Below are 72,089 nucleotides of genomic sequence, written 5' to 3'. Positions count from 1 at the left end.
TGTTAACTGGCTAATGTTATGAGAGCTAACGTTGCTACCTACTGTACCCGGAGCTGCTAACTGGGAGCTGTTAACTGGCTAACGTTATGAGAGCTAACGTTGCTACCTACTGTACCCGGAGCTGCTAACTGGCTAACGTTATGAGAGCTAACGTTGCTACCTACTGTACCCGGAGCTGCTAACTGGCTAATGTTATGAGAGCTAACGTTGGTACCTACTGTACCTGGAGCTGCAAACTGGCTATCGTTCCTGTTTAAACAAAATACAGAAAAATAGGAGGAGAAAAAGTTGATGAAAAAAAGGTGTGTCCTGTGTAATGTGATAAGTTTGTATGTCGTAATAACCTGAAAATATATTGTTATAACGTGAAAAACATCTTATTATAACGATAAACGTTTCACGTTATATAACGTGATACTGATATTTTTTTTCTGTTTCTGGTGTGGCAGCAATACGCTTCCATACCACAACACTGACACCAACGTAGTTCAACGTTGTCACCTCGCCCTCCTGCGGGCCAGCACACACATTACTCACTCCTCAGTTTTGGCTCCCATACAGTGTTAATAATTTAATTATTAATGGAATGAATAATAATAAATAATTATTATAATTATTATAATTATAATAATGTTAATGTTAATAATGTTTAGTTATGGGCGGTTTCAGTGCAATTAATAATAATAATAATAATAATAATAATAATAATAATAATAATAATAATAATAATAATAATAATAATAATAATAATAATAATAATAATAATAATAATAATAATAATAATAATAATAATAATAATAATAATAACAATACATTACATTTATATAGTGCTTTTCTAATTACCCAAAGTCACTTAATTCACACCATGATGATTCATATAATTGATGATGATCGATAGGGGTTGCTATTTATTTAATCTCCATCATTTCATTTAGAAGAAACAAATGATTTGGTGGAGGACATTCAAACTCATGCACTCTCAATAACTAAACTAAACTAACTAACTAAATGAACGTGTGCAAAACTACTCAGAGATTTGGGGATATGTGTAGAGTATGATGTGCAAAATAGATCAGTAATTTAGGTGAACTGCCCCTTTAACCCCTTCACTACCACACTACCAAAGGGTTAACCCTTTCACTGCGACAATACAGAAGGTTAACCTTCTGGTAGTGTGGTAGTGAAAGGTTAACCGTCTGTAGTGTGGTAGTGAAAGGTTAACCGTCTGTAGTGTGGTAGTGAAAGGTTAACCTTCTGTAGTGTGGTAGTGAAAGGTTAACCTTCTGTAGTGTGGTAGTGAAAGGGTTAACCTTCTGTAGTGTGGTAGTGAAAGGGTTAACCTGCTGTAATGTGGTAGTGAAAGGTCAACCGTCTGTAGTGTGGTAGTGAAATGTCAACCGTCTGTAGTGTGGTAGTGAAAGGGTTAACCTTCTGTAGTTGGTAGTGAAAGGTCAACCGTCTGTAGTGTGGTAGTGAAAGGGTTAACCGTCTGTAGTGTGGTAGTGAAAGGTTAACCTTCTGTAGTGTGGTAGTGAAAGGTTAACCTTCTGTAGTGTGGTAGTGAAAGGTTAACCTTCTGGTAGTGTGGTAGTGAAAGGGTTAACCTTCTGGTAGTGTGGTAGTGAAAGGGTTAACCTTCTGGTAGTGTGGTAGTGAAAGGGTTAAGCTTCTGTAGTGTGGTAGTGAAAGGTTAACCGTCTGTAGTGTGGTAGTGAAAGGTTAACCGTCTGTAGTGTGGTAGTGAAAGGTCAACCGTCTGTAGTGTGGTAGTGAAAGGTCAACCGTCTGTAGTGTGGTAGTGAAAGGGTTAAGTGATACGAAGGAGGCCCAGGTTTCATAAACAGCTCCAGGGTCAGTTTGAACATCATTAACATGCAAGTGGGTCAGTCAGCCACTGTGTTTGTTATCAACACACCTTAAACACACGACTCCAGGAGCCGCAGGGTTAAATGCCGCTGGCTGTCAGTCACTTATTCATGAATGAATGATAATTGCATTTATACAACACTTTTCTAGACACTCAAAGCACTTCGCTACGTATCGTGGCAATTGTCCGCCGCTGTGTAGCACCCGACCTTGTTTATTTATAAGCCTTTGGAAGCCGTCGATGTCTCCAAGATAATCACTTACCGCGTTAGAAGTGAGAGAACACAACCACACGTTTGAAATTCTACTTTCAGGGTAAAGACTAAACGTGTGCGTATCAAAAATCTTTAAATAAATAACAACAATGATTATATAAAAGATTCACATATAGCCGTCAAGCCGTCAATAGCAATCAAGTCATTTGCCTATAGGACCCACTGACGATTAAAAATGCAGTATTTTTGCTGCATTTAACTGAACTCTGCGGGTGCATAGTGGTCATCATTACTGTTGTAGACCTTTCTTCTGTGTGCGTGTGCATGTGTGCGTGTGTGTGTGTGTGTGTGTGTGTGTGTGTGTGTGTGTGTGTGCTTGCTTGTGTGTGGAGAGATCAGTGATTCAATGGTGTGTGTGTGTGTGTGTGTGTGCTTGCTTGTGTGTGGAGAGATCAGTGATTCAATGACACTCAGTTGAAATAGCAGGTTGCTTTGAGATGGTTGGTTCATCTCAATAATTAATTCTAGACTCAAGAAAAGTCTATTCATAAGGAGCCTGTAAGAGGACACAGGGGAGGGGATAGAAACATGAATACTTTTGAAATAGTACTTTTCATTCCAGACAGTTGGAGTGTGAATGTGATACAGTACGTCATCCAAAAGTATATAGATCTATTCAACCCCTGCTGTCTTTAACTACAGATGTCAGAGTTTTAATTATATTGTTCACACTGTTTATTGTTTCTCGTCATTTTATATTCAGATCTAATTGTATTGCCTATATTTGTGTCTTTCTACTATAGGGAGGTGTAGTCTGACGTCACTTTAGTTTCCTGCGCGGTCCACCCGTATAGGGATTCATCATTGGGAAAATGTATTATCAGCTATTGTAATAATTTTGCCTCATGAACATTGGGCAAGCTTTCCATTTTTGCACAAAATGAGTTCCCTTCTATCACTAACATTATTGTTTAAGCATTTTTGGTTGAAATAAAATTATATGTAATTATTTTACGATTAATTGCGAATTATTTCATGTTGAGCTATAGATTGGGGATGAATATACACAGAAAGGTACACCACGCCAATGTTCATGCTTTATTTGTTTTAAACAAGACTTTTTAGAAATGTGTCCATTGGAAATACATTGCAATATCAAGCGAGGTGGACCAGCCAGGAAAACAACAATGACGTAACCACTACACCTCCCTATATACTCTGCCCATAGCTGCACCCACCCCCCTCCCCCCTCCCCCTCCTCCATGCTGCTATGACGCCCGAAGGGGATCAATTAAGGAATATCTTGCAAATCACTCCTAACTTGACATTATTTAGATAGATGTGTTTGAAAACATTGTTGGTAATATAACTTTAAACAGATTTATGGACCTCTCTTGATTTGCCAGGTCCAAAAACCAACGTCTCAAGGAGATCTTTTATTTTTAGAGCATTAACTCTTTGGAATAACCTGCCTCAAAACCTCTGCTGCATTTACAGTAGATTCACTTTTAAAAACAATCTTAAAGCCCAACCTCCAGGTTAAACCCTACTGATCAATTATGGGTAGTTTACATCATTGGTATATAATTTCATTATTTATTTTTTTCCATTTGACACCGGAAATGCCACTCTGAAAGAGTTAAAAAGGTCCACGCACGAATAACATGCACGCGCGAATCAAAAAAGCTTATCAAACGCCGACGTCACAACAGGACAACAGGTGCATATTAATGAGCGGAATCTAAAAGCTTATCAGACGCTAGCACCTAGCACGGCCGTGACGTCACTTCAGGAAACGTATGCCTTATGTCCGTCCGGGTCATAGTACTAGATCAATGGTGGCTCACTCGGTGCATCACAGTTAGCCTATATCTCCGCAGTCCCTGCTACAGTCGGGACTACTACACTCACTGACGTTAGCCTATAGCCCGCCGTCCCTGCGGGTGGTTCTCTCCTCTTTGTGTGCCCCCGTCCCCGCGGAGGTATTGTGGACTCGACAACAGCGGCGGCCGCAGGGCGCCGGAGCCCGCAGCGCTAGTTAGCTCATAGCTATCGTGTAACACTAGCCTTTACGGGCTCGAGCACCCTACGGCTGCCGCCGCCGTCGCGTCCATGGGCCCCCCGGCAGGGCACCCGTGGGGACGGGGTGTACAGAGAGGAGAGAACCATTTTGGGTCGGCCGTTCATGCCGGCCAGCGAGCCGGATGTCGGGATATGTTGTTAGCACAATAGCTACCAAGCTAAGCTATGTTATCTACTAACGTTATAAACACAATATGTGTACAACGACACAATGATTTACATTATTACAAATATGGTAACGTGGTTGTGGCTTTTACAAATAGTGGTTAGCTTTAGAGATGGATGGATGGCTATAATCACGGAGCAATAGTGAGGTGAAACAGATACATTTTCATTCGGCTAGTAGCAAGCATATATCTATGGTAGCAAGGCTCTCTGCCTGCCACTAGCTGTGTGACTCTCAGCGCCCCCTGGTGCCCTGCACCTGTTGTGACGATCATTTCGATTACACACGCACGTTATGAACCATTGATTAAAATATGCACGTGCGTGGCGATTGTGTTGGGCAGACAAAATGTTTGATAAAAACGCTAAAACTGGGTAAATTTCAATACTTTTTTTCCCCCTTCTTCATGAAAGCCACTGTTGGCCTAGTCCACATTGTTTATTGAACAAAAATACAACGTGGAGGTTGACCTTTAAATTGTATTTAACACTGTAAAGTATTTTGTTTTGTTTTTTTTTGTTTTCTGTTTCTGTGCTTGCATGTACTTTTAGCCATCTTAATTGTTAGTTTCATTATGCATTGTGTGTTGAATACTGACTTTTAATAATTTTGTTTTGCAATAATAATAGTTTTTGTATGTTTTTTTTGTGTGGACCCCATCACCAGCTAATGGGGATCCGTAATCAAATCAAATCAAATCAAATAGGGATGTTCGATATTGTTTTTTTTAACCGATATCCGATATACCGATATTGTCCAACTCTTAATTTCCGGTACCGATATCAACCGATACCGATATATGCGGGTTTCCCCCCCCCAAAAACACAACATTATGCATACTTTTCACGATAAATAAAATTAGAATTTGTTCTTACTTGCTTGCCTGCTTTTTAAAAACCAATACCGATCATTTCCGATATTACATTTTAATGCCAATATCGGCCGATAATATCGGTAGGCCGATAATATCGGACATCCCTAAAATCTGTGCATAAGATGATTCCAGTTTGAGTGACAGGGTTATATCGCTTGTTGTTGACAGATGACCGATTTTACTGCCCGGCGGGTTGGAAGACATGTGGACCCGGAGAGGCTCAGGTAATCTATCCAAATACACACACACACACACACACACACACACACACACACACACACACACACACACACACACACACACACACACACACACACACACACACACACACACACACACACACACACACACGCACACACACACACACAGTGAACACACAGTGAACAGTTTCAAGTACCTCGGAGCCCACATATCCGAGGACTTGACATGGACCACATCATATACATGATATACATATACTAATTGGCAGCCCTCACCTGCATGCCCCGTGACACAGGAGTGATCAGGCCTGCATGCACAGTGACACAGGAGTGATCAGGCTCCTGGTACATAACACCTCCCCCACCAAACTGGTTGCCCCAGAGGCAACCACTACACAACAACCCATAAACAAAAACAAAAAACAACTGTGACCCATTAGTCGTCAGGGCCACTACCACAACAGCGATAACGGGTCGGCCCCTGTCGAACACGACCACCAACCGTGTTGTATGCTCCCTTTCAACAGGCCCCTCCACCGATACCGACCTGTCAAAAATAGACTGCAAACCAAAATCAATCTGAGAACTAATCTCACTGCGCTCAACAGAACAGAACACAGAAAAACAAAAACCATAGATCACTGATACCACCACCGCGCCCATATCCATCCCACCTGGCACTGGCAGTACAGGATACTGCAAACCTTGAACATCCAGAGTAGGATGTACCACCTCAGGTACAGCCCCACCGTCCCTGGAACATGGCAGTACGTCAGTCACAAAAACGTCTGAAACACCATCTAAAATGGCGTCACACAAAATAACATTGTCCTGATCAAAATGGCTGCCACTCATCAGACCAGGTCGCGAAGGCGGCTCCTGCTCCACAGGACACAGGTAACTAGTTTGACTATCACACCTAGTGCATGGCAGAGAATCAGTGTGGACATGTGGATCAATATCAGAATCATCAACTGACATACTGGGACCATCCCTGCCCACAAGTGAAACATTAGGGACAATAGAGCTACTGTGGGAAGGCTGGCAGCCTAAGTCAGGCTTAGTAGCCTCTCCAACTAGAACGGTGTCACATGAATCAACAGCACCTCTCATAGCATCCTTCCCACACTCATCCTCCAATTCGTTCGTGGCCTCAGCCACCGTACAGGCTGGGAAGACCTTGAGACACTGCGCTGCCATATCATCTCCTGCCACATGCTTCTCCGGCACGCATGTCAACTCTGGTTTCACCACCGGGCCTAACACAAAGGCACAATCAAGAGAATCATTATGCAGAGGTACATCCACAGTGTGCTTTCCAAAATTCTCAACAGGTACACATTTTAATTCAACAAAGAATGTGTCACTAAGTGTAATGTCCCAAGTCGAAGTATCAACAACATCACTTTTGTCCTTTGACATTTCCCGTGCCACAGCACACACAGGGAACACTCCTGGATGTTTCTGTGCCAGCTCATTAGGGACCTCAGAAACCACAGGAATGGGAGTTACAACCGGAGTAGCCAACACTTTGTCACCAGCCAAATCATTCCCTAGAATGAAGGACACCCCCTTTATGGGAATGTGAGAACATACCCCCACAACAACATTGCATGATACTAAGGGAGAATTGAGCGTGACCTCATGCAAAGGTGCATCCACAAATCCATCCCCAAAGCCCCGAACAACGACACCGGAATGCAAAAAAGAGTTTTCTGAAAACGGCAAAACCCCCTCCAGAATGAGGGGCTGAAAAGCACCGGTATCCCTCCAAATTGTTATAGCCTGTTTGGACTCTAGTGCATTAGTCAGGGAAACAAATCCATCCATCATAAACATTGAGGAACCCTCGAGCTCTTTGTCCACACGTTTGATACTTCCCCCATCACCATCTAACGTTGGCATAGGCGTCCTGCATATGGTTTCTACCAGAGCCACGGTTCTGACATTTTTCTGCTCAAGCACCGGGCACCCAGCAACGATATGACCAGGTTCTTTACAGTAGAAACAGATAATCCCTTCTGGGAATGCACCAGCAGAACCACCCCGCCTAGGAGGTGAAGTTAACTGACCAGCAGACACAGGTTTTGGGAAATGGCCCCCCTGAACAGGACGCCTATCCCTGGACTCAACACGGTAGTCCTCCAAAAACACAGACTTGTGTGTCAACACAAACTCATCAGCGAAGACAGCGGCGTCGCCTATCTTCGATACCTTACGCTCATTTAGATGTATGGAAACGTTATCAGGAACACATCTTTTAAATTCCTCTAGGAGAACCAACTGTCTAAGCTGCTCCCTTGACTCTGCTTTTTGCGAGGTGCACCACCGGTCAAACAGGTTCTCCTTCCCTTTTCCGAATTCAACATACGACTGTCCCTCTGACCTGCGATAGCCTCTAAAACGCTGACGATAGGCCTTGGGAACCAACTCATAAGCCCTCAATATGGAAGCTTTAACAAGCTCATAATCAGCGCTTTGTTCAAGGGACAGAGCAGTATAGGCTTCTTGTGCCCTACCAACTAAAACACATTGTAGCAGCAGTGTCCAGGCGGTATCAGGCCACTTCAATGTGGTGGCCACCCGTTCAAAAAGGGGAAAATATCTTTCCACGTCTTTCTCAAAAAATGGAGGCACCATCCTAATATTCCTGCCTACATCAAAACCGGAACGTGACTCTGAATGCAGAGCACCCGCCTGTAAGGCAGCATGCTTAAACTCAAGCTCCTTCTGCGCACGCTCGTGCTCCAGCAACATTTGTCTCTCCTTAAGCTCCCGCTCCTCTTTCCTCTCTTTAAGCTCACGCTCCTCTCTCCTCTCTCTCTCCTTAAGCTCACGCTCCTCTATCCTCTCCTCACGCTCTCGCTCTAGCTGCCTTTCCTTAAACTCCAACTCCCTAATCCTCCACTCACCCTCTGCACCAGGTAATAGCGGAGACGTGTCAGACAAAGGAGGCTCCTCCACCCTCTCCTCAAGCACCTGCTCTCTAATGAGTAACACCCTTAAAGCACTCAAGGCAGTTGGCTTCAAACGTTTCTCACTTGCAGTAAGCTCTACCCTGTAGTGTACAGCAAGTTCTAGAAGTTGTTCTTTGGAAAACTTCTCCAACATGTCATGAGACGGGCGATCAACAAAGTCCTTGATGGAAGCCATCGTTACTGTACCAGTCACCACAAGCTACTCACTTTACCTTACAGTCACGAAGAACCACTAACGAACCACGAAGAACCACTAAAGAACCACTGAAGACCCCCTAACGAACCACTGAAGAACCACAAAGAACCACTGAAGAACCATGAAGAACCACTGAAGAACCAGATGAAGAATGCTAATGCCAATAATAACAACCAGAAGGGAACGCGGTGGAAATGTGAGCTCTACGGAGCGCACCTTTCTAGTTTGCAAAAAAAATAAACAAAATAAAAATAAAACACAACCACCCTGAAATAAATAGACGTGTCATACACGCAGGAGGTCAGGTGCTACCAGGTATGCTCACCAAACACTCAAACAAACAAAATAAATTCAACAAACAAATCCAAACAGGTGCGCCTTCTAACCTGATATGACTACATATGCTTCTACATCTAAACTGCAGTCAAAACCGGCCCACCACATGTCTACCCTAAGAAACACTAAATCAGGCCCTACCACACTACCTGTGTTTTCTGGCCCCCTAATCTACCTACCCTTAAACTAATGCCCTGTAGACCTAGCCATCTTCAACCACACCTGCTACCAGTCAAAGATCATACTTGACCATCCACCCGTCCAGTACATGATACGGTACCAGACAAGTAGATGGTGCTAATCCCTTCCCTGACTGCCCCAGGAGTATGTGGTGCACAGGAAGCTAACCAACAACCAGAAAATACTGTCCCTATCTACATGTGGTGCCCACTAAACTATATATTTTAACAGCATAAGTAGTCACATCAAATTACAAACAAATAAGGCATACTCACCTGTTTGATGAAACGGCTCAAGCCCCCACGTTACACAATATGTAACGAACACCACCCAAACCATAACACCATGACACCCTGTGTAACACAAAAAAAACCCACCAAACACATTTCTAGGGGTAAATATCCCGGACGAGCGCCCAACTGTTACGACCCTGGCTCAAAGGCCCGCAACCTATGTGCAAACCAACACCAAAACCCTGTGCTCAACTCAAAATGCTACTCTATTAAGGAATTACTGGTGTAAACTAAAGTACAAGGACAGAAGACCGTGCTAGCTATCTGTTACCCAACACTTCTCTAACCACAGACAGTGCATGTGTGTTACCAGGGCTGGTTTTACAGCTGCCAGCAGGTAACCAATCAGCACCAATTAGCTAATTGGCAGCCCTCACCTGCATGCCCCATGACACAGGAGTGATCAGGCCTGCATGCACAGTGACACAGGAGTGATCAGGCTCCTGGTACATAACAGTGGGTGACAACATAGATATATAAAAAGTACCCAGAAATTATAATTAAGTGAAAGTATGGGTACCGTCTCAAAATCGCACTCAAGTAAAAGTCAGAGTATCTGGCTAAAAACACACTTGAGTAAAAGTAAAAGAAGTTTCTACTTTTAAATGTACTTAAGTACTAAAAAGTAAAAGTAAAAACTTTGTTTCCGACTGTCTATTCTTCTGATAGCAGGTGTTTAATCAAAGATCCCCGCTTTCTAGTCTTGCACAAGGACCAGTCAGCATGGGTATGGGCGGGTTCATTTTCCATTGATTGGCTGTTTTTAAGTGCGGCCGCAGGATTAATAACGTTAATGTTAGTTTGGCCAGAGAAACAAATATACTAATTAAAATGGTTGGACCTGTGAGATTTATACTTTGTAGGTCTGCATTTTAAATGTAGGAGTAAAAAGTATGTTTTTTTTCTCTGAAATGTAATTGAGTGAAAGTACAAGTATACAAACCTAATAATACTCGAGTAAAGTACAAATCCCCAAAAACAGTACTTAAGTATTGTAACAAAGTACAATTACTCAAGTACTTTACACCCCTGGATATATATACTGTTGAGAGTCACAGTCAACGAGTGACACTCTGTATAATGACATCCTGTTCTCTCTGTCCCTTGTATGATTTAATAGGTTTATTGTATATATTTGTTTTAAATCTAGGCATATGTTACTGTAGGTGTCTAGATGTGATATGTATTCTGGCTGGTAATGCCCAGTCAGAAAGGAGTTGAGAAGAAACACGGCAGAAACGCGGAATGGAATGCAGAATGCATAGATCTATCTATCCTGCAGAGTTAGCCCTTGTCTTTATGAAGCAGAGGGAGAATGATGGGGAGAATGATGTGCAGAACATATCCACCAATGTATATTGAGCATTTAACATGTATATAAGAGAGGATGCTGTAAGAATGTGTGCTTCCCCCCATGTGTCTGACCTCCTATCACCATACCGAGGGGAAAGCTATTATACAACATTTAACTACAATGTGTGATGTGTAAACATATAACCTGTATATTCTTTATACACTTTTAAAACTATACTACAGTTAAATGTTAATGTTATGTTACAGCCAGTTACAAAAACAGCAAGCCTTATCAATAAAATAAATGTTGGTAAAAATATAATCAAAAGCAACGCCCTGGTTTCTAACTCTGGTTGGAAGACAGTGATTACATTGTTGTGTGAACAGTGATTCCTGTTCTACCATTTTGTGTATGTAATAAATGTGAGGCCATGGAGAAGGGAGGGGCCACTATAGCCGTATAAAAAATTTTCACATGTAATAATTATGGAAACATATATACTGTTGGTATAAAGGTATATATATATATAAGGCTATATTAATTATATGTTTCATAATTTTCTGCTTAAAAATAATGATATGCTTGGCGATGATACCTACAGAAGGCCTTGCCTGTCCTGCCTGCATTTTGACTGCCTGTTCCGTACTGATCCGTCTGTTTCTCTTACTGATAGTGTGAGTCAGAACGAGAGGCCCCAGGCCAGGGGAGGTAACGGCGGGAATGCCAAGGCCAAGAGAAGGCAGCCCTAGTCAGAGGGGCATTGTATTCTTATGAATTACTTGATTTGATATGTAACGGCAAAGTAACAAATAACTGAAGGAGGGATATGACACGTACTGTACAATGATTGGAAGCTATGTACTGATGATGGCGTGACGTGACGGACCTTATAAAAAGGCCGGCTCGCTAGAAGACAGACAGAAGATTTTGATTTTGCATTTTGACATGTTTTAGAGGAACTTTTTGTACTTTGTAACCTGATTTTGCATTTCTTTGTACTCTTGTATTTTTTTATTAAAACCTTTTGGAAACTACTTCGTGTAAATCCTTCTGACCATCCTGGTAAGCTTTAAAATATGTTGCACTTGTAACCTTACCCATTTTTGCATGATAAAGGAAAATCAGCAGGAACACTGCCCCGTCCACACATTATTTATGATGTAAAAACTCTAGTGGTAATGATCACATATGTCTTTCTTCTCACTACAGAGACCTAAAAAAGAAGTAGATAATATGGGCTTATTAAAAATTATATAGAATTTTGACTCTGGATAGTAAGCGTTGCATTGTGACTTCGTAGAGTAACTCTCTCCAAGTTGCCGTGTGACGGATTTGGGAAATGGATATCATCTGATTAACGACAGGGTCATACTGGTCAGATAAATCCTTCCCGGTGATCAAATAAAATAAGAGATTTCGCAACTTCTATCACTTGACCTGGTCAATGACGGAGGGGGTCGGAACGATGCATTCGCTATCTCTGTCGGTCAGGTGTAACAACAACATTTTGTAGACGCATTGGATTCTGAATGTCAACCACATCGCAGGGCCCTGCTTGATGTCAAGATGAGCAGACCAATGAGTTATGGAGTTATCAATCTGACCTGAGATTTAGCGTGGCATATATCTTACATGGTGTTCTGGTGTACTGGACCACGAAAGTGTGGACATTGGTAGGTGAAAACAAGTAAATGATGAAAATGAAACACAAAGGTTCACTGTGTACCTTCACTGTCCGCCTCCGCCTTGTTTCATTCATATTTGTCGAGATAAAAATGATTTATTCCATTCATGTCTTGATTATAATGGATTCTGTTTTTTTTTTACTAAAAAAATTAATAGCACTTCTATTGATAAATGTGATCTAGCACAGGTAAATGGTAGATATTAACCGTTTCACTACCACACTACCAAATGGTTAACCCTTTCACGACCACACAACGAAGGGTTAACCCTTTCACAACCACATTACAGAAGGTTAACCCTTTCACTACCACACTACAGTAGTGTGGTAGTGAAAGGGCTAACCTTCTATAGTGTGGTAGTGAAAGGGTTATCCATATATTGCTGTCTAGATTGCTTGTAATTGAGGTCATGTTAAGATCTGTTAAGTATTTTTTACATGAATTGTTATGACTTTATTGTTTGAGAAAAATCCCAATAATGTTGTGGGTCGACACACCAGACCCGCGAACATCGGGTGAGTAAACAAAAATGCAAACACCAAACACAAGGGTTATTGTTGTCTTTTGCGTCATCCATCTCTCCTATCTTTTTCAGAACGGTCCATTTGCCTGGGTGGATGGGACGAAATTCGATTATGTGAACTGGGTTCCTGGCCAGCCAGACAACACCGCTAATCTGGAGAACTGCATGGAGATGAACTGGAGTGGTGAGTTACCCAGCGAGGACGAGAAGGATCAACACAGATTGATTCAAAACTTTATTAATAGATTGCAGAATGGGTACAATACAGTACGGCTCAATACTAACAACTGCTAAGAGGATGAAGACCAGAAAAAAGACTTTCATCTTGTCAGGGTCTCCCATTTTCAATTGATTGATTGATTGATTGATTGATTGATTGATTGATTGAATTGATTGGAAATTGTATTAACAGATTGCAGAATGGGTACAATACAGTACAGCTCAATACACACAATTGTTAAGGGGATGCAGACCAGAGAAAGACTTTCGTCTTGTTTACATCAGGGTCCCCCATTTTCAATTCATCATAACATATATTATGACATACATTGATTGATTGATGATTGATTGATTGAAAACTTTATTAACAGATTGCAGAATGGGTACAGTACAGTACAGCTCAATACATACAATTGTTATTAATAGATTGCAGAATGGGTACAATACAGTATGGCTCAATACTAACAACTGCTAAGAGGATGAAGACCAGAAAAAAGACTTTCATCTTGTCAGGGTCTCCCATTTTCAATTGATTGATTGATTGATTGATTGATTGATTGATTGATTGATTGATTGAATTGATTGGAAATTGTATTAACAGATTGCAGAATGGGTACAATACAGTACAGCTCAATACACACAATTGTTAAGGGGATGCAGACCAGAGAAAGACTTTCGTCTTGTTACATCAGGGTCCCCCATTTTCAATTCATCATAACATATATTATGACATACATTGATTGATTGATTGATTGATTGAAAACTTTATTAACAGATTGCAGAATGGGTACAGTACAGTACAGCTCAATACATACAATTGTTAAGGGGATGCAGACCAGAGAAAGACTTTCGTCTTGTTTACATAAACAAAGAATCAAGAGCGCCCCGGTAGTCTCGCGAGAGGTGCAGAAATGGGCTGTGGAGTCAGCGGAGATGCTACAGGCTGCACTTGAATGCACAGACTGGAGCGTGTTTCGTGATAACACAGATAACATTAATGACTACATGGAGACAGTTCTGGACTTTGTTCGTACTTTGGTGGAAGAAACAATCCCCACTACCACAATTAGAGTTTACCCAAATCAAAAGCCCTGGGTAGACAAATCCGTCCGTGAAGCTCTGAAAGCGCGCACCACAGCATACAACACCGGGCTCGTGGCAGGCAACATGAATGACCACAAGGTGGTGCGGTACAACGTAAGGAAGACAGTAATAGAGGCAAAACGGCGCTACAGGAATAAAATTGAACTTCAGTTTGAACAGGCTGACTCCAGAGCTATGTGGCCTGAAGAAGTCCACTATCATCCCTGTACCGAAAAAATCCAAGCCTGCTTGCCTCAACGACTACCGCCCTGTAGCTCTCACCTCCATAGCCATGAGAAGCTAGTAAAGGGCTACATCTGCTCCTCCCTCCCCATCAACCTGGACCCCCTGCAATTTGCATACCGCCCCAACAGGTCCACGGAGGATGCCATAGCCCATGTGCTGCACACAGCAGCATCACACCTGGACAAGAGGCAGGTGAACTATGTGAGAATGCTATTCATCGACTACAGCTCAGCATTCAATACCATAGTCCCCTCCAAACTCATAGCCAAGCTCAGGGACCTGGGCTTGAACTATGACCTCTGCCAGTGGGTCTTGGACTTCCTGACGGGCAGACCCCAGGTGGTGAGAGCAGGCAACTGCACCTCCTCATCCATCACCCTCAACATAGGGGCCCCCCAGGGCTGTGTTCTGAGTCCCCTCCTCTACTCCCTGTACACACATGACTGTGTGGCTCAGCGGAACAACAACACAATCATCAAATTTGCTGACGACACAGTAGTGGTGGGCCTGATCTCTGCAAACGACGAGAGGGCCTACCTGGAAGAGGTCAAGGTCCTGGCGGGATGGTGCCAGGAGAACAGCCTCTCCCTGAACGTCAGCAAAACAAAGGAGATGATTGTGGACTTTAGGAGGTCGGGGGTCAGGGACTACAGCCCCCTCAGCATCGACGGGGCACCGGTTGAGAGAGTGAACAGTTTTAAGTACCTCGGAGCCCACATATCCGAGGACTTGACATGGACCACACACATTGACAGTGTTGTGAAGAAGGCACGACAACGCCTCTACTTCCTCAGGCGCCTAAGGAAGTTCCAAGTCAGTCAGAAGATCCTTAAGAACTTCTACTTCCCACTCTCCAGAACATTTACAACAAGCGGTGCAGGGGTAAGGCTAAGATAATTATCAAGGACTCCAGCCACCCAAACAACTGCCTCTTTGAACTGCTGCGGTCAGGCAAGCAATACCGGAGTCTCATGGCAAGCACAGAAAGACTCAGAAGAAGCTTCTATCCCCAGGCCATCAGGTTGCTCAACGAACAATAACACTATGCAACAACCATCAAATGCACACAGCACACACATCCACACGCACACACTCACTTTAAACAAACAACACACTGCAGCACCCACTCGCCACACTTTAGAACACCTAAACACACTTTATATTTATTGGTAAAGGATTTGCACTACAACCCATACCTCAGTACACCTTACTGTAAATTGTACCTAAATTGTACCTTATCCCATTTCTGCTTTGCACTATATAGTATTGTATATTAGTATATTGCATAGTATATTGTATATTGTATGGTAACTCTATTCTGCATCGAACATTGTATATGTATATACTGAACACTGTGTCTATGTACGTGACATCTATTTTTACTTCTATTTTTACATGCTATACTATTTTATTTCATACTTATCTTTTGTCTAGCACAGTCGCTGGAGCGTAACAGAAAGAAGCATTTTGTATAAAAGTATTCTGTACTTCTGTATGACAACTATTAAAGAAAGAAACATCAGGGTTCCCCCATTTTCAATTAATCTCATAACACATGACATACACGACATACAGATAGACAGTACTGCTACAGATACAGCACTGAAAAATCAAACCTCTACTGCGCCTCTACCACTCCTCCACCACTCCACTCCAAACTGATTTTGTGACTCCTATTGTTCTGGACCGGGCCAGATTTCACACCTCCACTGCCTTCCACAGGCTGGGGAGATTTTAATCTTAAATTTGTATTCGTCCCAAATATTCCAGCCCCATCCGATGTCTTAGCTTTTTTCACTGTTTACTTATCATGCATTGCAACACTAATGGTCAGTACCCCAAGTCAGACTGCCCATATAAAAATTATCTTGGGGGTCTGAGGGCAGTAGCCCCCGACCCCCTCCCTGGGGAAGCACTTAAGTTAAGTACCCTCCCTTTGTTCACATTTAGACCCAGCCACGAGCCCCCGAAAATGAACACCTGAGTGCTAGTTCTAAAGTGGTAGAAGAGTGGCAGAAGCGCAGCAGTAGGGAACTGAATCTGAAGTGCTTCATCTGTACATCTATACATTTATGACATACCAGATTTGCAAATACAGTACTGTTTGTGATACAAGATTCTAGAAAAGAGAGTATATACATTTGACCTAGAAACTGTACATTGGAGGAGGTTGGGTAGGTGAGGTGGGGGGACTGTACATTGGAGGTGGTTCGGTGGGTGGGGTGGGGTGGGGGGGGGGGGGTTGGGTAGGAGGGGTGGGTGGGGGCGATGCATGTATGCAATTCGTATCTGCGATTAACCCATCCCGTCGTCCTTCCCCCCCAAGGGCAGCCGGGAACAGACAGGCGTCAACGTGAGCCGCGCCAGGGGACCAATCCAAGTGCTCCTGTCCGTCTTCGTCAAGGACGCCACAGCGTTAGCGATCTATTGTTGTGCATGTTTTTCCATTGGGTTTATCTTATCGGGGGGGAAACCCTTGCGAGCACGGGGAGAACATGCAAACTCCACACAGAAAGGCCTGGGAGACACCCCACCTGGGTAACTGGCATCATGGAAACCTGGTGCCCAAGCGGGAATCGAACCCTGGACCTTCTTGCTGTGAGGCGACAGTGTTAACCACTACACCACCGTGTGTGATGTATTGCACATCGTTGCGGGCAAGACCACCCGCATTTCATTGTATACTTGTATGCCGTGACAAATAAAACTCTTGACTTGACTTGACTGCCAGAGTCTTCAGGGTATTCTTGTTTACCAGAGAGGAGATCCGGTACAAGAATCAAGTTTGTTGGTTGACTTTTCTTATTACATTGGATGCCATTTTGTCACAGGAAAGATTTGCCTCTAGGATGAAACCTAGGTATGTAATTTCATCTTTCCTTGTGACAATATTGTCACCCACTGTAACTGAGAAGCCATCGGCCTTGCTGAGTTTGTTATTTGAACCGAAGAGAATGACTCTGTTTTACCCAGGTGTAATGATAGTTTGTTGTCAGCGAGCCAGGTGCAGATTTTGCCTAGTTCCGAGCTGAGGGTTTTTTCAACCTGTAACTTGTTCTTGTCAGAGACCAGCAGGGCTGAGTTGTCCGCGAACAGGAACAAGTTGCAGTCACAAGCTGACGACATGTCATTTGCATAAATTAGGAACAGTAGCGGTCCTAGTATGCTTCCTTGTGGAAGACCACAGCTCACTGGGAGGGGGGGGGGGTAGGGTACCGTTTACCTCCACCATCTGTTCTCTCCCTTCCAGGTAGGATTGCATCCAGCTCACTGATAGACTATCAAAACCAATTGCTTTTAGCTTGTCAATAAGAATGGAGTGATTGACAGTGTCAAAGGCCTTTTGTAGGTCCAGCATGACCATGCCCCAGTATTTGCCTGTGTCCACCTCTTGTTTGATGTGGTCGTTCAAATAGAGAAGGCATGTGTCAGTGGAGTGGGATGTTCTGAAGCCAGATTGGAATTCGAAGATTAGATTTTTTTCCGCAAGGTACTTTTCAACCTGTTCGTATACAATTTTTTCCATGACTTTCGAGATGGAGGTAAGAATAGAAACAGGGAGGTAGTTGCCTGGGTCTAATCTGCTGCCATTTTTGTGCAGGGGGGGTTACTCTCGCAATTTTGAAGTCTTTGGGTATGTGTCCCTGTTTTATGGAGAGGTTTATTATGTGTGTGATGACTGGGGTGATGGCGGCTGCTGAGTCTCTGAGGAATTTGTAGGGGATATTGTCATGGCCAGTGGCCTTGTTAGGTTGGAGGGCGCTCAGTTTTTTGAGTACCTCAGCTGTTGTTACCATTTCTAGTTTGAAATCGTCTTTGCGGACCCCTAGGTTATTGTAGTAGGCTATTCTGTGTTCTACCCCAAAATGCCCTGAGTGGGTGGGTAGTTTATTTACCAGTGTTGTGGCTTTGTTTGTGAAGAAAATGTTTAAGTAATTGGCCACATCCAGCTTGTCTGTGATGAGTGTGTTGTCCGTCTTTATGTTTAAGTTTGAAAATCTGGTTTTAAGTTTTTTACTGCAGCCTAGTTGATTATTGAGTAATTTCCAAAGTTCACAGGGTTTATTTTTGTTTTCCTTTTTTTTGTCATTGATGAAATTCTTTTTTGCAGTTTTGATCATGGAGTTCACTTTAATTTTTTTTTAATGTTTCTTTGCAGTTTGAGTTCAGTCACGCAGGCTTGGAGTTCACTGCTCGAGCTTTTGGTAAGCTTTGACTGACTTTTATGAAACTCCGAGCATTTTTTGTCTCTGGTTTTCATACCGGTCAATATTTCGGAGTGCATCCACGGCTCAGCGTGATTTTTTACTCTGGTGGTTCTTAGGGCAGCCATGTCATTTAGTATTGTTGAGAATTTGGTTTTGAAACCAAGCCATGTTTCTTCAACTAGTGTACCACTGAGCTCTTCTGACCAGTCCAGGCTCTCCAGTTCTAGGTTAAAGGCCTCACTAGACATTTATGACATACAAGACATACAAATATACGGTACTGTGTAAGTAAAAGAGATCATAAAAAAATATACATCCGAAGGGGGGGTTGGGTGGGTGGGCGGGGGGTATTTTTGACATTTACAGGGGCCAGTTTCTAATTGCAGCCTCCCGTAGGTGCTCTTTGAGAGCGGTTTTGAAGGACGTAGGGATTCACATTCCTTTACGGCTGTGGGTAGGGCGTTCCACATTATTGTGGCATAATTACGAAACGTGTAACTTAGTCCCTTGTTTGAGCCGAATCTGGGTTAAACGTGATTTGTGGAACTCCCTCTGGCGTTGTGGTCGTGGACTTCACTGACCTTTAGGAAGTATTTCGACAGGTACATGGGTATCTTAGTTGTGTAGTGTATCTTGTAGACAAGGCTCATTGCAAGTTGCTGTACTCTGTCGTCTACTCTAAGCCATCCTAGATAATGTCGAGAACCAATGGAATTGTTTAAGGAACACGCCAACATTATGAGAAATGCACTTAGCATCTCAGACAAGAAGATAGATTCCAATTTCCTTTCTGTGCATCCAGTAGTTCCAAATGAATGGAAGCGGATGTGGTCCATATCAACTTCCACTCATTTGTGCTAAGCTAGGCTAGCTTGCAGCCGGTTAGCTTTCTACTGAACGCTAGAGCTGCCGCGGTATCGGTATTACCGCGGTATCGCTGTTACATCATGCCCACCGCAGCGTTGGGCTGAATACCGGCATCACCGCTGTTTTTTATTATATTATTATTATTATTACGCTCTCGTTGGGCTTGCGGCTCTGCAGATATACCCTACTTCTCTGTCGAGATTCCAAGCGACCCTATTGGGTACCAGAAAAGTCACATGAAACACTGCAGACCACTGATTGGTCAGAAGAGATACGCGTCACATGCTGCAGCATCTTGCAGTGCTTTTACTTCCTGAATCTCAGCCATGAGCCATTGATCAGAGCTCAGTCACAACACAGCTAATAGTACATTAGCTCCCACTGGAGACCGGAGTGGATTACCGACGCCGTCGCTCCTCAGGGAACGAGGCATAATGATTTTACTGCAACGAAATGTTATAATAAAAGCCCTTCGTTCTATACACTTGTCTGATTGAAAACTTTATTAACAGACCGCAGAATGGGTACAACTCGGCACGCTCTGAGCAAAAAAAGGAACTTAGATATTAATTGAGTAACGCTTGCCTTGCTATGGTCCGGTAAATACGAACGTGTAACTATACTAACGTTAATGCCACAAATCGAATGCCTTTGTAATCATAAGTAGTAACGTTATAATAATAAGAAGAAGAAAGGGTCGGGGGGGGTAACCGGCGGGCGCGCCGCTACCACCCCTGCTCGCGACACCGAGGGGAGACTTCGAATCCGTGTTTCACTTTTAATAACGAATGCGTGCATGCCGAATCCCAAACAATATTCATGCTGCAAAGTCATCCTCTAAAGATAGACATTTAGACTAGAGGCAGGCTATATGCTATAAAGAGTAGACTACAAAAAAAATGCATTCAAACTTTTTTTTTTGTGTGTGTGCGGTAATAACCGCGGCGGTAGGAAATATTTTGCAAATTTGTGCGGTAAGGAAAACATCAATACCGCGGCAGCTCTACTGAACGCACAGAGAGGAAACTGGTATCTATCTTCTTGTCTGACTGTGGAGAAGACGGTAAGCGTATTAACCTTAATGTTGTTCAAGTTTCAAGTTTCAAGGTCAAGTTTCTTTATTAGTTGTCATACAGAAATACAGCATACTTTTGTATGAAATGCTTCTTTCTGTTGTGCTCCTGAGAGTGTGCTAGGTAAAAATAGATAATTATAAAAAGTATAATAAGTGTAAAAGGTTGGTGTGTTTCTTTCTCGAGGCTCTTGAAAGTTTCCCTCTTCTCCATCTATGCTTCTGTCAAAGGTCCAACAGAAAGACCTCCTATGCTGCTATGGAACAGAAGGATGAACAACTAATGCTTTGAGACACAGTGTGACGTGTTGTGTGACTTGTTTTCTAGATGTCGGCAAATGGAACGATCATCGGTGCTCCGTGAAGAAACCCTTCGTGTGCGTCCTGAGAAGGCGGCGGCGAGGATAGACGCATCGTGTGCAATGGTGGGATGGTTTTAATAAAACCTTGTTTTATTATCAGACTGCATTCAAAAATGATTAAAAAACGATGTAACAAATGTTGTGTATCAGCGTGTGATTTGATTCATGTCAAATTATAAGTCCATGTCGTTAACAAAGTGTTGCGTTTGTATTTGTATAGCAACATGGGATACAGCCATAACGTCACCCACTATTGTTGACTGCATGACACATGTTTTATGACTTTGTGGAATTTATATCAATCATTCTATTTTTGTCTCTGATTATTTTGATACTTGTTGATTTGAACGGTTTTGTTATGGAAAATATATGTTTCGTGAGGTTTTGCTACACGGTCGGGTACACACTTACAGTAATATGACCCTGCAGAATACAGTAGATGCCTTGCATGGAATGTCTCTTTCTTGCAACGTTTTTTGTAACCCTTTCCCTACCACACTACCAAAGGGTTAACCATTTCACTGTGACACTACAGAAGGTTAATCCCTTTCACTGCCACATGAGAAAAGGTTACCCCTTTCACTGCCACACTACAGAAGGTTAACATTCTGTAGTGTGGTAGTGAAAGGGTTAAAGCCTCATTTCTATGCAAGAGTATAGGTAAAAGACATAATACATAAAACATAATATTTACTGTTCTACTGTGGCTTGTTTACAAGATCCAGTAATAAGAAACCAAATGATTACGTTTTTGTTTATATAGTTCTCATATATCCACACATAGCAACCATTCTTGTGCACTTGCAATACCATATACAAAACAATGGTTGCTATGTTACAGGCAGCCATGCTGGAAGAGAGAGAATTACACAAGCATTCCATGCCACGCCTCTTTTCTGTAACAAGAATTAGACCTTGTGATTTGGAACACTTGCTGACAGGAGGTTAGGGTCAGTTATTGGGTCACATCCATATGAAAATATCCAGTAATACATGAAACACAAGGCGCACTGGCTCTACTGTATATCCAGTCCACCATACATTCAGACAACCCAAGGACTGTTGTCTATATATAATGGCCCACTGTCTTGCCACACTTTAACTGGGCCCACAGAGCTCGTATGATACATCTTGCTGTACACCAATCAGTGTTGTATTGTCGAGCCTCGAGTCCCCAGTGTTCGAGTCCAAGTCCGAGTCACCAAAGAAGAGCCCGAGGCGAGTCCCCATTACCCTAGTCCTAGTCCGAGTCCAAGTCATCAAGGTTGAGTCCACTCCACTCTGGCAGTCAAAGAGCTGACATACAAATAGAAAAAGGTCTACATTAAACATAAACTAGACAATTCCGCGAAATTGTGAAAGTGTGGGTGACGCCTGTGCACCGCCGGCCAACGGGAGAGGGTATCTCGCGAGTCTCTATGACAAACGGTTCAATGGATACAAAAAGGGGGCGCGGCCTAAGGATCGGGGGAGTGGTCAACATAGACCATTTGAAGATCGGACTTTTCCGAGTTTACATTTTTTTTGGGGATTTTTCCGAGTTTTCGGAATTTTCTGAGTTTTTGGATTTTTCCGGGTTTCCGGTTTTTCCTGACTTTTCCGAGTTTTTGAACTTTTTCGGATTTTTGATGTTTCCGAGTTTTCGGAATTTTCAGAGTTTTTGCATTTTTCCGAGTTTTCGGGTTTTCGGACTTTTCAGAGTTTTTGAACTGTTTCCGAGTTTTCGGATTTTTCCGAGTTTTCGGATTTTTCCGAGTTTTTGAACTTTTTCGATTTTTTCCGAGTTTTCGGATTTTTCAGAGTTTTCGGGTTTTGGGATTTTTCCGAGTTTTTGAACTTTTTCGGAATTTTGATTTTTCCGAGTTTTCGAATTTGTTAAAGTTTTCGGATTTTTCCGAGTTTTTGAAAGGGGGTGTGGCCTAAGGGGGCGTGGTCTAATGATCGGAGGAGTGGTCAACATCGACCAATGAAAGAGGATATCCCTACTGTAACTGAGGGGTACAATTCCCTGACTGTATTGAAGAGTATGGTATATTAAACCACTACTAGTTATGTACTTTAATTACTGGCCATACAGTACATGAATATATATGGTGAACACCCACACAAGAATACGGCAATGACACATAAAGTACTATTTAGAGGGTATTTATTATTATCAAAGCAACGTTAGGTTACAGATTGAGAATTATGCTTGCGCTTGTATGGCGAAGAACACACGTAAAGTAAGTCAAGAGCGTAAGTCAATGAGAATAGTATGAATACTAAGATGGGTCTAAACTGACGCCACCTGTGGCATAGCAATTACATAGGGCACACTAGTACCAGCTGGAGACACTGGGGGGTTCCCTCCGGGTGTAAGGCCGGCAGGGGTAGATGAATGTTCGGGTACAAAGTCTGGGTCAACGAGGAATAAAGAGGCTCCAGCTACGGGAGTCTGTGCATGTACTCCCTTGATCAGCAGACAAAGCAGCAGTTGTAATCCAAGTATGCTCGACAGCATAGACGACAGCCAGCCAGCCTCTTCCTAGAGGCGGGCTCGAGTGATGATCCTCACGGGGGGTAAATCCCAAACGATAGTGGAATCCACGGTACTCTCCTCCAGCGGTAACGGTCCCAAAGCAATATAATCCAACCAGAAATGGTTCTGCAATCGCCGGTGTAGATTCTCCTGTGCACTATACTTCACATTAAACTAGGTTGAACTTGACGTTACTTCACTAAACTCTGACACTTTTACTATCCTATTCGCACATGTTCTGCGCATGTGCACTTTTTCGGATTTTTCCGAGTTTTGGGATTTTTCCGAGTTTTTGAACTTTTTCGATTTTTCCGAGTTTTCCGAGTTTTCGGATTTTTCGGATTTTTCGGGTTTTGGGATTTTTCCAAGTTTTTGAACTTTTTTGGATTTTTCGGATTTTTCGGATTTTTCGGATTTTTTTGATTTTTCCGAGTTTTTGAAAGGGTGTGTGGCATAAGGGGGCGTGGTCTAATGATCGGGGGAGTGGTCAACATCGACCAATGAAAGAGGATATCCCTACCGAGTACAATGGCACAATCCGCAAGGCTCTACGACAAACGGTTCAAGAGATACACTGAGGGGGTGTGGCCTAAGGGGGCGTGGTCTAAGGATCGGGGGAGTGGTCAACATCGACCAATGAAAGGTGGTCAACATCGACCAATGGCACAATCCGCAAGTCTCTACGACAAACGGTTCAAGAGATACACTGAGGGGGTGTGGCCTAAGGGGGCGTGGTTTCCGAGTTTTCGGATTTTTCCGAGTTTTGGGATTTTTCCGAGTTTTTGAACTTTTTCGATTTTACAACGTTTCTAACGTTACAGTATAAGCTTGCATAGTGCGTAGCATAGTGGCTAAATATGCTAAATATTGGACTAAATTAGAGGTCCTAGAAATGCCAAATAATATTGAGAATCACTGGCCTTAGACTATCTACTAACGTATTCTCTCTCTCTCTCTAGGTTCATGGCCACTAATGACTTCAGAGCTTCAGAAGGACAGTATGCTGGATGAGGAAGGTCTTGGCCATGCTGCGATGGCTCCTAGAGGACAAGAACGGAGAGGTGCTGGACCTGGCTGTCAAATGGTTTGTAATGCTACAGCATATTGTATGTAGATGTGCATGACGTGGACTAAATTAGAGGTCCTAGAAATGCAAAATAATATTTAGAATCACTGGCCTTAGACTATCTACTAACGTATTCTCTCTCTCTCTCTCTCTCTCTCTCTCTCTCTCTCTCTCTCTCTCTAGGTTCATGGCCACTAATGACTTCAGAGCTTCAGAAGGACAGTATGCTGGATGAGGAAGGTCTTGGCCATGCTGCGATGGCTCCTAGAGGACAAGAACGGAGGTGCAGGACCTGGCTGTCAAATGGTTTGTAATGCTACAGTATAAATTATTGTATTACCCATCACACTCACCATCAATGACTCCACCATCACCCCCTCCCCCCTAGTCCGCAACCTCGGTGTCATCCTCGACTCCACCCTCTCATTTGACCCCCATGTCCGCTCCATTGTCAAAACTTCATATTTTCACCTCCGCAACATTGCCAAAATCCGTCACTGCCTCTACCCCCTGCTGCTGAATCCCTCATACACGCCTTCATCTCCTCCCTCCTGGACTACTGTAACTCCCTCCTCACTGGCATCACCTCCCGCTCCCTCCATAAACTGCAGATGGTCCAAAACTCAGCCGCCCGCCTCCTCACTAACACCCGGTCCCGCGAACACATCACTCCTGTCCTCCACTCCTTCCACTGGCTCCTGATCAAGGAACGCATTAACTTCAAAACACTACTCCTCACCTTCAAAGCCCTCCATAGCCTGGCCTCACCCTGGTCTCAAACTTTTTACACCAAGTACCACCTGAGAACGTTGCTGGCTCTCCAAGTACCACCATATGACGACGTTAAAATACAGTATTCAGCTATGCACAGTTCACGCAGGAGGCAAATGTATTCCTAATACCATTATTTTCTTACAAAGACTTAATTTCCTGCATACTGGTGCAGGAATGTTTGAATTTTTACCATTTAAATTCCAGTGTTTGTGATGGGCATCACAAAGTATTGTATAAAAATTTTTTAAAAACACATTCAATACATTTTTAATTGTAATCCTTTAAATGCCAGTTTGTGTGATGGCATCACAAATTATTGTTAAAAATTATTATTATTGTTGCTGTGGCTCTTGTTGTATTTTGTTATCTTGCTTTCCTTCTTTCTCTCCTCTCTCTCTCTCTCTTCTCTCTCTCCCATCTCTCTCTATCTCATCCTCTTCTCTTCTGTCTTCGTTCTGTCGTTGAATTTGTGGTTCGTTCTTTTTATTTGCCTTTTTCACTTTTCGTGTAGGGCAGTAGTTTGGTGAGTGGAAGTCCCGCACCCCTCCAAGTCGGGGACCAGCACGCCTCGCCGGGGCCGGCGACAGCTCCCCCAGACCCCCGCCACGCCACGCCCCGACGTCACCTATTCCCCCGTGGTCCGTAAGGCTATGCCCACGCCTCCCGGGGTGCCCCAGGGGCGCCTCCCGGCCCGGCCCCCTGGCGCTTTTCTCCGGAGCCCCCCCAGGGCCAGGGGCCTCCCCCTGCCGGCCCCCCGCCACCCAGTGCATGTGAGCGGATCGGAGCGTGAGCGGCGCGGGGCGCGGAGCGGCCGGTTTTGACGTGAGCGAGGAGTGGGTTTTAAAATGAGTCGGCGCGACGTCCGGAGTGAGAGTTCTCCTCCGCTCCAATCCACTCCAGGCCGCTCACAGTGGTTTAACACTGATGTAATAATATACATGCAGTACAATGCCAAAGCAACAGATGGCGATGTACAAACATGAAGGCCATTTTCAACCAATGAGAAGGGTGAACCTGTGATATCATGTTCAGGCTTCACTCCTCCTCCTTCACTCACTCCTGTTAGAAAAAGTATCGACGCCATTGTTGTTGACGTTAGCTTACATGCTAACGTTAATGGCAGCGACCATAGCATTGTGGCTCGGCTAGCCTATCATCGCTTAGTAGAGCTAGTGAATGGATAAACAACGTTATTTAACATTGCAGAATGGGTACAATTACAATGCGGCTCAATACAAACAATTGTTAAGGGGCCCAGGGGGTGTAGACTGTTGTAGTTTGAGCTAATTTACACCATGCTCCAAAAAAATAATAAAAAAACTGCCGAGCGATCTGGCGCGGGGAGCGGGGAGCGCTCGATTCAAGGTGAGCGGGGAGCGAGCGGAGAGCGACTTGGGGGCGGGGTCAACATGAGCGATTAGCGGAGCGGACCAAGCTTTAAAGAGCGAAGAGCGGATTTCTCGGCCGCGCCGATCCGCTCACGTGGCCTGCCGCCACCCCACCATGGCTCACCCCGTCAGGGTTGCCACCCGCCACCTCGCTGGGGTGATGCGGGAGGAGGGGGGGGGGGGGCTCCATGGAGGGCGACGGTTGCTTCTACAACCAGGACTACCAGGACTACGAGCCACGCCACGAGCCGCCCGCCTATGAGCAGAGCCCCGCATAACATTGGGGTCTTGTGCTTGGCACTCCGAGCATGGCACTAACACTGTCACGGTTAGTGGTTTGATTCCTGCTGGGGCCACCCGTTGTGAAAGATGTATGCAGTCATTCCAAAGCACTTTATGTCCTAGTAATAGAGCTGTGCTATAGAGATGCTGTCATTCATTCATAACCAAACCAAAATACATTTATAAACAACGTCTTACTAAATGCAGGCTTTCATTTACAACTGAACGGCCATATCACTCGGTTTTTGTATTAATTCTCCTAAAAAATTGTGCTAAGCTAGACTAACATGAAAGTTTAAGTGAAAGTACACACTTGAGTAAAAGTCAAAGTTTCTACTTTTAAATGTACTTAAGTAGTAAACAGTGAACTTTTTTTCTGACTGTCTATATTCTTCTGATAGCAGATGTTTAAGCAAAGATCCCCTGTGGGAGAAGACTGTTGCAGGGGAACAATGGGTTCCTTTCATTGGAGGCTTTGTCGTTGGGTTCAGAGAGGAGGATGTGATATTTTTTGTTAATAAATGTTTAAATATCTATTCATGTAACTGAGGGGTACAATTCCCTGACTGTATTATATAAGTATGGTATCATTAAACCACTACTGTCTTATGTACATTACTACTGGCCATACAGTACACAGGTATCTTAGATGAACACTTCCCACAATGACTCGGTTCCACACAAAACTGGGTTTACGAATATTTATTAGCAGCAATGATAGTATATAACAATACTTTACTTTACGTAGGGTGCGCTTATAAGGCAAAGAATGTGCGTAAGCAAATCAATAACGTATGTCCATTCTCATATTACGCAGGAGATAATGAATACCACCTGTATCTTAGGAATTATATCTATGGTACAATAGTAAGGCAGCGGGAGATACTGGTAGGGTCCTTCCGGTTGTAAGCCAGCAAGGGGAGAGGATTTGTCGGTAGTAGAGTCTGGGTCAACGATGAATAGAGAGACTCCAAGTACAGGAGACGGTGCAATAATCTCTTGATCCGCAGACAAATAACAGCTGTTCTCCGTAGCATGCAGCTCCGCATGGAAGAAAGCTAGCCAGCCTCAGGCTTCTGAGAGGCGGGCTCGACGTTGCTCCTCACAGGGTAAATCCCACACAATTGTGGGTGTAGACGATTCTCCGCTCCATCAATTACAGGACCAAAGCAAATATAATCCAGCCGAAAAGGGCTATGTAGTCGTCGGGTAGATTATCCAGTGTACATGTCCACCTGGTCCTCGTCTAGGGCTCCTCGGGTGAAGGCGCCAGGGTAAGCTGCCCAGCCTGGATAAGCACACTAGCTGGTACGAGGAAACGTTGGTGATGCTGGTCACTGTAGAACGGTAGCCGCACGATACACTATACATAAATAGACTATTACTGAATTAATAGAATAGGTCGAACTCGACGGTACAGCGTTAAACTCTGATACTTCAGTTATTAATTCGCACGCGGTCTCAATGCTCTATTTGGGGCCAAACAGGCCATACTTCACCGCACGTTGTATCGTGGGTGAGGCTTCAACTTATTGGGTAACTTAACTTCTGTATTCACCTGCGCCGTATTTATACGTTATGTGAACAAACTAGTACCAGCCCTATTCCTGTCTCATATCCTTGCGCAGAGCCGTTCATGTCCAGGCAAGTCTTTGGCGGTGACTTTGAACTAGACCCTGGGGGTATGGCAATGGCGCCTAGGGGACCGTTGTCCAATAGGAGAACGAAATATTATGGTCTGTACTGGGTTAAAGGGATATTCCGTGTATATGTACAAGGAATACACAAGGGATATCAAACGATATACAAATATTATGCAATATATATCAATCAATAAATATATATATTCGGTTTAATCTGATCCTTCGTAACAGCCGCCTCCTAATTAGTCCCACCTAATTAGATAAGCAGAGACAGATTAACCGCACTGTCCACTACTCAATGTCTGTTGTGAGGGTAGGGCAGTTCACAAAGTCAGGGGGTCATGGTCGTCATCAAGAGTGTCGGGGAGCCTTGGCAACTCTATCAGCCTCGCCACGGGTCTGGTATATGTCCGCCCTTGGACGAGCACTTCTGCCGCTCTGACCTTTCCGTCGGCACCAGTGATCACTTTGCTTACGCGGCCGGCCGGCCACATAGCTCGGGGTAGTGACTGGTCGATAATCATGACGACTGTTCCTTCTGTCAAATTGTCTCTTTCTTTCACCCATTTCTGGCGGGTCTGTAGAGACGGTAGATAGTGGAGTAGGAAACTGTTCCAAAACTTGTCAGCCAATACTTGACTGTACCTCCACATTCTTCGGCCGTTCGCTTCTTCAGGCCTGTACACCGTCTGTGGTAGCGCGGGGACCAGCCGCCCCATCAAGAGAGTGTTGGGGGTGACTGGGTCGACATCTGCTACATCACTTGAGACGTAACCGAGGGGCTTTGAGTTCAATACTCCCTCGATCTCCGTGAGGACTGTCGTGAGGACTTCTTCCGCCACGGTCTGGGCCCCAAGCACGGCGTACAGGGCTGTCTTTATTGAACGTACTTCTCGTTCCCAAGTTCCACCGAAGTGAGGTGCATTCGGGGGGTTAAACTGGAAATCAATCTGATATGGAGCGAGGTGGGTCTTAAGTTCTGGGCCCATAGCTTGGAAGCTCTCTCTCAGCTCTCTTTCTCCGCCTTTGAAGTTTGTCCCGTGATCAGACAATAATATAGACGGTTTCCCTTTCCGCGATGTGAATCTCCGGAAGGCCATAAGGAATGAGTCTGTGCTCATGGTTGGAAGGAGTTCTATGTGTATCGCTCGGGTGGTCATGCATTTGAATACAATACCCCACCGCTTCTCAGTCCCTCTTCCTTTCTTTACATACAGCGGGCCGAAACAGTCCATACCGGTGGAGTGAAAAGGCTTGTCGCCGAGTCGGAGGCGACAGGGGGGTAGGTCAGCCATCCGGGGTATACTGGGCTGTGCTCGCCATTTACGACAGTCTAGACAAGTCCGCTGGAAGCGTCGTACTGCTTCTCTCCCTTGCAGTATCCAATAACGACGTCTGATCTCCGCGAAGACTCTCTCTGCCCCGGCGTGATGCACGTCCTCGTCGTATTTCTTTATGATAAGCTCTGTGACCTTGTGTCGGCTGTTTAAGACTCGGGTACTTGACGTCGTCCGGTAAGTCTGGGGCTCTCCTCAGACGACCACCCACTCTGATGAGATTATGGGCGTCGCTCTCAGGGGCTAAGTGGAGCAGTCTGCTGTCTGACGGGACTGGCTTTGATCCCTGTAGACAGTCTAGCTCGTCGGGGAACGAGTCTCTCTTGGCTCGCTGTAGCAGAAGGAGTTCTGCTTCTTCGTAGTTAGCTGCAGTAATGTCAGTAGTGGGCTGAACCTCTGGGTGGTGCCACAGGAATGTCTTTAGCTGCGCACTCTCAAGGGTGAGGCAGTCGTCTATGTTGGGATCTGTGGGGACGAGTGTGTGTGTCAACCCACAGAACATAGATTTCTTCTTCTCTGCCTCCTCTTTACTCGCCTCCCGTGGGGTGGGTGTAGGCCACTCTTCTTCCGGGAGCTTGAGGAACTCGGGCCCGTCACTATATAGATTGTGACGGGTGAGGTCATCCAGGGACATTCCCCGGGTGATGACGTCAGCTGGGTTGTGTTTTGTGTCCACATACCTCCAGCTTGCTGCTTCTGTTAAATCTTGGATCTCTGTGATTCTGACTCCCACGAAGACCTTGTATCTACACGAATCAGACTGGATCCATGTGAGTACGGTCATGGAGTCTGACCACAGGATTGTTCTTTGCACCGGAATGGTGAGTTCACGTTGGATTAACGTGGCGAGTTGCGCTCCTGCTAGGGCTGCGCAGAGCTCTAGACGCGGGATAGATTGTTGCTTGCGGGGGGCTATTCTTGAGCGAGCCAGGATGAAGGCAGTATGTATTTCTCCTCCCTCCTCTCGAGCACGCAAGTAGGCCACCGAACCGTAGGCTACTTCGGAGGCGTCGCTGAAGACGTGCAGGTCCATCTGGCACGTCTCCGGCCTCACTGTGGGTGGGAAGTAGCTGCGGCGTATGTTGACACCTGGGAGTGAGCTGAGTTCTGTCTCCCACTCTCTCCATGTGGAGGCAAGGTGTTCGGGTATGGGGTCGTCCCAGCCCTGGTCCTTGTCCCATAACGCTCTTACAATCATCTTTGCCCTGGTGGTGTAAGGTAGAATACATCCCAACGGGTCATATTGTCTGGCGAGTGTTCTGTATACACTCCGTCTGGTGGTCGGTAGTGCAGTCGACCTTCCCTGCTCCTTGGTCAGGGGTGTGTGTTTATAATGGAGCGAGTCTGTTTTGAAGCGCCAGACTAGTCCTAATGTCATTTCTTGGGCTTCTCCTGGGATGGTCGCCATCCAGGTCTCGCTGCTCGCTGCCTTGTCCTCTGGGGAGAGGCTGCGCAATACTTGAGGGTCGCTGCTGGCCCACTGCCGGAGATCAAAGCCGCCTTTGATCAGAGAGGCGCGGAGCTTGAGTAGGAGGGCCTCGGCTTCTTCTGGCGTCGAGACGCTTTGCAGACAGTTGTCCACGTAGAAACTATTTCCTACACTTTGTCGGACCTCTTCATCAGCTGCTGGGTCCTCTGCGACGTGTTTTTGCAGTGCAAACGTAGCACAGCATGGGCTGCATGTGGTTCCGAAAGGGAGGACTTCCCATTGATAGATGGATGGTTGCTCGTCCCCGATCCTCTCTCTCCATAAGAACCGCAGCAGGGGCTTGTCCTCCTCCACTAGTCGCACCTGCAGGAACATCCCTTTGATGTCGCCGCTGATGGCCACCTTGTCTTGGCGGAAACATAGTAACACGCATAGTAGAGAGGGGCAGAGTGTTGGGCCGGGCAAGAGCTCTTTATTCAGATTTTGTGATCCGATCTGGTAGCTGCAGTTGAACACAATACGATCCTTGCCGTTGTGGTGGAATTTGTGGTGCGGCACGTACCATGATTCGGTCGTCTGATCGGCCTCTTTAATGTCAATTTTCTTTATGTGTCCCGCTGTGATTAGCTTGTCAATCTCAGCGCGGTACACAGTAGCTTGAGCGGGGTCTCTGGCTAGGCGCCGCTCTGTGTTCAATAGATACCGCTCCGTCGCTTCTTTTGGGGCATGGAAGGTAGGCATACCCTCTCGCCTCAGGAGTGGAGTTGCGTATCTCATCACTCCGTTGACTTTGACTCTCTTTGTCCCCCGCTCGAGGAGGGCTATAGCATAAATGTCTTCCTTGGAACGAATGTGTTTCTTTTCGTTCTTAAAGGGCATTGTCTCTAGTGTCCATAGCCTCTCAACGTGCTGTAGGAGGGTGGTGTCTTCTTCTGTCACTCTGGAGTGGAGGCAGCTAGTGGCTGCTGTTCGGTTAGGAGACCTAGAGAGGGGGCCTTGTAGTGTCCATCCTAGGCGGGTCTCGACTGCTGCAGGACAGCCTCTGGGCCCAGTGTGGACCCGGTCCATCGGGACGATGAGGTGTGCATGGTCGGATCCTATCAGCAGGGTCGGGGTGGCACCGTCTATGAGCGGTATAGGTAGTTGACGCAGGTGCACATATTTATCCATCAGCTTGGCGATGGGGTAGGTGTACTGCGACAGGCCTATGTCTTGGCTCGTGAAAGCGTTAGTGATCCTATACCGTCTCTCTGGCTGCCCGCTTGCTGCAATAGTGAAGGAGACATTCTCGCCCTTTATCGTCTTCAGGTCTCTTCTTATTGTCCGAATCGTCATCGTTTCTTTGCTCCCCCGCAGCCCCAGCTGGGCCGCAGCGGACGCGAGGAGAAGGGTCTTCTCTGACCCGTCGTCAAGGACGGCGTAGGTGTCCATGACCTTGTCTTCGTAACTCAATGTTACGCGGACCACCTTCAAGAGCACCCGGGCGCCCCCGCTGCTGTCGGGGTCAATGTACATAACACTTGCCTTTGTGCTGCTTGAGGGTGCAGGCTTTCTTCTGTTACTGTCATGTAGGAAGTCCAAGTGGGCTCCGTCACACCGACTACACCTCTTCTTTAAGCGGCAATCGGCTGCCATGTGACTGCGCGCACATCGGTAACAGCGTCGGTTGGACTTTATCCATTGACTCACCTCGTCAGCGGTCATCTTCTTGAACGTGTCACAGTGTGACAGCCAGTGTTCCTTTTCGCAGTACGGGCATACAATCTTCCACTTCTCTTTCATCAAGGGGGTACTGTGGGTCTTGTTGCTCGGTACTGATTCGGCTTGGTGCATGACGGTCACCAGCCCGCGGCCATCGTTTGCTCTCCTAGGTCCCTCTCTGGAGCTTGGTGTGCTCCGCACGAACGTATCCAACCGTAGGCTGTTGACTTCTCTCGCCAGGAAGTCGGCTAGGTCTAGGAGGGATGGCTCGGGACCGTTAGGATCACGGTGGTCTCTTTGCCGCCTGAAGCGCTCTTGTCGGGCGGGCGGAAGCTTCTCTAAAATCCTCTCGACATTAGAGTTTGCGTACAGTTCGTGCATACCCTTTTCCTTTTGCGCCCCCAGCATCCCTACCAGGGATTGTACCTTGATAGACAGGTCATCGAGTGAGCGATTGTCTGTGGCTGGGGGTAGACGGTCAATATTCCTTATCTCTTGTATTACGTAGTCCCATATGCGTCCATATCGTTGGTCGAGTGCTGCTAGAGCCGCGGTGTATGGGGTAGTAGAGGTGGAATATGCCAGCGCTATATTGTGCGCTCGGGGCACCTTGAGGTGCTTGAGTAGGATAGCATACTTGTACGGTTCATCAGTTACATCGGACATCATTGTCTCTAAGCACATTCGTAGCTCTGTGTACTGTGCTCTGTTCTCGTGTGTGAAGTCCGGGAACGTCGGTGTGCCAAGGTACGATGCCATGGATGGCTGGCACATCGGTGAGCGTTGGAGGAGAGGCCTCCTAGGCGAGTCTCCTCTTACGTGTCGTGGTGGGCTGGTACCTGCCGGGTACCAAGGCCCGTGTACCCAGGTGCTGTTCCTCGGGGCTGGTCGTGCGTCAAGCTCACCCGTGAATTGAGTCGGGGGTCTGTAGCGCAGAGCCGCGGGAGTAAAGTCTGGGCTGTACTGGACCTCCTGGTCCTGTGGAGTACGGTGATGCTGTTGGGCTTGACTCTCCTCCTCTCCCTCTTCTTCTTCCTCTGGCAGGTCATCTAGATCCTGTAGTCGTCTATTTAGCCTCTCCGCGGTATAGGCCGGTTCTTCCCTGTTGCTGGGTCTCGCTTGGACCGGTTGGGGAAGGGGTTCGGAGAGGGGTATAGGCTCTCTCTGGTCGCCGGGCTCAGGGTCGCTTGATCGGGTAGGGGAGGGTGCCCTTGACCCTTGTCTTGACGAGGCCCTGGAGCCCCGTGCGGAGGGAGGGGGGGTTACCCTGGCAATCAGCTGCTCCATCATCCGCGCCTGTAATCGGTCGCGCTCGGCTTCGCGCTTGGTGAGAGCGAGGTCGCGCTCTGCTTCGCGTTGGGCACCGGCGGCGGCGCGCTGGGCTTCGGCGCGGTCTCTTTCCATATTCTCTTCCGTCTGGAGGCGTCTAGTCTCTAGGCGTATGCGATCTTCGTCACTCCGTTGCTGCGCCTGAAAGCGCTCTCGTTCGGTCGCGGAATGTTCGCGTTCACTAAGGGCTTGCGCTTGGAGTTTCGCGTGGAAGCCTTCTTGTTCCATGGAAGAATGTTCGCGCTCTCTAAGCGTCTGTGCTTGGAGTCGATCACGCTCGGTTGAGGCTGCCAGGCTGGCGACGAAGGCCTGCGCCAGCATCTTGTCCGCCTCGCTGGGAGAAGACGCTGGTTGAGGTGATCGGCTCCTGGTAGTACTCGTTGGAGATCCGTTCTCCTGTCGCGTATCGAGGAGATCCATCTCCGGGGTGCGCGTCTCTTCTTGTGGTGGGTCGGGTTCCATCCCTGGAGGGCTTTCTTTATCCTGGAGCTCTCCGGGGACTACTTCTTCGGTCTTGGCGGGGGGTAAAGTCATGTCAGGTCCCTCCTGGTCCCCACCGTGAGCTTGGTCAGTTACGTTAGAACCCACTAGGGTCTCTACTGGCGGGGTAACCTGGTCGGTAGGGTTGGACATCATTTTACTATCTACTTTTTCCGCGTTTAACGTCTGTAGAAAGCTAGGTAGTATACTGGCAACGTAATCCTCTAAGTACTGAGGTGTCTGCCGTCTACGCTGCGGGCGATCTATTTTAGGAGAACCGTTTGTGGAGTGTTCATCATTGGCCATGTCAATATTAATACTACTATATTAATATTACGCTAGTTACCCTCCGGCTCGAAGGACCAATTGTAACTGAGGGGTACAATTGCCTGACTGTATTATATAACTATGGTATCATTAAACCACTACTGTCTTATGTACATTACTACTGGCCATACAGTACACAGGTATCTTAGATGAACACTTCCCACAATGACTCGGTTCCACACAAAACTGGGTTTACGAATATTTATTAGCAGCAATGATAGTATATAACAATACTTTACTTTACGTAGGGTGCGCTTATAAGGCAAAGAATGTGCGTAAGCAAATCAATAACGTATGTCCATTCTCATATTACGCAGGAGATAATGAATACCACCTGTATCTTAGGAATTATATCTATGGTACAATAGTAAGGCAGCGGGAGATACTGGTAGGGTCCCTCCGGTTGTAAGCCAGCAAGGGGAGAGGATTTGTCGGTAGTAGAGTCTGGGTCAACGATGAATAGAGAGACTCCAAGTACAGGATACGATGCAATAATCTCTTGATCCGCAGACGAATAACAGCTGTTCTCCGTAGCATGCAGCTCCGCATGGAAGAAAGCTAGCCAGCCTCAGGCTTCTGAGAGGCGGGCTCGACGTTGCTCCTCACAGGGTAAATCCCACACAATTGTGGGTGTAGACGATTCTCCGCTCCATCAATTACAGGACCAAAGCAAATATAATCCAGCCGAAAAGGGCTATGTAGTCGTCGGGTAGATTATCCAGTGTACATGTCCACACGGTCCTCGTCTAGGGCTCCTCGGGTGAAGGCGCCAGGGTAAGCTGCCCAGCCTGGATAAGCACACTAGCTGGTACGAGGAAACGTTGGTGATGCTGGTCACTGTAGAACGGTAGCCGCACGATACACTATACATAAATAGACTATTACTGAATTAATAGAATAGGTCGAACTCGACGGTACAGCGTTAAACTCTGATACTTCAGTTATTAATTCGCACGCGGCCTCAATGCTCTATTTGGGGCCAAACAGGCCATACTTCACCGCACGTTGTATCGTGGGTGAGGCTTCAACTTATTGGGTAACTTAACTTCTGTATTCACCTGCGCCGTATTTATACGTTATGTGAACAAACTAGTACCAGCCCTATTCCTGTCTCATATCCTTGCGCAGAGCCGTTCATGTCCAGGCAAGTCTTTGGCGGTGACTTTGAACTAGACCCTGGGGGTATGGCAATGGCGCCTAGGGGACCTGTAACTGAGGGGTACAATTCCCTGACTGTATTGATAAGTATGGTATTATTAAACCACTACCTCTTGTACTTTAACTTCTGGCCATCCAGTACATGATATAGATATGATGAACACTTTCCCACCTGATGAAACGAAGTCCACACAAATGTATAAATCGAATATTTTATATAGCAAAGGGTATATACAACGTTCACTTAATGACATTTATGATTTGAAATGCACTTGTAAGGCAAATGAGTATTCGTAGGTAAATCAACATTGAATGTCCAATCTCTGGTTACGCAGGGAGTAAGTATACAACCTGGTTCTTTAGGGAACTATAGCGATGGTACTTAAATGATTATAGCTGGATACACTAAGGGGGGGGGGGGGTCCCGCTGGTTGTAAGACAGTAGGGGGGGAGGTTAGAAGAGCCGCTGGCGGTATCCCATCTGGCCGACGATTTCTTGGGAGAATTCAGAGTTCTGAACACGGTGCCCACAGAACCTCGGTCCACAGATGAATACAGCTGGACCCTCTGGTGGACGGTAGCTGCCGGTCCACAACGAAGAGACGTGAGGCGACCTCACTCGGGGTAGAGCGCCGTCTCACCTGGACTCCTCTCCGGGGGGTAGTTCCAACACTCAGCAGTGTTGGCCGTTATCCATGGAATAATCAAAGCACCCAAAGCATGTAGATAATCCAAGCCGTGGAAGGCTCGCCGTCGTCCGGGTAAAGTAATCCAATGTACAGGTCCACTCGTCCTGGCCCGGAGCTCCTCGGATGCAAGCACCACACGTGGTCTGCCCAGCCTGGTTAAGACTCCAGATAACGTCAGGAACGATGGGGGTACTGCTCACTTTATAACTCTAACCGAACGATGCACCATACATAATAGACTATTATTAACTTAATAGAAATACGTCCAACTCGACGGTATAGTGCCAAACTATGACAATTCAACTATTAATCCACACGATGTCTCAATGCCTATTCTGAGGCCAAGTAGGCCTTACTACACCACACGTGCGTCGTGGGTGAGGCTTCGCGTCTGTTACTAGGTTGGAGGGTAAAGGACTAAAGGACTAAAAGAAATTCTACTTTACTTGCGCCATATATATATGCGCTGTGAACAAATAGTACCATTCGTATTTCGCCAGACGTATTCCTACGCGGAACCGGGCTTGCCACGACATGTTTGTCGGCACGATTGAACTTGAACCAAGGGGCATGGCTGCTGGCGCCAGGTTCTCGTCCAATGGTAGAATGAAACTATTATGGGCTGTTAGTAGACTAAAGGGATATTCAGTGCATATTGTACAAGGAATATACAGGGGATATCAAACGATATACAAATACTATTAAATATATATCCATAAATAAATATATATATTCGGTTTAATCTGATCCTTCACAACAGCCGCCCCCTAATTAGTCCCACCTAATTAGCTAAGCAGAGACAGATTAACCGCACTGTCTACCACTCAAGGTCCGCTGTAAGGGTCAGTCAACTCACAAAGTCATGGGGTCATGGTCATCATCGATAGTGTCTGGGAGTCGGGGCAGTTCTATTAGCCTCGCCACGGGTTGTGTGTAGGTTCGCCCTTGGACGAGCACTTGCCATCGGCACCGGTGATCACTTTGCTTACGCGGCCAGCCGGCCACATAGCTCTGGGTAGTGACTGGTCGATAATCATGACGACTGTTCCTTCTGTCAAATTGTCTCTCTCTTTTACCCACTTCTGGCGGGTCTGTAGAGACGGTAGGTAGTGGAGTAGGAAGCTGCTCCAAAACTTGTCAGCTAGTACTTGACTGTACCTCCACATTCTTCGGCCGTTCGCTTCTTCAGGCCTGTACATTGTCTGGGGTAGCGCGGGGTCCAGCCGCCCCATTAAGAGTATGTTGGGGGTGACTGGGTCGACATCTGCTACATCACTTGAGACGTAACCGAGGGGTTTTGAGTTCAATACTCCCTCGATCTCCGTGAGGACTGTCATTAGGACTTCTTCCGCCACAGTCTGGGCCCCAAGCACGGCGTACAGGGCTGTCTTTATAGAACGTACTTCTCGTTCCCAGGTTCCACCGAAGTGGGGTGCGTTCGGGGGATTAAACTGGAAGTCAATCTGGGATGGAGCGAGGTGGGTCTTAAGTTCTGGGCCCATAGCTTGGAAGCTCTCTCTCAGCTCTCTTTCTCCGCCTTTGAAGTTTGTCCCGTGATCAGACAACAATGTAGACGGTTTTCCTTTCCGTGATGTGAATCTTCGGAAGGCCATAAGGAATGAGTCTGTGCTCATGGTCGGAAGGAGTTCGATATGGATCGCTCTGGTGGTCATGCATTTGAATACAATACCCCACCGCTTCTCGGTTCCTCTTCCTCTCTTTATATACAACGGGCCAAAACAGTCCATGCCTGTGGAGTGGAATGGCTTATCGCCGAGTCGGAGGCGACAGGGGGGTAAGTCAGCCATCCGGGGTATGCTGGGCTGCGCGCGCCACTTTCGGCAGTCTAGACAGGTTCGCTGGAAGCGTCGCACCGCTTCTCTTCCTTGAAGTATCCAATAGCGACGTCTGATCTCCGCGAAGACTCTCTCTGCTCCTGCGTGGTGTACATCCTCGTCGTATTTCTTTATGATCAGCTCTGTGACCTTGTGTCGGCCGTTCAAGACTATCGGGTACTTAATGTCATCCGGTAGATCGGGGGCTCTCCGCAGGCGACCACCCACTCTGATGAGATTATGGGCGTCACTCTCGGGTGCCAGGTGGAGCAGTCTGCTGTCTGATGGGGCGGGCTTTGGCGACAGTCTAGCTCATCGGGGAACGAGTCTCGCTGGGCTCGTTGTAGTAGAAGAAGTTCTGCTTCTTCGTAGTCAGCTGCTGAAATGTCAGTGGTGGACTGAATCTCTGGGTGGTGCCACAGGAATGTCTTTAGCTGCGCACTCTGTAGGGTAATGCAGTCATCTATGTTGGGGTCTGTGGAGGCGACTGTGCTCAGTCCACAGAACATAGGTTTCTTGTTCTCAGCCTCCTCTTTACTTGCTTCCCGTGGGGTGGGCGTAGGCCACTCTTCTTCCGGGAGCTTGAGGAATTCTGGTCCGTCACTGTAGATGTTGCGACGGGTGAGGTCATCCAGGGACATTCCCCGGGTGATGACGTCAGCTGGGTTGTGTTTGGTGTCCACATACCGCCAGCTCGCTGCTTCTGTTAACTCTTGAATCTCGGTGACTCTGACTCCCACGAAGACTTTGTATCTGCATGAATCAGACTTGATCCATGTGAGTACTGTCGTGGAATCTGACCACAAGATTGTTCTGTGCACCGGAATGGTGAGTTCACGTTGGATTAACGTGGCTAGATGCGCTCCTGCTAGGGCTGCGCAGAGCTCTAGACGCGGGATAGATTGTTGCTTTCGTGGGGCTATTCTTGAGCGAGCCAGGATGAAAGCAGTGTGTATCTCGCCTCCCTTCTCTTGGGCACGCAAGTAGGCCACCGATCCATAGGCTACTTCGGAGGCGTCGCTGAAGACGTGTAGATCCATCTTGCATGTCTCTGGCCTCACCGTGGGTGGGAAGTAGCTGCGGCGTATATTGACGCCTGGGAGTGAGCGGAGTTCCGTCTCCCACTCTCTCCATGTGGAGGCAAGGTGTGCGGGTATTGGGTCGTCCCAGCCCTGGTCCTTGTCCCATAGTGCTCGTACAATCATCTTTGCCCTGGTGGTGTAAGGTAGAATACATCCCAACGGGTCATATTGTCTGGCGAGTGTTCTGTACACACTCCGTCTGGTGGTCGGTGTCGCCGTCGACCTTCCCTGCTCTGGAGTCAGGGGTTTGTGTCTATAGTGGAGCGAGTCTGTTTTGAAGCGCCAGACTAGTCCTAGTGTCATTTCTTGGGCTTCTCCTGGGATGGTCGCCATCCAGGTCTCGCTGCTGGCAGCCTTGTCCGCGGGGGAGAGGCTGCGCAGTACGTGCGGGTCACTGCTGGCCCACTGCCTGAGATCAAAGCCGCCTTTGATCAGGGAGGCGCGTAGCTTGATTAGGAGAGCCTCGGCTTCTTCTTGAGTCGAAACGCTTTGTAAACAGTTGTCCACGTAGAAACTGTTCTTCACACTGTGTCGGACCTCTTCATCTGCTGCTGGGTCCTCTGCGACGTGTTTCTGTAGTGCAAATGTAGCACAGCACGGGCTGCATGTGGTTCCGAAGGGGAGTACTTCCCACTGGTAGATGGCTGGGTTCTCATCTCCGATCCTCTCTCTCCATAGGAACCGCAGCAGGGGTTTGTCCTCCTCCACTAGTCTCACCTGCAGGAACATCCCTTTGATATCCCCGCTGATAGCCACCTTGTCCTGGCGGAAGCGCAGTAGCACGCCCAGTAGGGAGGGGCCGAGTGTGGGGCCGGGCAAGAGCTCTTTATTCAGATTTTGGGATCCGATCTGGTAGCTGCAGTTAAACACAATGCGATCCTTGCCGTTGTGGTGGACCTTGTGGTGCGGCACGTACCATGATTCGGTCGTCTGATCGGCCTCTTTAATGTCAATCTTTGTCACGTGTCCCGCTGTGATTAGCTTCTCAATCTCAGCGCGGTACACACTCTCTTGAGCGGGGTCTTTGGCTAGGCGCCGCTCTGTGTTCAATAGATAGCGCTCCGTGGCGTCTTTCTTTGCGTGAAAGGTGGGCATTCCCTCTCGCCTCAGGAGTGGAGTTGCGTATCTCATCACTCCGCCGACTGTGACTCTCTTTGTCCCTTGCTCGAGTAGGTTGATGGCGTAAATGTCTTCTTTAGAACGAATATCTTTCTTTTCGTTCTTAAAGGGCATTGTCTCTAGTGTCCATAGCCTCTCGACATGCTGCAGGAGAGTGGTGTCTTCTTCTGTCGTTCTGGAGTGGAGGCAGCTAGTGGCTGCTGTTCGGTTGAGAGATTTAGCGAGGGGGCCTTGTAGTGTCCACCCTAGGCGGGTCTCGACTGCTGCAGGACAGCCTCGGGGTCCTGTATGGACCCGGTCAATCGGGACTATGAGTTCTGCATGGTCGGAGCCTATCAGCAGGGTCGGGGTGGCGCCGTCTATGAGCGGGATAGGTAGTTGACGCAGGTGCACATATTTATCCATCAGCTTGGCGATGGGGTAGGTGTACTGCGATAGTCCTATTTCTTGGCTGGTGAAAGCATTTGTAATCCTATACCGTCGCTCTGGCTGCCCGCTTGCTGCGATAGTGAAGGAGACATTCTCGCCTTTTATCGTCTTTAAATCTCTTCTTATTGTCCGAATCGTCATTTGGTTCTCGCTCCCCCGCAGTCCCAGCTGGGCCGCAGCGGACGCGAGCAGAAGGGTCTTCTCTGACCCGTCATCAAGGACGGCGTAAGTGTCCATGACTTTATCTTGGTAGCTCAATGTCACACGGACTACCTTTAAGAGCACTTGGGCGCCGCTGCTGCTGGCGGGGTCAATGTACATGACACTTGCCCTGGTGCCGCTCGATGGTGCAGGTGCAGGCCTTCTTCTGTTACTGTCGTGTAATATATCTAGATGGGCTCCGTCACACCGACTGCACCTTTTCTTTAGGCGGCATTCGGCTGCCATGTGACTGCGCGCACATCGGTAACAGCGCCTGTTGGACTTTATCCATTGACTCACTTCTTCTGCATTCATCTTTGTGAACAGGTCACATTGTGACAGCCAGTGTTCTTTCTCACAGTAGGGGCACACCATCTTCCACTTCTCTTTTCTCGAGGGGGTACTGTGGCTCTTACTGCTCGGTACTGACTCTGATTGGTGCATGACAGTCACCGATCTTCTTCCATCGTTTATTCTCCTGGGTCCCTCTCTGGAGCTTGGCGTGCTCCGCACGAACGTATCCAGTCGTAAGCTGCTGACTTCTCTCGCCAGGAAGTCGGCTAGATCAAGGAGGGATGGTTCGGGACCGTTAGGATCACGGTGGTCTCTCTGCCGCCTAAAACGCTCTTGTCTTGCGGGTGGCAGCTTCTCTAGAATCCTCTCGACGTTAGAGTTGGCGTATAGCTCATGCATGCCCTTTTCCCGTTGCGCTCCCAGCATCCCTACCAGGGACTGCACTTTGATTGACAGGTCGTCTAATGAGCGATTGTCTGTTGCTGGGGGTAGGCGATCAATATGCCTTATCTCTTGGATTACGTAATCCCATATACGTCCATATCTCTGGTCCAGCGCTGCTAGAGCCGCGGTGTATGGGGTCGTAGAGGTGGCATAGGCTAGCGCTATATTGTGCGCTCGCGGTACTTTCAGGTGCTTCAGTAATATTGCATACTTGTGGCGTTCATCAGCGACATCCACCATCATTGTCTCTAAGCACATCCGGAGCTCCGTGTACTGTGCTCGATTCTCATAGGTGAAGTCTGGAAACGACGGCGTGGCAATGTATGACGCCGTGGATGGCTGATACATCGGCGAGCGTTGGGGGAGAGACCTCCTAGGCGAGTCTCCTCTTGCGCCTCTCTGTGGGCTGGTACCGACAGGGTACCATGGCCCGCTAGTCCAGGTGCTATTCCTCGGGGCTGGTCGTGCGTCGTGCTCACCCGTGAATAGAGTCGGGGGTCTGTAGCGCAGCGCCGCAGGGGTATAGCCTGGGCTGTACTGGACCTCCTGGTCCGGTGGAGTACTGTGCTGTCGTCGGGCTTGGTTCTCCTCCTCTCCCTCTTCTTCTTCTATCAGGTCCTCTAGATCCTGTAATCGTTTATTTAGCTTCTCCGCAGTGTATGCCGCTCCTTCCTTGTAGCTGGGTCTCGCTTGGACCGGTCTGGGAAGGGGGTCTGCGGGGGGTATAGGCTTGGTCTGTTGGTCAAGTTCAGGGTCGCTTGCTCGGTTAGGAGACGCTGCCCTTGACTGTTGTCTCGACGAGTTCCTTGAACCCCTGGCGGAGGGAGAGGGTGTTGCCTTGAGGATCAGCTGCTCCATTAGTTGCGCTTGTAGCTTGTCGCGCTCGGCTTGTAGTCTGTCGCGCTCGCCCTGTAGTCTGTCGCGCTCGGTTTCGCGCTGGATGAGAGCGAGGTCGCGCTCTGCCTCTCTTTGGGCACCGTCAGCGGCACGCTGGGTGTCTGCTCGGTCTCTTGCCATATTCTCTTCCGTCTGAAGGCGTCTCATCTCCAGGCGTATGCGCTCTTCTTCGCTCCGTTGCTGCGCTTGGAGGCGTTCTCTTTCAATGGTAGAATGTTCGCGCTCGCTAAGCGTCTGTGCTTGGAGTCGATCGCGTTCACCCTGAAGTCGATCGCGTTCGGTAGAGGCTGTCAGGCTGACGAGGAACGCCTGTTGTAGCATCCTCTCCGCTTCGCTGGGGGAAGACGGTTGTAGAGGTGAGCCGCTCCTGGGTGAGCCGCTCGTTGGGGAGTCCTGGAGCTCTATTTCCTCAGCGCTCTCCTCCTCTTCTTCCGTGCAGAGTTCTCTCTCTGTAGGGTTGTCTTCCTCCCGGGGCTGGTCGGGGACTACTTCTTCGGTATTGGCGGGGGGTAAAGGCATGTCAGCTCCCTCCTGGTCCCCACCGTGAGCTTGGTCAGTTACATTAGAACCCACTAGGGCCTCTGTGGTCGGGGAAACCTGGTCGTTAAGGTCAGACATAATTTTACTTTCTACTTTTACCGCGTTTACCGTTTGTCGAAGGCTAGGTAGTTGACTGACAGCGTAGTCCTCTAAGTACTGAGGTGGCTGTCGTCTGCGCTGCGGGCGTTCTACGTTAGGAGGACCGTTTCGTGGAGTGTTCATCATAGGCCATTTCAATATTAATAACACTATATTAATATTACACTAGTTACCATCCGGCTCGAAGGACCAATTGTAACTGAGGGGTACAATTCCCTGACTGTATTGATAAGTATGGTATTATTAAACCACTACCTCTTGTACTTTAACTTCTGGCCATCCAGTACATGATATAGATATGATGAACACTTTCCCACCTGATGAAACGAAGTCCACACAAATGTATAAATCGAATATTTTATATAGCAAAGGGTATATACAACGTTCACTTAATGACATTTATGATTTGAAATGCACTTGTAAGGCAAATGAGTATTCGTAGGTAAATCAACATTGAATGTCCAATCTCTGGTTACGCAGGGAGTAAGTATACAACCTGGTTCTTTAGGGAACTATAGCGATGGTACTTAAATGATTATAGCTGGATACACTAAGGGGGGGGGGGTCCCGCTGGTTGTAAGACAGTAGGGGGGGAGGTTAGAAGAGCCGCTGGCGGTATCCCATCTGGCCGACGATTTCTTGGGAGAATTCAGAGTTCTGAACACGGTGCCCACAGAACCTCGGTCCACAGATGAATACAGCTGGACCCTCTGGTGGACGGTAGCTGCCGGTCCACAACGAAGAGACGTGAGGCGACCTCACTCGGGGTAGAGCGCCGTCTCACCTGGACTCCTCTCCGGGGGGTAGTTCCAACACTCAGCAGTGTTGGCCGTTATCCATGGAATAATCAAAGCACCCAAAGCATGTAGATAATCCAAGCCGTGGAAGGCTCGCCGTCGTCCGGGTAAAGTAATCCAATGTACAGGTCCACTCGTCCTGGCCCGGAGCTCCTCGGATGCAAGCACCACACGTGGTCTGCCCAGCCTGGTTAAGACTCCAGATAACGTCAGGAACGATGGGGGTACTGCTCACTTTATAACTCTAACCGAACGATGCACCATACATAATAGACTATTATTAACTTAATAGAAATACGTCCAACTCGACGGTATAGTGCCAAACTATGACAATTCAACTATTAATCCACACGATGTCTCAATGCCTATTCTGAGGCCAAGTAGGCCTTACTACACCACACGTGCGTCGTGGGTGAGGCTTCGCGTCCGTTACTAGGTTGGAGGGTAAAGGACTAAAGGACTAAAAGAAATTCTACTTTACTTGCGCCATATATATATGCGCTGTGAACAAATAGTACCATTCGTATTTCGCCAGACGTATTCCTACGCGGAACCGGGCTTGCCACGACATGTTTGTCGGCACGATTGAACTTGAACCAAGGGGCATGGCTGCTGGCGCCAGGTTCTCGTCCAATGGTAGAATGAAACTATTATGGGCTGTTAGTAGACTAAAGGGATATTCAGTGCATATTGTACAAGGAATATACAGGGGATATCAAACGATATACAAATACTATTAAATATATATCCATAAATAAATATATATATTCGGTTTAATCTGATCCTTCACAACAGGACCGCTGTCCAATAGGAGAACGAAATATTATGGTCTGTACTGGGTTAAAGGGATATTCCGTGTATATGTACAAGGAATACACAAGGGATATCAAACGATATACAAATATTATGCAATATATATCAATCAATAAATATATATATTCGGTTTAATCTGATCCTTCGTAACAATTCAAGTTGTCATTTTTAACTGGAAAAAGTAGCATGTATGGGGGTAATTGTTACTTTACTTGACATTTGAGCTTCACTGCAGAATGATGTATATTGTGTACAATGTGCACATACACTGAGAATATATTTCAGTGAGGTAGGAGACGGCATGTACATTTCTGAATTTTTCAATGAGGGACATGCCAATACTCCATTGGTAAAGGGAAGGGTCCTTAAATATGTGGCATTGTATTACTAATCAACCATTTCCTACTGTATTTCCGGTAATGTACGGTCATAGGCAGATAGTGGAGTAGCTCTGGCAGAATACTGGGTACACAGTAAATTCCGCTGACTCAAACTGAGTACATTTCACTCAAACTGAGTAAAATTTCTTTACTCAGTTTGAGTCAAATGTACTCTGCGGAATTGACTGTATAGTACCAGTATTGCATTGGCAGTGTCGGCTAGGCTTCGGGCAACCAGACCTGGCCCAGTGTGTTTGGGCCGCATCTGGGCTGCTTTAGGCAACCGGACGTTCACCGCTTCCGGCAACCCCGGACCTGGCCCAGTGTACTGAGGCCGGAATCGGCCAGTCAGTCATTGCCGCCTACTGGGCCGATTCCGCCAATTCCGGATGTTCACCGCTTCCGGCAACCCCGGACCTGGCCCAGTGTACTCGGGCCGGAATCGGCCAGTCAGTCATTGCCGCCTACTTGGCCGATTCCGGCAACCGGACTTGGGCCGATTAATTTCTTCCGGCCTGCCGGATACAGGCCATTAATGGGCCGGAACTTTGTGGCCACCTGGGTAGTGTGGTAGTAAAAGGGTTAAGTGATACGAAGGAGGCCCAGGTTTCATAAACAGCTCCAGGGTCAGTTTGAACATCATTAACATGCAAGTGGGTCAGTCAGCCACTGTGTTTGTTATCAACACACCTTAAACACACGACTCCAGGAGCCGCAGGGTTAAATGCCGCTGGCTGTCAGTCACTTATTCATAAATGAATGAATGAATGATAATTGCATAACACTTTTCTAGACACTCAAAGCGCTTCGCAACGTATCGTGGCAATTGTCCGCCGCTGTGTAGCACCCGACCTTGTTTATTTATAAGCCTTTGGAAGCCGTAGATGTCTCCAAGATAATCACTTACCGCGTTAGAAGTGAGAGAACACAACCACACGTTTGAAATTCTACTTTCAGGGTAAAGACTAAACGTGTGCGTATCAAAAATCTTTAAATAAATAACAACAATGATTATATAAAAGATTCACATATAGCCGTCAAGCCGTCAATAGCAATCAAGTAATTTGCCTATAGGACCCACTGACGATTAAAAATGCAGTATTTTTGCTGCATTTAACTGAACTCTGCGGGTGCATAGTGGTCATCATTACTGTTGTAGACCTTTCTTCTGTGTGTGTGTGTGTGCGTGTGTGTGTGTGTGTGTGTGTGTGTGTGTGTGTGTGTGTGTGTGTGTGTGTGTGTGTGTGTGTGTGTGTGTGTGTGTGTGTGTGTGTGTGTGTGTGTGTGTGTGTGTGTGTGTGTGTGTGTGTGTGTGTGTGTGTGCGTGCGTGTGCGTGTGTGTGTGTGCGTGTGCGCGCGCATGTGCATTTGTGTGCATCTGTGTGAGTCTGCCTGTGTGTGTGTGTGTGTATGTATGTCCTTTATGTGTGAAGGAGAGGACAGTGACACAGTTTGTGTACAAAGTGACCCTGCGGCTGGGGAGGAAACCAACCCAAACCCTGGAGACACAGGTTGATCAAACGCCACGTCGACTGAATGTATTTAAGCGCCTGGCCGTGTGGCAATAAAAGGAACTTGAACTTGAGAGTCAGAGTCGTGAACGAAAGGAAGAGTAGAACGAGAGGAGAACTCTGAGCCATAATAATAATAATAATAATAATAATAATAATAATAATAATAATAACTCTGAGCCATGCGTTGCAGCTGGGTAATCTTCTCCCTGCTACTGCTAGTACTACTGTACCTCCAGGACACCGCAGCCGAAGGGACCCAAGGTCAGTAAAAAACACTTTCTAGTCTCTAGATTCAAGGTTTTTCAAGATTCAAGAGATTTATTCGTCACATACACACACACACACACACACACACACACACACACACACACACACACACACACACACACACACACACATGAGACATGTCGTTTGTTTTGGCAGTCTGAGAGTTGTATGTTGAGTTGAGTTTTTTGCGGAGGACATCTTCAGTTTTGCAGGATTTTTGGAGAAAGCATGTGGGACTTGAGACAAAACACACTATATCCTATATAATTGTATATGAATTCCTCTTGTTTCTTTGTTTACATACATTGCGTACAGCTTGTACGTTTTATTGTATTTTCTTTTTCTTGTGGCCATCTTGGTCTATATGTCATTTGTCAAGTAATTTGGGATGTTCGATATTGGCTTTTTTACCGATACCGATATCAACCGATAGCGATATATGCAGGGTTTCCCCCCCCCCCCAAAAACACAACATTATGCATACTTTTCACGATAAATAAAATTAGAATTTGTTCTTACTTGCTTGCCTGCTTTTTAAAAACCAATACCGATCATTTCCGATATTACATTTTAATGCCAATATCGGTAGGCCGATAATATCGGACATCCCTAAAATCTGTGCATAAGATGATTCCAGTTTGAGTGACAGGGTTCTATCGCTTGTTGTTGACAGATGACCCGGGCAAACCCCCTTTTAAGTGCCCAACTGGTAGATTTAAGTGGAAAGGCTGTCATCCAGATCTTGGATGGAAGATTGTAGACGGTCAGTGTATCAAGGTCTTCAAAAAGCCCCTTACATTCCAAGAGGCTCAGGTAATCTATCCAAATACACACACGCACGCACGCACACACACACACACACGCACACACACACACACACACACACACGCGCACACACGCACGCACACACGCACGCACACACACACACACACACACACACACACACACACACACACACACACACACACACACACACACACACACACACACACACACACACACACACACACACACACACACACACACACACACACACACACACACACACACAAATACACTGGAGCATTGTCAGGAATCCCCAGCCCAATAACACAAACAGTTGAGCATCACGGTGGACAATGTTCTATCCAATAAAGACATTCTCCCATTCAGCTTGGTAATCCTCTGAATACCACCCCCCCCTCTCTCTAACCAATATGACGTCCGTGTCTGCTCGTTCTCCACTAACACATTTTAGTTAATTTTTTTGCATATATATATATATATATATATATATATATATATATATATATATATATATATATATATATATATATATATATTTGTTTTGTACGGTTTTAAATTAGTACACTCATTAAGTAGTGGAAAAGGGGTATAGGGTTAAATAAGTGTATACTTCTTCCTACTCCTTTTCGAACATGTAAATTGAGTTATGTTTTGCTTTTGTTTCTTTCTTTCTTTCTTTCCATTTCATTTCTTGAGATCAATGATTTGTTTTGATTGTATAGTGTTTGTATTTATATTTACATGTTCGAAATAAAGAGTTCAATCAATCAATCAATCAATCAATCAATCAATCAATCAAAAACTGTGTTTTTTTCAGGTGAAATGCAAGATAACTGGCCAATTGCTCTCGCTGCACACCGCCCAGCACGAGTTGGAGGTCCAGTGTCTGATTCTGGACGAGCTGAAGAACAACCTAAACCCACGCGTTTGGATCGGAGGCAAAAGAGATGCTGTGGGTGACAACATAGATAGATATATAAAAAGTACCCAGAAATTATAATTAAGTGAAAGTATGGGTACCGTCTCAAAATCGCACTCAAGTAAAAGTCAGAGTATCTGGCTAAAAACACACTTGAGTAAAAGTAAAAAAAAGTTTCTACTTTTAAATGTACTTAAGTACTAAAAAGTAAAAGTAAAAACTGTGTTTCCGACTGTCTATTCTTCTGATAGCAGGTGTTTAATCAAAGATCCCCGCTTTCTAGTCTTGCACAAGGACCAGTCAGCATGGGTATGGGCGGGTTCATTTTCCATTGATTGGCTGTTTTTAAGTGCGGCCGCAGGATTAATAACGTTAATGTTAGTTCGGCCAGAGAAACAAATATATTAATTAAAATGGTTGGACCTGTGAGATTTATACTTTGTAGGTCTGCATTTTAAATGTAAGGAGTAAAAAGTATGTTTTTTTTTTCTCTGAAATGTAATTGAGTGAAAGTACAAGTATACAAACCTAATAATACTCGAGTAAAGTACAAATCCCCAAAAACAGTACTTAAGTATTGTAACAAAGTACAATTACTCAAGTACTTTACACCCCTGGATATATATACCTAGATGATTTATATTACATGGTGTTCTGGTGTACTGGACCACGAAAGTGTGGACATTGTAGGTGAAAACAAGTAAATGATGAAAATGAAACACAAAGGTTCACTGTGTACCTTCATTGTCCGCCTCCGCCTTGTTTCATTTATATTTGTCGAGATAAAAATGATTTATTCCATTCATGTCTTGATTATAATGGATTCTGTTTTTTTTTTACTAAAAAAATTTATAGCACTTCTATTGATACATGTGATCTAGCACAGGTAAATGGCAGATATTAACCGTTTCACTACCACACTACCAAATGGTTAACCCTTTCACTGCGACAATACAGAAGGTTAACCCATTCACTGCCACACGTCAAAGGGTTAACCCTTCCACAACCACACAACAGAAGGTTAACCCTTTCACGACCACACAACAAAGGGTTAACCCTTTCACAACCACACTACAGAAGGTTAACCCTTTCACTACCACACTACAGTAGTGTGGTAGTGAAAGGGCTAACCTTCTGTAGTGTGGTAGTGAAAGGGTTATCCATATATTGCTGTCTAGATTGCTTGTAATTGAGGTCATGTTAACATCTGTTAAGTATTTTTTACATGAATTGTTATGACTTTATTGTTTGAAAAAAATCCCAATAATGTTGTGGGTCCACACACCAGACCAGCAAACATCGGGTGAGTAAACAAAAATACAAACACCAAACACAAGGGTTATTGTTGTCTTTTGCGTCATCCATCTCTCCTATCTTTTTCAGACCGATGCATGGGCCTGGGTGGATGGGACGAAATTTGATTATAAGAACTGGGTTCCTGGCCAGCCAGACAACACCGCTAAGCTGGAGAGCTGCATAGAGATGAACTGGAGTGGTGAGTTACCCAGCGAGGACGAGAAGGATCCACACAGATTGATTGAAAACTTTATTAACAGATTGCAGAATGGGTACAATACAGTACGGCTCAATACTAACAACTGCTAAGAGGATGAAGACCAGAAAAAAGACTTTCATCTTGTCAGGGTCTCCCATTTTCAATTGATTGATTGATTGATTGATTGATTGATTGATTGATTGATTGATTGATTGATTGATTGATTGATTGAATTGATTGGAAATTGTATTAACAGATTGCAGAATGGGTACAATACAGTACAGCTCAATACACACAATTGTTAAGGGGATGCAGACCAGAGAAAGACTTTCGTCTTGTTTACATCAGGGTCCCCCATTTTCAATTCATCATAACATATATTATGACATACATTGATTGATTGATTGATTGAAAACTTTATTAACAGATTGCAGAATGGGTATAGTACAGTACAGCTCAATACATACAATTGTTAAGGGGATGCAGACCAGAGAAAGACTTTCGTCTTGTTTACATAAACAAAGAATCAAGAGTACCCCGGTAGTCTCGCGAGAGGTGCAGAAATGGGCTGTGGAGTCAGAGGAGACGCTACAGGCTGCGCTTGAATGCACAGACTGGAGCGTGTTTCGTGATAACACAGATAACATTAATGACTACACGGAGACAGTGCTGGACTTTGTTCGTACTTTTGTGGAAGAAACAATCCCCACTACCACAATTAGAGTTTACCCAAATCAAAAGCACTGGGTAGACAAATCCGTCCGTGAAGCTCTGAAAGCGCGCACCACAGCATACAACACCGGGCTCATGGCAGGCAACATGAATGACCACAAGGTGGCGCGATACAACGTAAGGAAGACAGTAATAGAGGCAAAACAGCGCTACAGGAATAAAATTGAACTTCAGTTTGAACAGGCTGACTCCAGAGCTATGTGGCAGGGCCTCAAAACGATGACAGATTACAAAGGCACCTCCCTCAAACTGAACAGTGACATCTCCTTAGCAAATGATCTCAATTCCTTCAATGCGAGGTTTGAGGCTGGGAATAACAACACCAGCCTACAAGCCACGGCAATGGGGGGGCGGGGGGTCTGCTGATGGAGACTCAGTGTTCAGGGTAACAGAGCATGAGGTGAGGTGGACCTTTAAAAAAGTGAATATCAGGAAGGCAGCAGGACCGGACGGCATCCCCGGCCGCGTCCTAAAAGTCTGTGCCGACCAACTGGCCCCGGTATTCACTGACATATTTAACCTGTCAATTTAAAAAGAGATCATAAAAAAATATACATCCGAAGGGGAAGAAACTGTACATTGGAGGGGGTTGGGTGGGTGGGCGGGGGGGTATTTTTGACATTTACAGGGGCCAGTTTCTAATTGCAGCCTCCCGTAGGTGCTCTTTGAGAGCGGTTTTGAAGGACGTAGGGATTCAGATTCCTTTACGGCTGTGGGTAGGGCGTTCCACATTATTGTGGCATAATTACGAAACGCGTTTAGTCCCTTGTTTGAGCCGAATCTGTGTTTAACATGATTTGTGGAACTCCCTCTGGTGTTGTGGTCGTGGACTTCACTGACCTTTAGGAAGTATTTCGACAGGTACATGGGTATCTTAGTTGTGTAGTGTGATCTTGTAGACCAGGCTCATTGCAAGTTGCTGTACTCTGTCGTCTACTCTAAGCCATCCTAGATAATGTCGAGAACCAATGGAACTGTTTAAGGAACACGCCAACATTATGAGAAATGCACTTAGCATCTCAGACAAGAAGATAGATACCAATTTCCTTTCTGTGCGTCCAGTAGTTCCAAATGAATAGAAGCGGATGTGGTCCATATCAACTTCCACTCATTTGTGCTAAGCTAGGCTAGCTTGCAGCCGGTTAGCTTTCTACTGAACGCACAGAGAGGAAACTGGTATCTATCTTCTTGTCTGACTGTGGAGAAGACGGTAAGCGTATTAACCTTAATGTTGTTCAAGTTTCTAGTTTCAAGGTCAAGTTTCTATATTAGTTGTCATACAGAAATACAGCATACTTTTGTATGAAATGCTTCTTTCTGTTGTGCTCCTGAGAGTGTGCTAGGTAAAAATAGATAATTATAAAAAGTATAATAAATGTAAAAAGTTGGTGTGTTTCTTTCTCGAAATTGAAAGTTTCCCTCTTCTCCATCTATGCTTCTGTCAAAGGTCCAACAGAAAGACCTCCTATGCTGCTATGGAACAGAACTTACAGAAGGATGAACAACTAATGCTTTGAGACACAGTGTGACGTGTTGTGTGACTTGTTTTCTAGTTGTCGGCAAATGGAACGATCATCAGTGCTCCGTGAAGAAACCCTTCGTGTGCGTCAGGCCTATGCGCAATGGATGAACAGTGACAAGACTGAACTTCTCATCATTGGCACCAAAACCACCCTCACCTGATTCGGACCCATCACACTCACCATCAACGACTCCACCATCACCAGTCCATCAGAGACTCCCCTACACTCTCCACCTTCAAAGCTCGCCTCAAAACCCACCTGTTCTCCCTTGCCTTCAACCCCCCCCCCCCCCCCCCCCACCCATAACCCCCCCCTCCAACCTGATTGATGTCTGTCTCCAGTCTTTTTTGTGCTATCATGCTGTCTTCCCTGTTCCCCCCATGGTCTCATGTTCCTTTTGTTTTGTTTCTTTGTTGTTTCTTTGTTTTTGTTTATTTGCTTTTGTTTCTTTGTTTGTACTCTTGCTCCCGACTATTGTCAGCGACTTCGGGTTATTGAGAAGCGCTATATAAATTAAATTAATTATTATTATTATTAAGATAGACGCATCGTGTGCAATGGTGGGATGGTTTTAATAAAACCTTGTTTTATTATCAGACTGCATTCAAAAATGATTAAAAAACGATGTAACAAATGTTGTGTATCAGCGTGTGATTTGATTCATGTCAAATTATAAGTCCATGTCGTTAACAAAGTGTTGCGTTTGTATTTGTATAGCAACATGGGATACAGCCATAACGTCACCCACTATTGTTGACTGCATTACACATGTTTTATGACTTTGTGGAATTTATATCTATCATTCTATTTTTGTCTCTGATTATTTTGATACTTGTTGATTTGAACGGTTTTGTTATGGAAAATATATGTTTTGTGAGGTTTTGTTACACGGTCGGGTACACACTTACAGTAATATGACCCTGCAGAATACAGTAGATGCCTTGCATGGAATGTCTCTTTCTTGCAACGTTTTTTTTAACCCTTTCCCTACCACACTACCAAAGGGTTAACCATTTCACTGTGACACTACAGAAGGTTAATCCCTTTCACTGCCACATGAGAAAAGGTTACCCCTTTCACTGCCACACTACAGAAGGTTCTGTATCACACTAGCTCACGCTCAGCGTATCATGCATATATCTCGCTTCAGCATATATACACTGAATAATTTCACAAATGTACCTTTAAATGCCAGCATTCATCTGGCCACACCCCCATCCGCTTACCTATATAAGCAGGGATGGTGCCACACACTTTTCTCCTTCTCAAATTTCATCACAAGCAACGTGTTGCTCATATGCCCACTTGACGTGGAGAAAAATATTTGCTGGAAAAGCAATGTTTACGAGGATAGGAAGAACAAGGAGATACGTTGACATCATATCTTTATTTTCTCTCTCACTATTTTCGAGAAAATACGGCGATGTTGTCTTCGTCACTGGAGTGTCTGGAAGATGGTGATCATTCTAAAACCCTCCACCGGTTTTCGTATTGGGAGCACGCCGCTGCATGCTTCTCAACTGCAGTTCCTTGCTGTGTTGGTTGGGGTGAAACCTTTCAGGCCACAGCTGAACTGTAGGACGCGCCGCTGTTGTGAGAAGCGGTGGGTTTCAGGTTGGGTGAGATCTCCCTGTCTCCGGCTGTCCCTGAGCAACGACCGGAGTGTTAAATGTCCCTTGACTAAGACGGGGAGGACGTGACCCTCTTTGCGCCGCCCCTGTGCCTCAAATAGATTCGCTATCAGCTCTATCTTTAATCTTTCAAAAATGTTCAGTTGCTATCGCTATTAGCTCTATCTTTAATTTTTCAAAATGTACAGTTGCTATTGCATGCACTCATCTGTGTTCCACTACACACATGAGTGCATGCTTACCAACTGTCCGTCTGCAACACTACTATCACCAACATCTAAGAAGGGAGATCCCCCCTTGAATGGCCCTTCTAAGGTTTCTCTCCTCCACACTGCCTGTGGAGCTTTTTTCCCTATTGTTAGGTTTTAGTGAGTTTTTCCTTACCTTCGCGTGGGGTATGTCTGGGAGTGCTTGCATTCTTTCATTTATTTGCATTCATCTAAAAATGTTTGGACCTTATGGTGTTCTTGTTCTGTTCTTGACTTATTGTTATGTTTTCTTCTTGACTTGTTTAAAGAAGATCTGTACGGCCCATGGGGACATTAACGTGTGTTGTCGGGCCCTATAAATAAATTTGATTTGATTTGATTTACTGTTGCTGGCAGGCTTCACTTGTCTGTTAGTGCTATGGGGGCTAATTGACAATGTTTATGAAGACCGGCCCCAGGCTAGGGTCCTTTGTTCAGCCTCCTAGGCGACAGAAGACCTTGGTCTGAAGACCATTTTAGTTTTAACTAGTGGGCCGCGACCATTAACACTGGTGATCCCTGTGTTTTCTGGACGAGTGGGTATCTCTCTGTCACGTGTAGCCCCTTCTTTCATATCCAAATGAGAGTATTCCTTCACGAGGAGATATGTGCATGGATGTTCGATAGCGGAAGATCTATGTTCAAGTCAGCTACACAGGCCAGTTTTGGTATTGTGCTGGCTCCGTCGGGTGTTGGTAAAATCACCGTTGTAAAGCTGTGTTGACATCTTGTTTCTCTTTTCTCTTAAAAAGTGAGGAGGGTTTCAGAACGGCGGCCTGTCTGGGTGAGTGTTATATCATTGTGTACAAGTTCAGGTGATAGCTGCTTAGCTTACGGTTAGCCAGTCAGCTGTTAGCTGCGGCGTTAGCCTGCTGGGATCACTGCGTGGCCTACAGAGGTTGGGCCTACTGTTAGCCAGTCAGCTGTTAGCTGCGGCGCTAGCCTGTTGTGTTCACTAGGAAACGTTAGCTTGCTGCTATCGGCCAAGGCCCAGCGCGGGGTAGCTCCGGCTACTCGCGCGCCGCCGCGAGCTCCCCTCTGGTCCCGTGCGCCGTTCGCTCGGCGTCTCGCGAGCAGGGAGCGGCCGTTAGCTTAATGCTACTCTGTTGAACGTGCTTTGATTATAACATGTTTTACACTCTTGACTACGACATCATCTTTGACAGGGGATGTTCGTCGACCCTGCCCTGAGCCAGGACGGCAAGGATTGCGTCAACAAAGGGGACCGTAGCGACGGGTGGAGTGGCGACGCTGCCCAGATCGAACAACACAGGATGGCTGTGTTTTCTACGGTGTCTTAAGACTGCACTTCGCTGATCTACGCTCCGGGTAGGACAAGGTTTGGCCAGACCTTATACGCGTCTTCAGGCTTTACCTTCTACATGTTTTGTAAATAATGCTGTTTTCCAAAAACGTGTGTTGCTGCAATACATTTGGGATACGACGCGAGTTTTGTGTGAACTGTCTTGTCACTGGTAATTAGCTTCTCCGGGCAAATCGGGTTGTTGTTACAGATGTGAAAATGATCTGGTTGTTGTGTGAGAAACATCATGTGTGTTGTTATGTACCGTGTACTCACAACTAAGGGGTAACTAAACTATGAAGCTATGCTGAGTAAAGAATTTTCTTTTCTCAGCCTGTGATGACAATGAACAGTGTGTGCACATATTAACAAGTTTTCCTGTTTTAACTGGCCGTATTAAGGGTAAAGTAGGAGGATTGTGTTTCCCCCCGGTTCCCTGGGACTTTTTCATCCTCCTATCAGACATGTTGTTGCACTACATTGTGTCTTTGTGTGGTAGCACTGGTAGGGATGCGATGTAACCCTTAGCTTGATTGCTGAGGTTGTGCTATGACTGCTGGAGAAACTTTATTTTCCTAAAAGAAAAGATTGTTTTGTCGCTGTCGTGTGTGCTTAGCAAGGCCTGTGGCCGATACTAATCGAGAATTATGTATTCTCTCATTATGAAAAACGGCGTTCCTCTGTAGAGTGTTTTTGCCTTTTTTTGTAGGTGATGATGGGTTGTGTGTGTCATGTGACCTACAACTGGGTTGGACTGGCCACAGAAGCACATGTGTATGTTGGACCGGGGGTCTTAGAGAGCCCTCTCTATTCTGTGTTTTTTCCTTAGTAAGAATCAGATAGCAGGTTAGCTCATGCGCTGTGTGAAGCTGCCAAACACTTCATAGAGCTGACTATGACTGTGTCATATTCTTTTTTTTTTGTCATTACATCGTATCATGGGTGTGGGGTCGTAAAGGGGTGAACTGGTAACCTTTCCTCTCCCCCTTGTTTCTGTTGGTCAGGGGTACACCCCCTGTCCTTCAAGGTTCCTGTCACGTTGCGGTTCGGCACGTTACGGGGTGAGGGGGGGGGGGGAGTTTCCTGGTCCCACGGCCTGGAATATTGGGCGTGTGCACCGCAGAAATTCCCCCGCCATAGAGTACGTCACTGTGCGCGTCTCTGTTGGTAGGACTTCCGTGTGTTGTTCAGGTCCATGTGATGGATCTGTTTCGGGGGGGTGGTCAGGGCTCCTCCTCACCAAGCGCCTATTCGGGCCTTCTGTGAGTTCGGACTCCTCCTTCCATGTGAGGGAGCCTCCATCAGAGTATAGAGCCTTCCTCCTCAGATTGTCAAAGTGAGTGGACCCTCTAGAAGGTGTCCTATTCTATTGTGTATGTATTCGATTCAATTCGATTATTGAGTGTGTATGGGTTCAGTGCCTCTTCCCCGGAGAGCCCTAAAAACCAATTTTTTACATGGCTCAAGGTGCAATATATTCTTTTCAATCTGTACAGCTCGCGTGGGAAGTCTCTCTGGGGATTCCCGTCTCCTTCCTATGGGAGGGTGGTGGGATGTAAAAATGTGAAAAAAATTTACCCCCGGCTGTGTAGACTGGGATACATACTGGTGCTTCCTTCTTTTCTATTAAAAAAAGAGTTGGAGTTAGGAAGTGTCACACCCCTCTTGTCGTTCCCCTGGGCGCCTTGGGGATTCAATGACAGGTCTAAATAGCCTGTTCATTGATGTGGGTGTGTCCCGACGCACGTATAGTGCTAGCTCGCTATAAACAGGCGACTGACTGGCACGCCTTGGTTGCTTGAGGTTAAAACGGGGTTTTTATAGAGCAACTGAGATGGAGGTTTTTCCTCTTCCGACGACCACATCCCACGACCTGGGTTGGTTATCGACGGATTCTCGTTCATGTCTGGGGGATGATGACGGAATGGATCTGAACATATGTAGAGGGGTCTTACGCCCTGGGAGTGGGCCACCGGGCGCGGTTCGCCCGAACGTCTGGGTGGCGCCTTCTTTTCATGTTAGGATCAACACGCATATCTGCCCTTTCTCCTGGAGTAGGCATGTCGGCGTGGTTAGGGCACGGGACTGGTTCTGGTCACGCTGGTCCGGATCAGTTGAACCCGTTGTCCGCCGGGGATGCAGATCTGCTGTTCTGGTACCCTGAGGGACTTGGGCTTTTTTCAGGGGGAAAAATGCCAGGTCGGTCCGGGTGTCACAGGGTTAAGCGCTATGGAGACCCTGGTTGGGTACGTTTTTACTCAGCACTGTCGTAATGGCTTACGGCCATGCCAACCTGTACACGCTCGATCTCGTCGGATCTTGGCCGCTACACAGGTTGGTCCTGGTTAGTACTTGGTTGGGAGACCGCCTGGGAATACCAAGTACGGTGGGCTTAGGGGCTGGTTCTCCATTATTTTTCGCTCCTCTCTCACGCATGGCGAAGAGGGGCCTGTTGGGGTGGTCTTTGACCTCCTCTGGTGACCCTGTGCTTCCCGTATCGCCAGGCCCGGTCCGAAGTAATGTTTCGTCGACCCGTAGGCCTGGGTTAACCCTTTTTGGAAAACTGAAACACTTGTACTGCGGTATAGCCGGTGTATACCCGCAGGTGTGTTTTGGAGTTTTTTCTTGAGGGGTTATAGGAACAACCACCGCATTGGGTAAACACCAAGGTGGTTGATTCCCTGGTGTGTTGGAGCAGTGTCAACTCCCGGGTTCACCGTTTGAGGGTGCCCCTGCACGTTCATGACGTCTGCCAATCGTGTCAGCCTTCTCTGCCTCAACCCCTCTGGGTGGGGGTTTTTAAATGGAGGCTTGGTCATGCAACACCGCCAGCTTACGCTCCTTCCGCCGGGGCGGCTGTGTTCAGCTGTCCCCTCTGGCGCCTGTCTCGTCAGCAGTCTCCAGGCTAGGGTTAATAGCCTGTTGCCTGGTTTTTCCCCGGTGCGCTGCCTGCTTCCGTTGGTTAACCTTTTTTTGTGTGCTTATGGCCATGCTGACTGCCTGTTCTGCAGGGTCAGTGTGCCAGGCGGTGTACTATTGGGGGGACAGGGCCCGCTCGGCTGAGGGGCCTTTGTCCGAATACGCTGGCGATGTGGGGGGCGCGGTCACTAAGTGCCCACCTGGTGGGGTCTTGATGCTGGCATCATGGACTTCTCCGGGCCCCCGTTCCAGGGGGTCCAGTCCTTTTGGTGGGTCTGGGTCTTCCTTCGTGCTCCGCTGCTACGGCCTTGCCACGGGGTTGGGTTTACCCTTAACCCCGTGATTCTGGGGGCAGTAACAAGGTTTATCCCTCCGTTCATTCCCGGGTGGCATGCGGGTTGTGCGTGTGTGTAGTCGTGGGGTCAAGCCACGGTCTGCTCACCCTGTGCGTTGAGTTGCTTGAGTGCCTCTTCGCACGGTCGGGTCCGTCGCCCTCCCGTGAAGCCACCAATAGGGGGGGTGCCCTCCATTAGGGTGGGTCGGGGGGGCTCGGCCCTCCCTGATCTGATGGTTGTGGGGGGCCTCAGCAGGGTACATTTGTCGAGCTTCTAGCTCCCGCTCAGCTCCTATTATGCATGATACGCTGAGCGTGAGCTAGTTTGATACAGAACATTAGGTTATGACTATAACCAAGTTCTGTTAACACTTAGTGAACGCTCAGCGTATAGACACCGCTGCGGCCCTTGATTTTTCATTGTGGTGAAATTTGTTGGGAAGGAGATGAGTGTGTGGCACCATCCCTGCTTATATAGGTAAGCGGATGGGGGTGTGGCCAGATGAATGCTGGCATTTAAAGGTACATTTGTGAAATTATTCAGTGTATATATGCTGAAGCGAGATATATGCATGATACGCTGAGCGTTCACTAAGTGTTAACAGAACTTGGTTATAGTCATAACCTAACGTTAACATTCTGTAGTGTGGTAGTGAAAGGGTTAAAGCCTCATTTCTATGCAAGAGTATAGGTAAAAGACATAATACATAAAACATAATATTTACTGTTCTACTGTGGCTTGTTTACAAGATCCAGTAATAAGAAACCAAATGATTACGTTTTTGTTTATATAGTTCTCATATATCCACACATAGCAACCATTCTTGTGCACTTGCAATACCATATACAAAACAATGGTTGCTATGTTACAGGCAGCCATGCTGGAAGAGAGAGAATTACACAAGCATTCCATGCCACGCCTCTTTTCTGTAACAAGAATTGGACCTTGTGATTTGGAACACTTGCTGACAGGAGGTTAGGGTCAGTTATTGGGTCACATCCATATGAATATATCCAGTAATACATGAAACACAAGGCCCACTGGCTCTACTGTATATCCAGTCCACCATACATTCAGACAACCCAAGGACTGTTGTCTATATATCATGGCCCACTGTCTTGCCACACTTTAACGGGGCCCACAGAGCTCGTATGATACATCTTGCTGTACACCAATCAGTGTTGTATAGTCGAGCCTCGAGTCCCCAGTGTTCGAGTCCAAGTCCCAGTCACCAAAGAAGAGCCCGAGGCGAGTCCCCATTACCCTAGTCTGAGTCCGAGTCCAAGTCATCAAGGTTGAGTCCACTCCACTCTGGCAGTCAAAGAGCTGACATACAAATAGAAAAAGGTCTACATTAAACATAAATGAGACAGCGGTCACCGTTTCAAAGGTTTATTTACTTTGTGACACAATACCGAAACAAATGATTAGGGCCTATTACAAAACAATTTTAAAATAAAGAGATAACTGTAAAAAATACTGTACTGTATCAACCTGTATCAATTAACAAGTGCGAGTCCTCGTATGCACCTTCCGAGTCCGAATGCAGTCAATGCTCAAGTCCAAGTCCAAGTCCGAGTCATCAGTGCTCAAGTCCAAGTCGAGTCATGAGTCGTGAAAATCAGTCCAGGACTCAGTCAGTACTACAGAGTACTACAACTACGGAAGCGTATTGCTGCCACACCAGAAACAGAAAAAAATATCAGTATCAAGTTATAACGTGAAACGTTTATTGTTATAACAACATGTTTTTCACGTTATAACTAGGGATGTCCTGATCGCGTTTTTTTGCTCCGGATCCGATCCCGATCATGTGATTTTGAGTATCTGCCAATACCAATCTTTCCTGATCCGATCTTTCACATTAGTAACCAATTTGACGCATTTTTGTCAGAAACTACAGCTAAACAGCTAATGGTTGGCTAACGCTAACGCTAGGCAGCTAATGGTTGGCTAATGCTAACGCTAGGCAGATAATGGTTGGCTAACGCTAACGCTAGGCAGCTAATGGTTGGCTAATGCTAACGCTAGGCAGCTAATGGTTGGCTAACGCTAACGCTAGGCAGTTAATGGTTAGCTAACGCTAATGCTAGCTGCAAGGTAGCTCATATATTGACGCTAGCATATAGCCCCAGTCGAGCACGGCGGCTCGCATCACATTCACCATACGAGACATATTCAAAGTTTCAATCTGTTTGTGCATTTAGTATACATTCACAGTGTTCGACTTACGTAATGATTTGCTCCATTTTGGTCTGAAACGCTGACGAATAATCCTCACAAAGCTAATGTTATCCAATATCCATGTGAACTTTCTTCATTCAAACGAGGCATTCAAAACAGCTGTTTGGCACCAGACGTCCCCCATTCCTTTGCTCGCTCTAGTCACATAATGTGTAACGTCCGCCTTGCAAAAATTGCAACTGGCTATATTGGACTGGCTTTGGTTTAAATTTTAAAATGCTTCCAAACTTCTGACATGTTGTCTAGCTGCTCCGAGTCATCAGGTGGACATAACCTGCCCTTGTTTACTTGTGGGAGCAACACGTTGTGAGATCTGGTATTTTCGGCACACGTCACTGTCGTGCGACGGTGTAAATCAAAGGAAATGCATTTGTTTTGGCAAATTCTTCTGCTCTGTGTGACAATAAATAAATGAATGATGATATGTAATTTAAAACCAAAACTAAGGACTCAGTATGAGTTTAAGACGTGAACATGGTCATGTTTGTTGAATACAAAAATAAATTAAAAATGTTTTTACTCCCAATTAAAAAGAAAATTCCCGGTCCCGATCGTCTTAAAATCACATGATCGGCCCCGATCCCAATCACGTGATCGGATCGGGACATCCATAGTTATAACCATATATTTTCACGTTATTACGACTGTCATGTACAAAGGTCTGATGACCATATAGAATATAGCTGGAGCGGGCTGCACATGAAAACCAGCCCGTCCAGTAGATGCTTTAAGCACAGTCCCGGGCAGGTAAGAAACAATACAAATGTGTTTTCAAAAAGTAAATGATATTTATTATACTAAGTAAAGGCAGCAGAAGGGAAAATAAACCCACAACAAATAACAAACAGGAAAAAGGGTAAGGGGAGAACAAACAAGTAATAGGCAAACACAAGTGTTGGCAAGAGCCAACACAGTATAAAGTTCCCACGGGGAAACAGTGGCAAAAATGGCCTAAAGGCCAACAATATGTATATATATAGTAATCCCTTAACAGGGAAGAAAATAGGCACAGAGGCCAACTATACAGTATATACAAACCCACACAAAGTGGAAACAAAGGGCAGTATAATATATATATATGTAAAGATCCACTTAAGAGTGGTAAACGGCACAGAGGCCAACAATATATATAAAACCACACACAGTGGAAAACAAGGGCAACCTCCAACGCTCTGGTCACTGGCAATTGACACAGAGAGGCGCCCGGATGTGTGTGTGCTGTCAGGTATTTATCCACCCGCCCCTCTCGAGGTGATTGCCGTCAGCTGCCATTCATCAGGCAATCAGCACTCTTCAGTGTAGGGACGGGCGGCACCTGACAGAGAAAGAAAAGGGGACAGCATTAGCTATCATGGCACACACACATCACATACAAAACATAACACATTTACATATACTAACCTGATGTTCAGATGGTGTCATAAATACAGTAATAATGGTAATGACCAACCCACGTACAGTACCCATGTACGTCACAACGACATACAAATGTATCACATTATAACAAGAAACTTTTCTTGTTATAACAATATACTATTTATTACCTTATAACATGAACCGTTTTATGTTTTAACGTGATAGCTAAAACATTTCACGTTGTTGAAACAATAAGTTATCGGGGCACCAGGGTGGTGCACCACGTAATGCACTATAGTGCAACGCAGCCGTACCGGGTTCGACTCCCGGACCCAGGGCCGCCTCAGGGGGTGTGCGAGAAGTGCGGTCGCACAGGGCCTCGCGGGAAGGGGGGCCTCGCACAAAAGAAAATAAATTTTTTTTTAAAAGAAATATTTTTTATTTATAATTTTTTTTATAATTTCTTTTAATTTTTTTTGCGGGGCCCCCCTTCCTGCGAGGCCCTTTTTCATCACAGACCTAAAATCTAGTTTTGCTTATATGCTTATATATTTCACATTAGACACGTTTGTAGAATGTGTCTGACTTGTTCCTGGCTCTGCGGCTCTGCAGCAGACATACTCACTATTGGAGCTCTGGGGCTCTGCAGCAGACATACTATTGGTTTCAACTAAGGGAGGGGTTACGTTACATGTGTACAGACGGCCGGCGTGCGTCAGCTGCGTTTGACTATTTTGCGCGTGCAGCATGGAGGTTATGCTTAGTTATGCCAGCCAAGACGAAGAGGACGGTCATTCGGCAGATGGACTGAAGATGAAAGTTGTTGCATGTTAGACAGTTCAGTCAGGCTAGCCATGTCGGCTTAGCTAAAGGCAGGGACAGCTAGTTAGCTTTAGCTACGTTATAATATCGAGTGCTAACGTGTGGTTCAGTCGGGATAGCCATGATGATGTCGGCTAGTAGCTAGCTTAGCTAAAGGCTAACTAGCGTTAGCTAACCTAGAGAGAGTGCGTGCAGCATTGTTATGCCAAGATGAAGAGGACGGTCATTCGGCAGATGAACTTCGTCAACTCCACGCGGTTGTCTCCATCCTCTTGGACGTTTGGTGAGTTTTTAATGCACTCTATTCTATTCCCGCCATGGATATATCTCTCTCTCTCTCTCTCGGGAGCCAAACGGGCCGGCTAGCTGTTGTAGCTAATGTTATATTCAGCCAAGCGGGCCGGCTAGCTAACGTAGCTAACGTTATATTGAGCCAAACGGGCCGGCTAGCTGTTGTAGCTAATGTTATATTGAGCCAAAGCGGGCCGGCTAGCTAACGTAGCTAACGTTATATTGAGCCAAACGGGCCGGCTAGCTGTTGTAGTAGCTAACGGTGTGTGGCCTGGTGTCAGTACCTGGCTACTCTATTTGCAGTTAGCCTATTTAGCTGATGTCGGCCATTGGCTCCTTGCTACTTTGTTTTCTCTGGTATAGACCCTCTTCTCTTTGGATTTAAGTGTTGATCTTTGTCCTTTTGGATCTATGTATATTCATGTTGCCTTTGTGAAGTTATCTTTTCCTTCTGTTTTGTTCTTCCATTAAAAGTTGAATATCCTTTAGGGGCTCATCTTTGCTTATCTCTCTCATACATGCTCTCTCTCTAACACACACACACACAGACATGCTCTCTCTCTAACACACAAACACACATGCTCTCTCTCTCTCTCTCTCTCTCTCTCTCTCTCTCTCTCTCTTCTAACACACACAGACATGCTCTATATCTCTCTCTAACACACAAAATGACATGCTCTCTCTCTCTATATTTCTCTCTCTTTCTAACACACATATACATGCTCTCTCTCTAACACACACACACAAACAGACATGCTCTCTCTCTATCTCTCTCTTTCTAACACACACAGACATGCTCTATCTATCTCTCTCTCTTCAATTCAAATGGGCTTTATTTCACATTCTTGTATTTCTCCCAGTAGGTATGGGAGTTTTGAGTTATTGTCCATGTTTTCAAAGTCTCTTTGGGTGTTTGCAATTTGTGGGAAGTATATGTCTTGGTATAGTGGGCAGGTTGTTAAGAAGTGGAGCTCGGTTTCCACCTCATCTTGTGTGCAGTGGGTCTGTCTTCGCTTGGGAGCCAGGTCTGCCTATGGCGGCCTTTCTCGATGGCTAGGCTGTGCTCGCTGAGTCTATACCTAGTCAAGGATCTTCTTAGTATTGGGTCAGTCACAGTGCTCAGGTATTCTGCCACTGTGTACTCTCTGTTTAGGGCCAAATAGCATTTCAATTTGCTCTGGTTTTGGGTTGTTTCTTTCCAATGTGTCTCTCTCTCTCTCTCTCTCTCTCTCTCTCTCTCTCTCTCTCTGGCCTTGCTCTGGTGGAGGGTCAGGGGCATTGCCAGGTCTGTGCAGCGATAACACTGTATATTGACTGTAGAACGGGAGCTCTCTCTCGCTCTCTCGCTCTCTCGCTCTCTCTCTTGCTATATGTTGACTGTATCATGCCCAGCCTCGGGCAGCGGTATTATTTAAGAATATGTTGACTATATGAAAAAAATAAAAAATAAAAAAAATTATATATATATATATATTTTTTTTAACCTTTTAGGGGGGGGGCTTGCGGCTAAATCTCGCACAGGGCCTCGCATTTCTCCCAGGCGGCCCTGCCCGGACCCAGCGACCTTTGACGAATGTCTTTCCCCGTATCTCTCTCCCATACTTCCTCTCTGCCAGACTTGTCCAATAAACAAATAAAAATGTACCAAAAGGGCGGCCGGGTAGCACAGCGGACTAAGCGTCTGTCTACCACCGCAGAGACACTGGTATTGAATCCGGCGGTCAGCGGTACCTCCGGCTTGGTCGGTCGTCATACTGACACAATTGGCAGTGTCAGCGGGTGGGAAGCTGGTGGGTGGTATCCTGGTCGTTGTAAACAGCGACTCCTACAGGTCGGTCAGGGCATCTGCACAGCGAGGGAGGGAACTGGTGAAGGTAGTGTGATCCTCCCACGCGTTACACTTCACCAATGAGAGTCCTCGCTGTCAGGTGAAAAGAGGCTGCTGGCTGTCTCCTATGTATCGGAGGAAGCATCTGATAGACTTCAGGGCTCCCTAGACTGGCACGTAGGGGGAAAATGCGCGCAACAACCAGGAAGGGGAGGGGGGGAATTGGCATAACGACTAAATTGGGATGGGAGAAAAATACTGAAAAATAGGAGGAGAAAAAGTAGATAGAATTTTTTTTAAATCTACCAAAAACATAATAATAAAAAAAAGAATAGAAAACAATAAGTTATCACCTTATAAGGTGAAACGTTTTATGTTAAAACAATAAGTTATCACATTAAAACAAAACATTTCACGTTATAAGGTGATAAATAGTATATTGTTATAACAAGAACATTAATAAAAATTATAATAAATTCAATTTGTACCGCACTTTACATTTGTGACAATCTAAAAGTGCTACAGGAGATAAAGATAAAAAAAATTTAATTAATAAAAATTATTAAAATGAATAAAACAACCAATGAAATGGAAGAAACACAGATAAAAAAATAAAATAAAAAAAAGATTATAAATAAAAGTAAAAGAATAATTCAGGCAAATGCCTTGTTAAAAATAAATGTTTTTACGGACTGTGGGGCTCTCAGATGGTCGGGGAGGGCATTCCACAGCCGAGGAGCAGCTGAGCCAGTGGCGGCCGCTGTGAACTACATTTGGGTGGGCGCGAGTTCATTCATACTATAGTACACGTATCATCATCAATCCAATAATGAACACATATATATCTTGTCATTTTAAACAAGTTACCATTCATTCATTCAGCCATTATGCATCACACGCTGTGAAATTAACACGCTGTGTTGAGAGAGAGAGAGAGAGAGAGAGAGAGAAGAGAGAGAGAGAGAGAGAGAGAGAGAGAGAGAGAGAGAGAGAGAGAGAGAGAGAGAGAGAGAGAGAGAGCGTGCGTTTGAGTTTGAGCGTTCTGATGTGCCATAGCCCATAGTTTACCAGACCAGGATTTTGTCAACACAGTTGGAACCTGGAAGCGATATAAAGAAACGAATTGCCAATAAATGTGAAGTTATCAACCTCTGTTGTCAAGCCTCCTCAATATACCCCCCCCCCCTTTCCTCACTAATGGAACTGGTATCGCAGAATCACGTTAGTTAGTTAGTTTCGCATTAGCTGAGTGGCTAACAGCGGCTAACGTTAGCTGAGTGGCTAAGAGAGAAAGAGAGAGAGAGAGAGAGAGAGAGAGAGAGAGAGAGAGAGAGAGAGAGAGAGAGAGAGAGAGAGAGAGAGAGAGAGAGAGAGAGAGAGAATTAACTCACTTTGTTTAATTGAAACGTGGTCCAGCCGGAGGGCTTGATAAAGTGTATGTCCACTGACTGTCCCACAGTCCCAGACTGTTGTCGATGTATATCCACTGCCCACTGTCCAGACTCCAGACTGCATCACAACCAGTGATGCCACTAACGCGTTACTAAGTAACGCGTTATTGTAATCTGATTACTTTTCCCCGAAAATAGTAATCTAACGCGTTAATCTTTACAAGCCAGTAATCTGATTGCAGTTACTTGTCCAAGTGGCTGTGCGTTACTATTTCGTTACTATCTCATCATAATGCAGGCGGAATGCAGTATTTTCTTTCGTTTTCGACAGTCAAATATACGTTTGGAGAGCTTTTCCTTGTATTGGGGAGTGACGTCACAGCACGCAACCTCGCGTGTTGATCCATGCTGGTGGGCGCGGCTGTTATTGTTATTATCAGGCTGACCTAAACTGCAAGCTAGCAGGGAGACGCTCGCGCTGGTAGTTCACTAGTCTACTTAACGTTTGTGTCAGCTAAGCCGGGTGAAAAAAACATTCACTTTGCGGAGGAAACAAAATACTGTCTACCGCATATGGAATATACAGCACGACCATCGACTTCTACAGGACTCGGAGGTGCACCAGCCAAACAGTATGTTCCACCTTTGAGTTAAACATCTTTTGCATTGCACTATTCATGAACATGGAACACCATACTGCAGTATGTAGGTTGTCAGTAGCACACAATAATAAATAATAATAATAATAATAATAATAATAATAATAATAATAATAATAATAATAATAATAATAATAATAATAATAATAATAATAATAATAATAATAATAATAATAATAATAATAATAATAATAATAATAATAATAATAATAATAATAATAATAATAATAATAATAATAATAATAATAATAATAATAATAATAATAATAATAATAATAATAATAATAATAATAATAATAATAATAATAATAATAATAATAATAATAATAATAATAATAATTAAATAATAATTAAATAATAATAATAATAATAATAATAATAATAATAATAATAATAATAATAATAATAATAATAATAATAATAATAATAATAATAATAATAATAATAATAATAATAATAATAATAATAATAATAATAATAATAGCATAGGAGGAGCAGTACCGTTTAATAGACTGTTTTTTAAGAGCATGAGCTTCAGATACTGGATAGACCTTCAAACATAAAGAACATTTTCTTGAAGTATAACACTCCAACCCATCAAGTGCTCCTGTGGAACGGCTTTTTAGTCTGGGAGGGTTGGTGCTCACGCCTAGAAGGAACAGACTTTCTGACAAGAGGTTTGACAAGATTCTGTTACTGAGATATAATCACTGGTTTACTCACCCCTCTCCCCTGTTTCACTAGGAACATTAGAACCATATCTGAATGGGGCAGGCCTCAAAGGTAGGCTACATATCAGCCTACATGTGGTGTTATTGACCATTTATCTTTTGTGAAATCTATAGATCTATAGATAGGCCTACCTGCCCTATTAGTACATTTTACTCAAACTGAGTACATTTTACTAATTTTTTTTTGTCATTCTTATGTTGTGGCAGCAGCAGGGGGGACGACTTCGTAACCTAGTTACTTTCAAAGTAACTAAGTTACTCTGATAATCAGTAAAGTAACTAAGATTACTTTTTAAAGGAGTAATCAGTAATCAGTAATCAGATTACTTTTACAAGTAATCTGTGGCATCACTGATCACAACACAACAGCATCGAACATCCTGCAAACTACCTGGCGTTCTATCGCCATGCTCTAAGACAAACTCTAATCTTAACCAACTTGCAGTCAGCCCGTCACTGACCTGTCCAGACTGCATCCGACCAACAGCTGCAAAGTGCAAACTACCTGGCGTTCTATCGCCCACTTCTAAGCCAAACCGAGAAATGCGGCTACGGAAAAGTACTGGCGTCGCCGCGTCGGCCAATCAGAGAGCGTCTCCGAGAGATGCGGCTACGGAAAATACTGGCGCTGCTTGCTTAGATGATAATAGTTCGCTTTAAAACGCGCCCGGCTTCCATCATAATACATCATATTTCAACGCACAGCGCGTTACGCACTGATTGGCTGCGACGGATACAGCGATGAAACCAGTGCACGACGTGCACGCCCACTGTAAGCGCCATTGCGTCTAGCCCGAGAGAAATGCGGCTACGGCTAGCCCGAGAGAAATGCGGCTACGGAACGTATTCTCTATCAGACAGTCACTTCCTGTTCATGAAAACAATTATTTATATTTGATATATTAACGTTATATTGTGCATTGGAAACACAAACATACTTAAAATGAGTAAATATTATTCATTTTAAACATGTTTATATAATTTATAGGGCTATAAAAAATATATATATATTTCTTCTTCTTCTCTCTTTTTTTTGGATTTATCTTTTTTTATTGGAAGAATTAGTACATATTTATACATTTCAGTTATCAAAATTATACAACTTCCATTTCCTTCCCCATTCCTATCCCCTAATCCCACCCATCCCACCCAGTGAGGGCGACAACAAACATACATGAAAAAAAAAGAGAAGAAAAAGAAAAAAAGAGATAAAATAAAAATAAAAATAAATTAAATAAATAAAAATTAAGTAAAATTAAAATAAAACAAAGATAAAACAAAGATATTTTTATATATACATACCGTAATAATAATATATAATATAAGTGTTACTCTCCATTTTAGTAGCGTAATTTCCAGATGGTAAAACAAATAAAATGGAAAGTAAATTTAACACCCTTAGCAGACCACCACAATGCCATCTCCCCAGCCATGCGTGGGCTAGCAGTGTCATGAAGATAGATAGGGGGTGGAGGGGGGTCATGGGGTCCCAAGTTTGGATGGAGTCATATGGGTTTTGAAATGAGATAGGAAGGGCTGCCATGTTATGTGGAAGATATCCGTGTGGCCTTGTGTAGTAAATCTGATTTTCTCTATATGTATAAGAGACATGACATCCCTCATCCAGTGTAAGTGTGAAGGGGGAGTGGCTGCCTTCCAGTTGAATAGGATGAGGCGTCTGGCAATGAGTGAGGCAAAGGCCATGGCATTGGATTGCCCAATAGATATTGCAGCGTTTTCCGGTGTCAAGCCAAATAGTGCAATAAGAGGGCATGGGTCAATATTCATAAAAAATATGTCTGAATAAGATTTAAAAATGGAAGTCCAGAAAGGGGCCAGTACTGGACAATGCCAGAACATATGAATAAGTGAGCCAGGGGCTTGGTGACACCGGTCGCATGTGGGATCCATGCCAGGATTTATCTTCGCCAGTCTAGTCATTGACCAATATAGACGGTGGAGGAGCTTGAACTGTATCAGTGAATGGAGGGCACATATTGAAGAAGAGTGTATTCGGGCAAGAGCGTTTTCCCATTCTTTGTCTGTAAATTGATGATTTAGATCGGACTCCCAGTTTTGTCTTATAGCCAATACTGAGGAGGGTAGGGATATGATGTTATATAGTTTAGATATTGAGCCTTTGATTACAACCTTCACCTCCAAGATGCGATCGATCAAAGTTTTTGGGGGTGTGTGGGGGAACTGGTCAAATTTGCTCTTAACAAAATCACGTATCTGTAGATATCTGAAAAAATTTGTTTTTGGTAAGTTAAACTTTAGGGACAGTTGTGTGAAAGACATAAAAGAACTGTCTTGGTACAAATCATAAATGTTCAGAATGCCCTTCCTAAACCAGTTGCTGAAGGTTTCATCCACCATAGAGGGAGGGAAAAGGACGTTTTTGTGGACAGGTGACAACTGTGACATGGCGTGGAGACCAAAGTGTTTTCTAAACTGGGACCAGATCCGGAGGGAGTGTTGTACTAAGAGGTTGTTGGTATACTGGGCGGTTGTGACTGGGAGCGAAGAGCAGACTAAGGATTGCAAAGATGTTCTAGAACAAGATGCCCTTTCCATGTCCACCCATGCCGGTACCCACTGACAGAGTCCGTAGTGGGAGTGACTCCAGTAGAGAATGCTGTGAATATTTGCAGCCCAATAGTAGACCAAGAAATTGGGTAGTGCGAAGCCTCCCTGTGATTTAGGCTTCTGGAGGGCCATTTTATTTATTCAGACTGGGCGTTTGTTCCAAATAAAATCTGATATTGCCTTGTCGAGGGCTTTGAAAAATGACTTTGGAATAAAGGTTGGAATATTTTGAAATAAGTACAGAAATTTCGGTAATGTGTTCATTTTCACAGCGTTCACTCTGCCAACAAGTGATAAAGGAAGTGATGACCATCTGATAAAATCCTGCTTGGTGCGCTCCAGTAGAGGGGTGAAGTTGGACGCTATGAGATTAGAATGTGTATGTGTTATCGTTATGCCAAGGTAACGGAAGCTGCTTGGGGAAAGCTTGAAGGGGAACCTAGAGGGGGGGATATTTCTAGCTAAGGAGTTTATGGGGAAGAGTTCACTCTTGTTTAAGTTTAATTT

At 45.5% G+C, this 72,089-nt stretch overlaps 1 protein-coding gene across 1 annotated transcript; it reads left to right on the top strand.

Annotated features, from left to right (window-relative positions):
• Positions 1-14,274: 14,274 nt before the first annotated feature.
• Positions 14,275-53,385, top strand: LOC311226406 (lectin-like; the record flags this gene model as incomplete). Its single annotated transcript, XM_084311834.1, has 4 exons — positions 14,275-14,304; positions 49,384-49,518; positions 50,869-50,980; positions 53,266-53,385. The coding sequence occupies 4 exons, from the start codon at positions 14,275-14,277 to the stop codon at positions 53,340-53,342; spliced, it is 354 nt and encodes a 117-aa protein (XP_084167960.1). The 3' UTR covers positions 53,343-53,385.
• Between the last annotated feature and the right edge of the window lie 18,704 nt (positions 53,386-72,089).

Source organism: Notolepis coatsorum (genome assembly GCF_963971535.1).
Source record: "Notolepis coatsorum genome assembly, chromosome: 4".
In the NCBI taxonomy this organism is placed as follows: domain Eukaryota; kingdom Metazoa; phylum Chordata; class Actinopteri; order Aulopiformes; family Paralepididae; genus Notolepis; species Notolepis coatsorum.
Note: the sequence above shows the minus strand (reverse complement) of the source record. Positions and strands in the feature narration are given on the sequence as shown.